This window comes from Apium graveolens, chromosome 9, assembly GCF_009905375.1.
Source record: "Apium graveolens cultivar Ventura chromosome 9, ASM990537v1, whole genome shotgun sequence".
Lineage (NCBI taxonomy): Eukaryota > Viridiplantae > Streptophyta > Magnoliopsida > Apiales > Apiaceae > Apium > Apium graveolens.
The window spans coordinates 138,257,893-138,329,981 of NC_133655.1; the positions used below are offsets into that span (position 1 = coordinate 138,257,893).

The 72,089-nt window shown below is 36.3% G+C and overlaps 2 protein-coding genes and 1 non-coding gene across 3 annotated transcripts; 1 reads left to right on the forward strand and 2 right to left on the reverse strand.

The window, feature by feature from the left end:
* The first annotated feature begins 890 nt into the window (after positions 1-890).
* On the forward strand, positions 891-997 carry LOC141688045 (small nucleolar RNA R71). The gene has a single exon (XR_012561514.1). It is a non-coding gene; the product is annotated as a small nucleolar RNA R71 (small nucleolar RNA).
* A 15,316-nt stretch (positions 998-16,313) lies between these two features.
* Positions 16,314-16,997, reverse strand: LOC141685620 (uncharacterized). Its single transcript, XM_074490715.1, has one exon. It carries the CDS (start codon positions 16,995-16,997, stop codon positions 16,314-16,316), a length of 684 nt encoding a protein of 227 aa, XP_074346816.1.
* A 446-nt stretch (positions 16,998-17,443) lies between these two features.
* Positions 17,444-18,289, reverse strand: LOC141685621 (uncharacterized). The gene has a single exon (XM_074490716.1). It carries the CDS (start codon positions 18,287-18,289, stop codon positions 17,444-17,446), a length of 846 nt encoding a protein of 281 aa, XP_074346817.1.
* Positions 18,290-72,089: the final 53,800 nt, after the last annotated feature.

Consider the following 72,089-nt stretch of genomic DNA (forward strand, 5'->3'; position numbering starts at 1 on the left):
CATTTTCTGGAATTGGCAAGGGTGCAGATGCACCTGCATTCTGGACAGAATTTTCAGACTCTTCGTCTTGTTGAATTTTGGAGCTTGCGACCTTTCCAGACCTCAAGGTGATGGCTTTCACCTGTTCATTAACTTCCCTCTTGCCTAGATTAGCTTCAGTATCACTAGGAAGAATTCCTGGTTGTGGATTCAACAAAGCATTGGTAATCTGCCCAATTTGATTCTCCAGAGTCTTGATAGAAACTGCTTGGCTCTTGTACATAAGCCTCAACTCCTCCAATTCAGATCTTTCATTAACATATGGACCTGCACCTCCATAAGATTGTTGTTGCATTCCCTGTGGCTGAAATTGATGTCTTGGTGCAAACTGTTGCTGGAAAACAGGAGGATTGAATTGCTTATTTCCAAACTACTGGTACGACTGTTGCACTACATTCTGATTATGGCTCCAGCTTAAGTTAGGGTGATTCCGGTTGTCAAGATGGTACATGGCAGGAACTGGCTGCTGCAGCCTCTAAACGTTGCTCACAAACTGAGCTGATTCACAAGATATAGCATAATACTCCATTGCATGCGCACCTACACACAACTCACAAACACTGGCTATCTGATTAACTCCATAGTTGGCCAGATAATCGATTTTCATAGCTATCTCCTTTAGTTGATCAGTGATAGCCGTAATTGTATCCACCTCAAGAACTCTTGCTACCTTGCCTTGAGATAGTCTCTGAGTTGGGTTTTGATATTCATTAGCAGCCATCAGTTCAATCAACTCATAAGCTTCATCGTAGCTCTTAGCCCATAAGGCTCCTCCTGATGCTGCATCGAGCATGGGTCTAGACTGTGCTCCCAAACCATTATAAAAGTAGTTGATAATCATCTAGTCAGGCATCCTATGATGACGACACTTCTTCAGCATCTCCTTATAGCACTCCCAAGCTTCACACAAAGACTCTCCCGATTGTTACGCAAATTGAGTGAGAGCGTTCCTGATTGTAGCTATCTTTGCCATAGGGAAGAATTTAGTAAGTAACTTCTGAGAAAGATCATCCCAAGTAGTGATAGAACCTGCTGGTAGAGAATGCAACCATGACTTAGCTTTATCCTTCAGATAGAATGGGAAAAGCCTCAGCTTGACAGCATCTTCAGAAACATTGTTGAACTTGAATGTGTCACAGATATCGATGAAATCCCTAATATGCATATTGGGATCTTCTGTTGGAGCACCCCCAAACTGGACTGAATTCTGCACCATCTGAATCACGCTAGCCTTGATTTCAAAAGTATTAGCCGTGATGGCTGGTCTGACAATGCTAGGTTGAATGTCATTGATCTTCGGTTGAGAATAATCCATCAACGCTTTCGTTGCTGCGGCTGGATCTCCCATTGTAATAAGAACTAGAGTACCTGAAACACACACAAGTAAACCGTGAAAGTAAAAGAATCTGAGTCAGTGAACTTTAACGACCACTGATGTCAAGCATATAAACTAAAAACTAACACCGAGTCCCCGGTAGCGGCGCCAAAAACTTGTTAGGGCGAAAATATGCGCTAAAATTATACACAAGTATACGCGTTCGCAAGTAATATAGAATATTTTCTAGTTCGTTCCCACAGAGACTCTTTTTAGTTAACTTAAGATTATGTGCCTATGCAACAATGGTATGGCCATCGCTCAATGCTAAGACAATAACAAGTTGAGATATTTATAACTAAGATTAAACTAACATGCAATTAACTAACAATAAAAGTGATTGAATTAACTATATGAGACAAATATGGGATTCTAACTTCATTAAATACTTCATTTAAAGTCATTGTTCTTAAACTTAGCATGTGATGGTGATGACAACTAATCAGATAACACGAAACTAGTAAATGCCAACTTTCATTGTACGAATATCCTACTACCAGACATCCACAAAAGAGATAGAAGCTGAATAGACACCAATTATGTTGAGACCCTATATGTCTATAGAATTTGACAACATAACGGTTTAACGTGCAACTTATCTATCGTGATTACATAGGGCAAGTAAGATGGTTAAAATTTCCTACGAATCATGCATAACAAATACATGAACCTATGCTAGCATGGCAAGTTCTAAATCTCTATATTCACTTTCGCTTCGCGACGCACATAAGACGAATAAGCACAACCAATACTAGGATATCATACAATGACCACACACTTAGGTATCAAAACAATTAACTATAGAAATCCATAAGTAAATCTATTAGAACCCCATGACAACGATTAGTTCATAACCGAACTCATCGCCACCATGGGTTCCAATTAAAGCATGGTAAATAAACTAAGATAAACTAGGTCTGAAATAACCGAATAATAATAACAAAGTACGTTAACAAGAGTATTAAGTTCAAACAACAAAGAAAACAAGCATCCAAGATTACAACTTAAGCAAAGAATCACAAGTAAAAACAAGATCTTCTCCTTCGTTGTATTGTGCTATTAGGTCTTCTTGCTGCTATCTCCTTGCTCTCGTATATCAAAAACGTCTTTTAAAGAGTCTTTTTATACCAGCCCAACAGGTTAGGAGTCCAACAAATCAGTCTTCTATTAGAATCAAGATTCTGAAAAATCGACCTAGCGCGGCCGCCGTGAGTTCCCGCGCGGCCACCCTGGGTTTCTGTTAAATGAGCGCGGCCGCCCCCAAGACTGGCGCGTCCGCCCTGAGCTTCTGAAAAAACTGATTTTTTCTGTTTTCTTGACTTCACTTGCTGGTTTCTTTCGCGCAATTGACCGAGGCTCCATCCTAACACCCTTTTAAGCATAAAATAATGCAATATCCATTACTTCTTTTGAATATGCCCGGAAATGTAAAACACTACAAAAACGCATCAAAAACACAAATAACTTGAGTACAAAACACCAATTCGAGCCTTTACGAAGCATTCTCAGTGGATATAAATGCCACTTATCAGCTGCTAAACCCTAACGCACAGGTACTGGTACCTGATGGGGGTCAGCAGACGGTTGGACATGTGCCTCCGGGACATGTGCATTGGGGAAGAACGCCTTGGGGACATGCTGTTGTTGGATAGTTCCATGTGCCTCTTGGACAGAATACTGTACCGGTGGGGTCTACTGGTGTGCAATCAACGGTAGTACAGACGCCTGTTACGACTGTCACACCTGTTGCGCCTACTCATCCTGTAGCGCCTACTCATCCTGTTGTGCCTGCTGCACACGCCAAGAAACCTGAGAAATTTAATAGATCATTTAATATCCGGGATATATCGTGTAATTATTTTTGCTATTATATAATTATTATGTGTGTTCAGTATCTATTCTGTGAGTTAATTGTTAAGTGTTATCTGTACTTGAATATTCAAAAATAATAGTAATTGAGTATTTTAATTTTTATATGTCCAAAATAAAATATAGATAATTGTCATATCTTCCTAATTATTTTTATGTTGGTTTATGGATTTATAAGAATCATATAAAATTTCTAAAATCTTTTTCCGGGTAATTAAAGTCTATTTTATAAAAACGGGAACCAACCGACGTCACCCGTTGTTACGTTTTTGGAACCCGAAACTCTTTCGAGAACTCCTTCCTAACCTAATTGTAATATTCCGAGCATTTTCCATGTTTCGACTTTTTCGATCCGGCTTACGGTTTGTCCTGCGCGGGCGCAACATTTTCGATACAATATTCGTTTCGGTAAATCAATAAAACCCGTATTTTCGATAAACGGGAGCTTTTTATTAAACTATCCCAGTTATCACTTCATAATACGTGTAATCAGGCGCTGAGACCAAGACCGCAGTACAAATTGTACTGATTTGGATAATTATCCCGAAAACCGATACCGTTTGGATCAGTTTTTACAAATAAACGTACCGCTTTATATCCGGAATGATCCAACAGGATACTTATTTTCCATAATTATAAATAGTCTTTTTCCGTATTTTATTTCGTATCAAAATCATTTGCAGATAGTTAATTATATAATTTTCAGAGAAAAACCCTAATTACATAAACTGTTCTAAGAATCAAACAACAAAACGAAGGCGTTACCGATCTCTGTTTTTAAAGCTTGAGTAACCATAACGAAGGATTTGAGGTGTTCTATCAGATTCTGAGCTTTGTTTCACTGCAGAAATCAAGGTTATTTTTCTAAAAAATTTATTTATTTTCGAATTTATTTTATTAAAAATATGAATTTTTGTTCGGATGATTGTTTGTATGATTTGATGATTGCATGTTGTAGAGCTTGTTTTCCTGATGATTTTCATATGTCATACGTCTGATTTGGAGTTCAATAACATGTTCAAATTTGAGTTTAATTTTTGAATTTCAAAATTAGGGTTTATAACCCGTATGAATGTTTTCAATTGAAATTTGGGGGTTTTTGATTCAGGGGTTATTAGCTGTTGATTTATAGTGGGTTGTGTTCCTTATAAAATTTGCAATCGATTGATATATAGCTCGTTAACAGAGGATGCTTGAATCGAAGGGAGTTGTGTTTTAAAGATTTGCGATGTTCGCCGGAAACCGACGATGTTCTTGGCCAATTTCCGGCCAGAACAGGGATGATTAGAATGTTTTGAATGCATGAACAAGTTCCTGGTGTTGTGTAGTGTTGATCTGGAGGTGTTGGTGGGGTGAGGACGCCGGGATCGTCTTCTCCGGCCACCCCCGATTTTCCGGCGACTGAAACTGCAAAATTGCAGTTTAGTCCCTGTATTTTTGAAGATGGTGAAGTTTAGTCCCTGTAGTTTGCAAAGTTTTCAAAAATATAATTCCTGTTTATAAAATATTTAAAAATCATATTTCCTATTTATTTTTATTATAAAAATTCATTTTTAATTTCTGAAAATTCTGAAAATTATTATTTTAATTCCGAAAATTATTTTTAATTCACAAATAAATCTGAATTAATTAGTTAATTAATTTTAGTTAATTTATAATTGATTAATTGGTCAATTAATTCGAAAATTAATTGATTAATTGATTTAATTAATTATTAATTGATTTTAATTAGTTATTTAATTAGATTTAATTATTTAAAAATGATTTAAAAATTCCGAAAAATAGTTTCGAGCTTTAAAATATTATTCTAAATTATTTCCAAGGCTCGATAATTATTCTAAAATTATTTTGGAGCCAGAATGGGCCAACCAAACCCTGTTTATTAACCCGAAATTGATCCAACGACCCGTTTTAATTCTGAAAAATGTTTTAAAAATCATTTTAAATACCCGAAAGCATATTTATGACCCGAGACTTCCTTATAGATGATATGTCATTGATTACGTGATGTATTATGTGTTATACGTGACCTGTTGTTTGACTATCGGTCTATATATTCGGTGTTTACTTGATTATTGCATAACTTTCAATCCGTTAATCAGATTTGGGTAAAACGAAGGGTAGATAGAAGTATGTGTTGAATAGAATTCCATGAGTAAATTATTGATAGATACTTATGATATGTGAGCAGAAGAGGCAAGACGTAGGAAAGGGAAACAGGTAGTTGAGGAGTAAGACGATTGTGATTGAAAGCAAGTGCAGGATAGTAACCTAATACCAGGCAAGTGTTCTGAACTTTCTTGAGATATTGTAATTCTTGATAGTCTTGTTGACATTGCAAGTGCTTTGAAGCACGGAAACCTAAATCCTAATTTCAGTTATTGTTCTTGAGCTATGAACCATATTCTTTCTAAGCCATTGATTTTTGTATACCAAACAAGAACCACAAATCTACAATACTACTCCACAAATACTTACAAACTAAATACCAGACACTGAAATGAACTATTATATTCTCAACCCATGGTATCCTATGCTTTGAAAGCCTAAATCTTTGAAACCCTGAGATATTGATTCCTTTGTTATTCAATTCTTTCATTACCCAGCATCCAAGCTTTTAAATTGCCTTATTGATCCTTACAAGGATTGAAACCCTTTCATTGTTAAACATTTATTGTTGTTAATGATTTCGGTTATTGCTTATTATTGCATATTCTGTTATTATGTTAGAATTGGATTGTTTTTATAAAATTGTGGACCAGATTCGTGGTCAGACCATATAATGGTCAAGTTAGGCCAATGTGTGCCTTGGATCCAGTAGTTAGAGCAATGCTGTGTGCCTTGCTCGGGGTTAGTGCGTGACTGATCAGCAGCCTAACCTTGATTTTTAAATTAAAAATATAGTATCCAATTCTAAATTATAATCCATTGTTCACTTGATATCATAAACATATTCACCTGATGATCATTATTCTCAGTTTTGTCATTGTGACTTGCTGAGCTAGTTAGCTCATTTGTGCGATGTTGTTTATATTCTTTCCAGTTAAAAAGGAACCAGTTGGTAAAGAGGATCCCCAGTCCAGCGGAGAGCTAGGGGTTCAGGTTGAGAAAGCTGAGCTAGTAGGCTTCTTTTGGAATAATTTAAGTTTGTAAAAGTTTGTAATAATGTTTAATACTCAGTTTGAGTTTGAAATAGTTGGGATTTGAACGGTTTGTAATATATTAGTATGTGTGGCTTGTGTGCATACTTTAACCTGTTGCGGTCCGTGGTGGTTGGTAAGTAGGGTCACTGCATATATTATTATTATCTTTATTATTGTTATAAGCAGGTTATAATTAAGGTGTGTGTGTGGACCCCAAACTTCTGACCCGGGTTTGGAGGGCGCCACAGATCAAACTTCAAATATTGGCAGCAAAAGATGCTGTTTTATCTGACCACACTGATCCTTGATCGATATCTCAAGGAGGAAGTACCATTGCTCACTGTTGAGTGTGATGTGCAGACTGTGTATGTTGCGGATGCCTGAAAGCACACCGACTATATCTATCAGAACTATGTGCTAAACTGTTTGGCTGATTAATTGTATAATGTTTATTGCTTGAAATCATCAGCTAAGGTCTAATGGGAATCACTTGACCATAAGTATAAAAACGAGGACGCTGGGGCAAAGAAGTGGATTGTTGGTCGCGTGATTGAAAAGTTACCGTCTGGTTGGAAAAATTTCAAGAACTGTCTTAAGCACAAGCGTAAGCAGATGCCTATGGAGGATCTTATCATTAGACTTCGTATCGAAGAAGACAACAGAAGATTCGAGAGGAAAATCAATGTTGTCACTGAAAAGGAGAATGTGGTGGAGCACCAGAGCTCCAAGCCCAAGAAGAACAATTTTGGGAAAGGGGGAAAGTTGGCACCCAAAGGAGGAATTTCGAAGCCGTCGAAGTTTCAAGGAAAGTGCTGCAATTGTAATAAAGTGGGGCATAGGTCTGCCAATTGCAAGAAGCCCAAGAAGCCCAACAAGAAGAAGGAAGCAAGCATGATTGATAATGTGTCCAAGGAGATGGGTGACATAGACCTATGTGCTACGATCTCTGAAGTAAACCTCGTTGGCTCAAATCCAAGGGAATGGTGGATTGATACTGGAGCTACAAGGCATGTTTGCTCGGAAAAGGCAATTTTCTCTAGCCTCAAAGTTTCTAATGCTGACGAGAAGCTCTATATGGGGAACTCTACAACTTCTATGTTTGAAGGAGAAGGCACAGTGATTATGAAGATGACCTCTAGAAAGAATCTGACTTTGAAGAATGTACTTTGTGTGCCTGATATTCGCAAGAACCTGGTGTCTGGTTTTATGTTGAATAAGCATGGCTTTTGCATTGTAATAGAGTCAGATAAATTTATTTTGTCTAAGAGTGGTATGTTTATAGGTAAGGGTTATGTAACCGATGGGATTTTTAAGCTCAATGTTATGACCATTAAGGACGATAATGAAATGAAGAATTCTTCTGCTTACTTGCTTAAGTCTCCTAATTAATGGCATGCTAGATTATGACATGTTAATTATGATACCTTACGAAGGTTAAGTGTAAAAGAATACATACCAAAATTAACAATTGATTTAAAACATAAGTGCCAAACTTGTGTTGAGGCAAAATTAACGAGATCATCATTCAAACGTGTGGAAAGAAACACCAAAGTGCTAGACCTAATACATAGCGATATATGTGATTTAAAATTTGCTCTAACAAGAGGAGGAAACAAGTATTTTATTACATTCATAGATGACTGTATAAAATACTGCTATGTATATTTGCTGAAAAGCAAAGACGAAGCTATAGATAAATTTAAAATCTATAAGGAAGAAGTTGAGACACAACAATCTGAGAAAATCAAAACGATACGAAGTGATCGTGGAGGTGAATATGTTGAACCCTTTGGGGAATTCTATTCACAACATGGTATAATCCATGAGGTCACTGCACCATACTCCCCTCAGTCAAATGGAGTGGCTGAGAGGAAGAATCGCACTCTCAAAGAGATGATAAATGCGATGTTGCTAAGCTCCAGACTTCCGCAGTCAATGTGGGGGGAAGCCATCTTAAGCGCAAATAATATCTTAAATATTACGATGCACAAGAATAAGGATGTAAGTCCTTATAAATTATGGAAGAAAAAGAAACCAAGTTATCAACACTTGAAAGTGTGGGGGTGCCTTGCAAAGTTACTAATCCCTACACCTAAAAATGTGAAGATTGGTCCAAAGACTGTGGATTGTATCTTCATCGGATATCCTCCACATAGCACTGCATATCGGTTTCTTGTTCATGAATCTAAGATTCCTGATATTCAAAAAAATACCATTATGGAATCAAGGAACGCCTCATTCTTTGAGATAAAGTTTCCATGTAATCCAGAAAACGAACAACCTACAATGTCTAAATGAACTCGTGAGTCTATAGATGATAATAATAAGAGTGAAGAAAGTGAAGATGAAAATGTGGGGATTGTGAGAAGGGGCAAAAGACAACGAATGGAAAAATCCTATGGGTCTGATTTTATGACCTATTTGCTCGAAGAAGGTGATCCGAAAACCTATAAGGAAGAGATTACCTCACCGGATGGGCCTATGTGAAAAGAGGCCATCAAAAACGAAGTTGATTTGATTATGCAGAATCATACTTGGGAATTAGTAGACTTGCCAACCGGTTGTAAACCATTAGGTAGCAAGTGGGTGTTCAAGAAAAAGTTGAAAACCGATGGCACTATCGATAAGTATAAGGCCAGACTTATAATCAAAGGATACAAGCAACATAAAGGCCTCGATTACTTCGATATATATTATCCTGTTACGAGAATAACATCCATAAGGATGATGTTTGCTATCAATGCAATGCGAAATCTAACAGTACATCAAATGGATGTGAAAACAACCTTTCTAATGGGGATATAGATGAGGAAATATATATGGAACAACCTGAAGGGTTTATTTTCCATGGATAAGAAAGAAAAGTATGTAAATTAATGAAATCACTATATGGTTTAAAGCAAGCACCTATGAAATGACATGAAAAATTTGATGAGATCGTGCTGGCAAATGGCTTCAAAATCAATGAATGTGATAGTTGTGTCTATTACAAGGAAAATGAGAAAAGCTATGTCAAGGAAAATGATAGCGGTTATGTCATGATGACATTGTATGTAGATGATCTACTTATTTCCAGAAGCAATGATAAAGTGATCAAATCTACTAAGGATATGTTGAAATCGAGATTCAACATGAAAGACATGGGACTAGCTAATGTTATTTTAGGAATTCAAATTTCTAGAACGTTAGAGGGTCTCGCACTAAGTCAACCTCATTACGTTGACAAGATCCTAGAAACGTTTTTTAAGGAATGACTTTGAGAAAGCTAGGACACCTGTGGATATGACTTTACATCTATCCAAGAATAAAGGTGCAGGAGTCTCCCAAGTGGAATACTCGAGAATAATCGGAAGTCTGATGTACCTTATGAGTTGTACAAGACCAGACATTACATACTCAATTAGCATGTTGAGTAGATTTACGAGTAATCCGGGAGCTGATCACTGAAAAGTAATCATAAGGGTACTAAGGTATTTGACGGGAACTCGAGACTATGGACTGTACTATGGCAGATATCCAGCAATATTAGAGGGATATACTGACACAAACTGGATATCTAGTAAGAAGGCACTAAAGTCTACGAGTGGCTACGTATTTACACTAGCTGGAGCGGCAGTATCATGGAAATCCTCCAAGCAAACAGTGATAACTCATTCCACGATGGAAGCTGAGTTCGTGGCACTAGATAAATGTGCTGAAGAGGCTGAATATCTACGCCAATTTTTGGAGGATATTCCAAGATGGCCAAAGCCTGTGACTGCAATAGGGTTACACTGTGATAGTCAATCCGCTATTGGCATAGCACATAGCATAATGTATAATGGAAAGTCTCATCATATATGACGATGACACAGTTTCATAGATAATTAATCTCAACCAGAATTATCACCATTGACTATATATCGTCAAAGGATAATATCGCGGATCCGCTAACCAAAGGGTTATCAAAAGAAGTGGTTGAGAAATCATCGAGAGGGATGGGCCTTAAGCCTATTGCTTAACGACATCATGATGGACACCCAACCATTGCTGACTGGAGATGCCAAGAACTTGGTTTAATGGGATAACTAAATCATGATGACCAAATCATTGTGGGGGTAACCCCTGGCCTATTCCTACGATGAGAAATAGTGAGACCCGTAAGGTACGAGGTTAAGTTTTTGAGCTTTTAATGATCTTTGATGAATACATGAAGTTCAGAAGTGAACACATTAAATTCAGTTGAGTAAACACGGGTTACTCTATAAGATAAAGATCACTTACGTGGGAGAGAAGTGGGGCCGCTTCAAAGGAGAATTACGAGGCACAATTCTTTGAAAACTCCTGCAGAACTAGGACAATGTTCCATGGCCAAAATGGACATACCCATGAGAGCTGAACGAGTCAGAAAAGATATAGTGATAAGTATATCATTGTTTACACAAATGGTCGAACAGTTCAAGGACAAACACATCTATTGTCTACCAGTAAAGTCGGTATGCTTACTCAAGTGAAGGTTCAAGGAGCATTCTCTACCTATCATATGTTATATATGATCGAATAAACTATCACCAAGTCAAACTCCATGTCTGTCTGTCTATCTGATGTGTGCTACTAAAATATCAATCGAACCTATGTGGGGGATCATTAGAAAATGTGGGTATTACACCCCACATTGTCGAGTCATTTTGAGCCGTGCTTGAGTGGTTGGTTGTTGCGTGTGTGCAACGAGTGACGCTTGGAATGTGCTCTCCTTCACGAGAGCTTTCCGAGGCACTTTAAATCACTCAAAATGATCAAGGGATGAGTGAGATATGTTTATCAAAAGATGGTCCCTAAAGAGTCGAAAATGAGTTATAAAACCTTAAATCCCACATTGAAAAGGAAAAGTGATTTCCTTAGCTTTATATAGCAACACTTATATGTAGTGTTCACTTGTGTTGTCTATGTGTTGCTCCACGCCTACGCGGGCGCGCAGAGGGGTACAAATTGTGGGCTTTCGAGGGGAAATCTGAGGCTTGTGAAGCCTTCGAACTTGCCCGCGTGTGCGACGTGCGGACACGAATGTAGCAGAAAATTGGCCCGAATAACGCCGGACTAGTTTTGCTAATTTTTATTTTCCGCCGGGCCTGGGCTCAAATAAATTAACTTATTTTTTTATTTTTGTGTCGATCAAATTAATTAATTAATTATAATTAATTGACCACCGACCTAATTACACCGACCTAATTAATTAACGTGTTTTAATTAATTATGATAATTGTGTAGCGCACAAGTTTTTCCTCCCTATATAAACACTTCTTGGGCGTTAGGGTTAAACACACAAATACACAACCATTCCTAAACAGCTACCCTCTAACCCGTGATAGTTTCTTGCTCGCTTTCAAGCTTGCTGAGAGTGCCGACCTTCGGCGTCGCCACTGCAATCCGTTTTATCCTGGGAGGCTTTTTGCTCGCACAATACGGTGAGGGCTAATAAGCTTTAAGGAGACAGTTCCGCAATACGCTTCCTGTCCAAGTTCTTTTTCTGTTATTCGATTATCTGTTTTGCACACACACACCTATACATAAATTTGTTTCTGCACAGATTATTGACGATACAAGCTACCATTATCATCCCTACTCCACCTTTCTTTCTGTTCTTAGAGAAAAAAAATGCACTTTATATTGAGATATTCCCCGAGCTCTCTTTATCCCAATACACCCTATCCCCCACCCTACCGTCGTTCAATGGTGTTTGAGATACACCGTTGATCACTTTCGTTAAAAAGGTCTCGAATTACATCCCCATCCCAAGCTCTCCTATTGCTGCACATAAGAGATAACACTGTATTTTTATCCAATACCTCTGAACTCGATGTAATGTACGGGTTCTTCTCTTCTTTCAACCATGAATGATGTAGGATGTTTATTTTTTTCCCCTGATCCTATTAACCATCTAGCACCCGCTTTCAACAAATCTTTCACTTCGTATATATTCCGCCAGACATAACTAGAGTTGTTCCCAATTTCTGAATTAAGAATTCTCCATCCGGATAATAACGGGCCTTAAAGTACTTACCAAGCTATTTGGCTTTGTCCATAACCTGCGGTCTTGTTTGCCTAACATGACCACGTTAAAATCTCGAAAGTCCCGAAAACTCATTCTGTCTACTACCTTGAGTTTAAACAATCATGATCAAAACATCTGGTGAACACCATTTGCATTAGAATTCCACCAAAATTTGGTCAGACTCTGTCAATAACCTTTAAAATTTCCAATGACAAAATAAAACTCATAGCAAAATTAGGTAACGTATGAGCTACACTCTTTATTAGAATCTAATTACATTCTTAAAGTGCTATAAATATGTGTTGATCCGGAAAAAAAAACATGTGTTATCGATTAGATTTCTCCAATTTTTTTGTTCTAGTGTTATATTTATATAAACGTGATTTTAAATGAGTTGGTAACCTTATTCCAACTATCAACAATCATAGTCGTAATTAATTTGATGTTTTTTTTTGAAAATAGGATATTGCATTAATTCAAAGATGTATCATACAACATATGCTCTAACACTAAATGTGGAGGAATGAAGAATTCATGAAAGTAAAAAACATCACAAGGCACCCTAGCTAACATGTGGGCAACTTTGTTTGCTTGCTTTCTTACAAACGAAACTGAAAAATCTGGCCACTGACTTAGAACTCTATTGCAGTCTTGCATTATATTGCCTACCTCCAGCAAGTTCCTCTTATTCTTATTGATACCCTTAACTCCTAACATTGAATCACTGTCAATGATCACTTGCGTGAGAGCCATGTTTATAGCCCAGTACACTACATCCAGAATCTCGCGAACCTCAGCTTCAAGCACTGCAACTTCTCCCCATACCTTCTCACCCTTCCTCTGCAGAAATTTCCTTCATGATTCCTGAGAACCATTCCCACACTAAAGCTCGACATACCAGATAAAATAGAGGCATCGACATTTATCTTTACCTTACCTTCCTCCGGGGCTGTCCACTTCACTTCATTTAGGTGTAGATTCCTCACCTTCACAGGTCCTTTATTTAAAACATGTGCATCACGCCATTGTTCACAATGCTTAATGCTTCACCCCATAGCTAGTGAAGGAGTAATTGCCTTCTGTTCCCACACTCTCATATTCCTCGTTGTCCAGATTCCCCACATAATTGCAGCCATAAGATTAGACTTCGTTCGAGTCTCCATAACCAAGAACTCCAGAACCCATTCAGAGCACGCCTCGACATTTGTAGCTCTAATATTAGTCCCTATCCTCTGCCAACATTCTTTGGCGAAGTCACAATTCAAAAAAATATGCATCATATGTTCATCATCAGAACTACACATGGGACAGTTGAGAGTAGTGTTAATACCGCGGGATGTCAATAAACTACGGTCTGGTATATTATTTCTACAAATACGCCATAAGAACACTTTAATCTTCAGTGGGATATCTAAATTCCACAACTTAGACCAGCTTCCATGAGCAGTGTTATACCTGTTCTCACCATAATTTTTTAGCCAAAAATTATAGCTATATTTCGCTGAGTACTTACCATCAACAGCGTGCATCCAAGCAACATGGTCTGGAACCTGATTTGTAGGGACTGGAATTGCTAAAATGGCATTAGCATCATTTGAAAACAAATTGTTTACCTTGTTAACGTCCCATCTTTGATCACCAGGAACGAGCAGCTCGTTTACTCTAAAGTCACTATTTGTCTCCCTGTATGTACCCTCGACTTTATAGTTATCTTTCCCTCGTACCCAAGGATCCTCATAAACTCTAATAGAATTTCCATCCCCTATAATCCACTTAAAACCCTTCTTGAACACTTCTTTGGCTTGCCAGATCCCCGATCAAATAAAGCTCGAACCTCATCCCCTTGAAGCATTAAACAGAGTCGTATTAGAATAATAGCGAGCTTTGAAAATTCTAGCAACTAGAGATTCTGGGTTATTAATCAAATTCCAACAATCTTTCCCTAACAGACTCTGGTTAAAACCATGTAGGTCTCAGAATCCCATACCCCTTTTATTTTTAGCCATACTCATATTTGTCCAGGACACCCATTTGATCCCCTTTCTATTACTACCTTTTGAACCCCACCAGAAGTTGTTCATCATTTTCTCGAGTTCCTTACACAGTGACTTGGGTAGAAGGAAACAGGACATGGCATAAGATGGTACTGCATGTGCAATATTCCGTAACAACACCGCTTTCCTGCTTTTGACAAGCATTTAGCACTCCACCCTTGAATCTTACTCCACATTCTATCTTTTAAAAAATTGAAAACTCTCTTTTTTGACTTACCTACTAGTGATGGTAATCCCAGATACCTCCCCTCATTTAGATCATTATAAACTCCCAGCACACTCTTTAAGTTCATCTTGCTTGTCCGTTCGAACATTCGAACTAAAATAAATTCCGGATTTCTGGAAATAAATAGCCTGGCCAGATTGAACCTCTTACCTCATTAAAATTGATTTTAATTTAGCCACTTCCTTCCTGCTTGCTTTACAAAATGTGAAACTATCGTCATAAAATAACAAATGTGTCACTGGTGGAGCATGCTCATGAATTTCACACCCTTTCATTGTACCTTCCACTGTTGTTTTCTGAATCATTCTTGATAGTCCTTCCACACATAGAACGAAAAGATAAGGAGAGAGGGGGTCTCCCTGCCTTAATCCCCTCGAGGGTCTGATTGGACCAATCTGAGCTCCATTTAAATTAATCATATAAGACATCATTGTTACACATAACATAATCCACTTAATCCAACATTTATCAAACCCCACGTGTCTCATCTGTGACCACAAAAAATCCCACCATACTCTATATACGCTTTGCTAACATCGAGCTTTAGTGCAACCTCCCCCTGCGAGCCACTCTTCTTCTGTTTCATATAGTGCAACAACTCAAAATCTATTAACACATTATCCGTTATGCTCCTATTTTGTACAAATGTTGATTGTTTTTCAGCTATTACACCTGGTAAAAGAACTTTAAGCCTGTTAGAAAGCACTTTAGCAATAACTTTATACAGAACATTACAGAGGGAAATAGGACGTAAATCCTTCATTGTGTCTGCTCCATCTTTTTTCGGGATCAAAACCACCATTGTGTCGTTAATATTAGCAGGGAACACCACCTCCGGAAGCCATTATACAACATATGAATACCTCATTCCCTAACAAACTCCAAAAGTTTTGATAGAATGCTAGATTGAGACCATCTGGACCAGCACTCTTATCAGGATGCATTTGTTTAACAACTTCCGAAAATTCCTCGAATGTAAATTCCTTTACTAATTATTTATTTTGTTCTGCTGTAATCACTGTATTATATCCTTCGACCTCCACCTCTTGTGTCCTCTCCTCCTGCTCAAATAGCTTGGTAAAATAATCTTTCACTATATTGCATATTCCTTCATGACCAGTTACATCAATATTTTCATCTTTTTCAGCCTCGCTATATTACTTCTCTTTTTCCTCGTGGTTGCAAATGCGTGAAAGTATTTCGAATTGGCATCTCCTTCCGCCAACCAAAACGACTTAGCTCTTTGTTGCCAATAAACTTCCTTGTGGATAAATAACTCCTCCAGATTATTTTTTCCCTCAAAGTAATTGTTGGTTTGCTCTTCATTACTGCACTCTTCATACAAACTAAGTTGTTCTTTTTGCTTTCAAATTTTCTCACGAAATTTATTAAATAATTGCCTATCCCATTTCCCCATAAAGGTCGACAACTGTAACAGCTTAGGCAAAAAGTGGACTGGAGGAAGACTTTTCCAATAAACAACTACTTCATCAAAAAATGATTTCTCCCTTAACCAGGTATTTTTGAATCTGAACCTAAAGTTCTTCCTTGAATCATCTGTGCTACACAACTTCATTTAAATTGGATCATGATCCGAGTAGATTACATGGTGAACTACCAGTTTACACAATGGAAATTTCTTCCACCAAGATGCAGAAGCAAAAACTCTATCTATTCTCTCACGAACCCAACCAAGAGTTCCCCGACTCTTTTCCCATGTGCACCTTCCTCTCATCAGATCAAGTTCTATTAACTGAATCTCATCTAGTACTTCCTTGAACCCATTTAGAAAAGCTTGTGGATGTTTATGATTACCTTTCTTATCTTTTTCACTAATCATATCATTAAAATCACCAAATACAAACCAAGGTAATGATGATTTTACAGCTAGACATCTCAACAGCTCCCATGAATCTCTCCTTCGAGTTCTTTCCGGATACCCGTAAAACCCCGTTAACCTCCAAATAGAAACATTATTATTTAATATATTAACATCTATGAAGTTGCTATCAGCTTCCACAACCTCACAATGAATACTTTTATCCCACATCAGAGCTAGTCCTCCACTCCTACCTTGACTGTCAACTGACCAACAATGTTCAAAGCCCATCTTCTTACTCAACTTCCTTCTTATATCTGTATTCGAGAGAGTTTCCATTAAAAACAACATATTAGGTTTACGAGACTTAACCAAGTCCCCTAGTGCACGAACTGCTCGAGAGTTCCCCAACCCTCGGTAGTTCCAACTTATGGTTTTCATGGCTGATGGCTAGCTTGCTTCGCAAGCTTAGCCATTTCAGTGTTCGAGAATAATGCACAATTCGATACAGAAAGTACAACATCATTAGTAAAAGTCTTTCCACCATCATCTTTTTCCATTCTAAGCCCACCCTCTGTGTCCATGATATCATATTTATCAGGCCCACCCCTCATGTATTTTCTATCCATTATTTTAAGCCCAATAAAATCCTACTCCTCTGGCCCAATATCAATTTTTGAAATTGAATTTTCTCCCTCCAACCTTGTCAATTTGTTTTCCAAATTAATTGGATAAGATTCGTTACCTTCTTTCATCCTTTGTGATTGAATATTCCTCCTATAATTCAGCTACTTATCATTCGCCTCGTAACTACTTTTCCCTGATTTCTTGCTGACATTAACTCTCCCCTATTTCTCCATCCACATCGTATCATCGTCTTCTCTCAGTCACTTACTCCTCACCAGACCTGCATTCCTCCGATTTGGGGCTCTTAGCCAGCTCCCCCATTCCTTTTGAAGTACCTCAGTATCCTGATTCAGGAACTTGCTACAATATCTTTCCGTGTGTGACAAGATGCCACACGAGAAACAAAAATCCCCTAGACGTTCATACTTGCATGACACTATAATCTCTTCGCCATTTCTTTTTATTATTTTCTTCTTGCGTTTTAATGATTTTCTGACATCCAATCGCACCTTAATTCTCATGAACTCCCTCCACGTACTTGTATTATTCTTGTGATCATACTCGATGAACTCTCCAAAGAAATCTCCTAGTTGCTTACCTACTCCTTCCGTCATTAATCCTGTTGGCAAATCAAAAATATGGATCCATATATTTGTATACCATAACGGAACATTTAAAGGTTCCTCCCCCTCCGGTACCTCGGCCAAGATTAACATTGCACTATCAAACGACCATGGTCCTCCCCGAAGCACCCATTTCATATCTTCTCTGTGATAAAATTGAAATAAGAAAATACCTTGCTGAATTTCCTTAATGTTGATGCCTAACGCTGGTCTCCATACATCTGCCAACTTCGTTTTCATAGCTCTAACATTAATCGATCTTTCTGTCAAGAACCTCCCAATCAAGCATAGTTCATATTTATTAATTACCTCCTCCTCTTCTCCTTCAAACACAAAAGCTTCATTTTCCTCCTCCTCTATATTTAGGGTAGATAATTGATTACTAATATCATCATAACGCGACATACTGATAGCAAAATGACTCACATACACTTCAGATTCAATGATGAAATTGAAAGGAGAGAACACAAAAAGCTCACACATTATTGGAGAGAAAAAAAATCTTTTAACATAAGGAGTATTTTAAAATTTTATCACTATATCACATATATATTTCAGAATTTTAAAATGATTTTTATTTACTCTGACGACAAGTCACAAGTCTGCTTCCCCTACTATCAAAATAAAAAATGGTTTGTCATTTTCATTGTTAAGTTCTCGTGCCCTCAAGATTAATAGTACGATGTATCTGATATACATACCAACTTAAAATAATAATTTTTTTATATTTTTAATCATATTTAATGTTAAAATTATAATAAGATAAATATAATTAATATAATCATAAATTGTTAATATTAAATAATGAAATAAGAATAAATGCTAGCAATAATAAGTTATACTAATTAGTACATGCATATTAAATTATATATAATAAATACACGAATATTAAATAAAAATGTCACTAACATATAATTATGCGCGATAGTTTATTAATTTTAAATGAATAAATTATTTCATAAATTCCCTACTAAACCTATTATATAGATAAATTTTGTTTGAAATTGATTTATCTTGATAAAAAAATATTATCTAAGATTTGATACTATTTGAATTAAATTGTTACTATTTTATTAATTATAGTTAATTATAAAATTGCAAATAGTTTGAACCCCATTTAATTAATTGCTAATATTTGAATCGATTTCAAACAAAATCTTAGACTTAAATTAAGTAAACAGTAAAATACAGTTTAATTCAATAATCAAATTTCGTTTTATTCTCCGAAAATAAAATTCGTTTTCTTGTAAGTGTAAAGTCACAAATTAGTTAAACTGAAAGTGAACTCCTGATTAATTAATAATATCTGAATCGATCTCAAACAAAATTTTAGACTTAATTTAAGTAAACCGTAAAATAAAGTTGAACTCAACAATCAAATTTCGTTTTCTTATCCTAAAATAAAATTCATTTTCTTGCGAGGGTAAAGTCACAAATTAGTTAAACCGAAAGTGAACTCCTGATTAATTGATAATATCTAAATCGATCTCAAACAAAAATCTTAGACTTAATTTAAGTGAACAGTAAAATACAGTTGAATTCAATAATCAAATTTCATTTTTTTACCCGAAAATAAAATTCATTTTCTTGCAAGTGTAAAGTCACAAATTAATTAAACTGAAAGTGGACTACTAATTAATTAGTAATATCTGCATCGATCTTAAAAAAAAATCTTAGACTTAATTTAAGTAAAGAATAAAATACAGTTGAATTCAATAATAAAATTTCGTTTTCTTAACTGAAAATAAAATTCGTCTTCTTGCAAGTGTAAAGTCACACATTACTTAAACCGAAAGTGAATTGTTGATTAATTAATAATATCTGAATCGATCTCAAACAAAATCTTAGACTTAATTTTAATAAACAAAAATTCAGTCGAATTGAATAATCAAATTTCGTTTTCTTACCCTAAATTAAAATTTGTTTTCTTGCAAATATAAAACCACAATTTAGTTAAACCAAAAGTGAAAAAGTGACTCTTTAACTAGTAATTCTTTCTTGGCAAAAAAACAATTAAAATGAGAAACACATCTTATATTTTGGGTCAAAATTCAACTACCAAATATGAAATATAACGGCAAAAGCAAAAGTAAAACTGATATCTGATATCCTAATTTTAGTAAACCAGGCCTCTACAACACTAACAATGAACACGCAAAATCCGAACAACACAAGAGAGTAAAATATTAGCTCCGGTATTTATCAAAAAGAAAAAATAGGCCGTGCCTCCAAAAACACCGTTGGACAGGGGAAAAGTAACGTTAATAACCTTTAACAATCAGAAACCTCTTTTTAAACTTTGATTTCATGGAACTTTTTGCTTTCACCTGATCCATGTTATAATTATAAATGTATTATTTTCATCTTTTTTTATTATGATATGACTTAAAATTTTACATCTATTATTTTACCCGTTTTTTGAATTTTAGAAGCCATGTTTTTTATAGGTTTGAATCCTATTTTTAATTATGTTTTAAAATAAATAGGTTCATAAATTGGCACAACTAAATAGTTTATGAAAAATATATACCACGACCAAGTAATTAGGTCATGTGTTTAAATTGGATTATTTTAACTTAGAATTTTTTAATTTGTTGGTGGAATTCTATTTTAATAAAGTGATATGGATATTATAGATACTGTATTTGATTTGACCCTTGGAAAATAATAAATTTGTTCAAACCGTATTGTAATTACAATTCTATTTCCGTACACCTCTAAATTATTTCTTTATTGGGTACTTGGTTTCATCTTAGAATGGTTACGCTGTATTTTGATTTCAATCCTAGAATTCAAAAAAGATAAAAATAATACACTTAGAGTTTAAATTAAAAGGTGGTGGAACAAAAAAATAGCGAAACCTCTTTTTAAGTGGTACACAAGTATTAATTTTGGTTTCACCGATTTTTGGTACCACCAACTTTTGGTTTCACTTATTCGCGTATATCTTATAATTCTACTTTTGTATGGCTTATAATTTTACTAAAACTTTTGATTGCACCCTTTATTCCTTTATATCTTATACTATGTCTTATGATTATATTCAATTTAGCTTTATTTTTGTTTCACCTTTTTGAATTTAACCTTTGTATTCATAATTCCCTTATGCATTGTTTTTTTGACGAAATGCAAATTTTATTACTCCAAATCAACGATCATACATTGCATAACATTAATTGGAACATACCTCCAATCAAAGATACGATCAGGGTACATATGCGACACACGTGCTCATTTATGAGCCGACATATTCACAGATCGTTTAACAAAATACAACTTAGCATTGTTCATACTACTAATCATATCCCGACATTCCTCTACTACCTGTCCAACCCTCGATCTCATAGCAGCAGAACTTCGAATCATCTGAGCAACAGTCAAGCAATCTGTCTCGATGATAATAGAGTGCCAGTTCATTATTTTAGCCCAACTCAATGCTTCCTTAACAGCTATCGATTCCGCTAAAGATGGTTTCATGACCTCTAGATAAGTTCTGGTTTGTGCTGAGAGGAACTAACTCCCTCGAGCAATGATTCCAATTCCTGACTTGCCAATATCTTTAAAAATAGCAGCGTCTACAGATATCTTAACTTCATCAAGTTGTGGCTTCGCCCAAACCACTAAACCATTGCTTGGAAACATAGGCTGAATTGATGGTCCAACTTTTCTATTTTGAGCTACTTCCCACTGTGTAAGATATTCCCAAGCTTTCACTACAATTCTCATTTTCTGCCAACGCTTATTACTCAAGACCAGGTCATTCCTGGCTCTCCATATTGACCAACACAAGGTGAGCATTTTCGCTTTCTTCTCTTTCGACTGATTTGCCAACCTCGATATCAACCATACAGGAAACTCCATGGTCATGTCTGTGTCAATAACTGGGTTGAATTGCTTCCAACAACTAGCTGCATACCTGCAATTGATTAAAGCATGAAATATTGACTCCTCACCCTCGTTACAAACATGACACAAATTGTTAATTTGCACATGTTTAGCCTGCAACTGAGTTTTTGTTGGCAAACAATAATTAATTGCTCTCCATATGAGGTTTAACACCTTAGGAGGAGCTCGGATGTTCCATATCATTTTCCAAAACTCCACATTATTAGTAGTACCCCACTCTCCTTTCTATTTCTGTAGCAACTTGTAGGCCCTTCTAACCGTGTATTGACCTGATGTCTTCATTTTCCAGTAAAGAACTTCACTACTGAGCTCGTGTTCTACCACCGTATCAGAGATACACTTCTAATCCCTTTCCTCAAAAATGTCTTGAATGAGTTCTGAGTCCCAATTTTTAGTACCAGTATGGAATAACGACATCACTTTTTGATTAATGATTGCTGGTGACTGAGTTAGAATAAAAGAATTCTCCCAGTCACTTAACCATGGCTGATTAAGGATATTAATATCATTTTCAGTACCAATCCTCCAAGCTGACCCTGCTGAAACCACGTTCCTGGATTTCATGATACTTCACCAGATGAAGCTGGGACTCCCTACCATTTTTTCTTCCAAAAAGTTTGTATCTGCAAAGTATTTAGACTTGTATACTTTAGCTATCGGGCTATCCGGATTGGTAATTAATCGCCAACACTGTTTGCCCAATATTGTAAGATTGAAGTCTCAAAGATTTTTAAATCCCAAACCTCCTGCATGTTTGGGCCGAGTTAATATATCCCACGACATCCAATGAATTTTGGAACTCGACTTACTGGAGGTGTCCCGATAAAACTTATTCATTTCTTTCTCAATTTTCTTAGTGAGCTCAAGAGGAAGTAAAAATACCCATGGCATAAGACGACAATGCCTGAGCCACCATTTTTATAAAAATCTCTTTTGAGGGTTTCGAGATCTTCTTCTCGTTCCAACTTTTGATGCTAGCTTTCAATCTCTCTTTCAAGTAACCAAACATCACTGTTTTGTTTCGTCCCAGCAAATTAGGTAAATCCAAATACTTCGTAGTGTCATCAACTTCTTTAATTAACAACTGCTGGCATACGATATCCTTGTTATAGTCTATAACGTTAGCACTGAAAAATACCGTGAATTTATCCTTATTCACCCTCTGACCAGAGGCCATCTCATACAAAGCCAACAACTCCATAATCTTGCCTGCCTCAGCTTTGTCTGCTTTACAAAATAAATAAATGTCATCAGCAAAAAGCATGTGACTAATGGCAGGACTTTTTCGACAAATCTTGACCCCCTGCAACCATCTTTTCTCCTCATAACTTTTAATCATAGCCGTAAGACCTTTAGCACATCTAATAAAGAGATAATGAGATAGCGGATCTCCTTGTCTCAATCCTCGAGTAGGAGTGATAAGGCCAATCTCACCTTGATCATGCACAATATTATACATCACGATAGTAACACATTACATAATTAAGTGAGTCCACCAACTGCAAAAACCCATTCTGATTAGCATCTCTTTCAAAAATTTCCACTCAATTTGATCATATGCTTTAGACATATCAAGTTTAAGCGCCATATACCCCTCTTTACCAAATTTCTTTTTCTTTAGATAATGCATAATTTTGAAAGAAATCATGATGTTATCATAAATTAGCCGACCTGGTAAGAAAGCTCCTTGCGTGTCTGAGATGATCAGTTCCAACACCTTTTTAAGACGGTTGGCAATAACCTTGGTAATGATTTTCATGGCAACATTACATAAGGCTATTGGACGAAGGTCCGTCAACTTGCAGGGGTGTTTTTTCTTGGGAATAAGGACAATATTTGTAGCATTTATGTCCCCCATATTCTCTCCCGTTATGAAAAAAGTACAAACCATCTGAGTGATTTCTTCTCCTATAACCTTCCAATTTTTCTGAAAAAACTGGGGTCATGCCATCCGACCCTGGGGCTTTATCAGGATGCATATGGAAGATGGCTTCTCTGACCTCTTCTGCCATCACAACTTCTAAAAGTCTTTGATTTTGAAGCTCAGTAACCTGAGACGAGATGCAACTAAAGATTTCTCCTCCCTGATCCGATGGAAACCCTTTCACATTATAAACCTTAGCTGTATTAAACCTACTCAACCAACTGGTATTATCCAAAACGCGATCCAATCTAATTTTTGTCCAATGATCGGTGTTACGGCCTCGTTCCCAAGTGAAGTGGTGACCTATTAAGTCAAGATCATGAAGGTCTGCATCTTGAAGACACGCATTAAAACCTTCAATTAAAGCTTCTGGATATAGTGGACCTCCTCTCTTGTCTGATTGCGAGGTTACATTGTTAAAATCTCCTACTGAACACCATGGGAGATTAGCATCACGAGCCAAGTTTCTTAACAGGTCCCATGTTTTTTGTCTATGATTTCTTGCTGGTTCTCCGTAAATCCCTGTTATTCTCCACTATTTTTCATCAACTTCCTTGACTACTACATCAATATGATAACGAGAGAAGCTCATAAGGTTAACTCTATCTGCATCTTTCCAGAACATGGCGATACCACCACTTTTTACTTGAGGTTCAACTGCTATGAAACCTCCAACACCCAGAGTAGAACATAACTCCTCCATCTTCGTATAACTACCAATCGTCTCACTAAGGAAAACAAAAGCTAGTTTTTATGAACGGGTTAAGTATTTAAGGAACCGAATTTTTCCAGGGGAACCCAAACACTGGCAGTTCCAAGCCAATGCATTCATAATGATATGCGGGCCTGCACTGCAGCACCCACCATAAAATCGTTTTTTGAGTCCGTAACCTGAATCTCCTGTGTTTCCATGTCTGTGTCTTGCTCCTGGGTTGGTGTTGTTTCTTTCTCATGATTCAAGCCCATTCGACGACGTTTTGGATCCATCACAAATAACTCCGTACTATCCAGCCCACTTGTCTCTGTGTCCAGCCTATCATTTGAAATTTGAGAATTAATGAGCTTAGGCACGTTTTGAATTACTTTCTCCTTTATATTAACACTCAATCTGATATCACCCTTATCTATTGCACCATATGATAAGACAATCCCTGAGTTAGTGCTACTATGTTGTACCTGCGCGTCTTTCATGCAAGTTGCCTTATCTGACTTATTCCCCTCCTCCGGCCGGAATTCCTGAAGGGTTTCAAGCACATAAACGCAACAGAAACAGTAATTAAAAATGTGAAAAATTAGAATTTTCGAAACCCACCGCAGGTGCCATACGAAAAATAGATATTTAATTCGTAGATCAGATTGTTTACCTTAAGAAGCTTTACAAATTGGTTAACTAATGGAGATCCAAAGCTTGTTCAATCACCACGCATCCCGTTCTCGCGATCTACGCTCTATCGGTATCCACACGAATACTTAAACTTGAGGATTGGATGTGTACTAGCACAAACTCGTTTCTTCTTGCTCTCTCCATCTTCTCTCTTGGTGGCTAGAGTTTTAGTAAAAGTCTTGCATACAAAATCAGGCACACAAGAGATATTATATAGAGAGTATAATAAGAATTATAACTCTTAACTAATTAGGAGTTATTATTAATTTGAAATTCCTATTTGTATAATAATTAAGTCACACTTAATTATTTAACAACTGAATTTCATAATTAATATTAGTAAATTCGAATATTATTATTTATCTAATTAATTAAGTCATACCTGAAGGGTTTTTAGCACATAAACGCAGCGAAAACATAAATTTAATCTTATAAAAAACCGAAACCCTCCGCAGGATCCATGCGAAAAATAATATTTAATTCGTAGTTCAGTGTATTTACCTTAAGAAGTTTTACGTTAATGGAAAGTTGGAGGTCTTTAATAGCGATCCAAGAACGATGAACGTAGATCCTTAGCAGCTGCTCTTCAAGTGCGAAGCACTCCACCGGTATCCACCAAGAAAACGATGTAATGAAGGAGGAGGAGATGGAGAGAATTAGGGTTTTGTAAATCTTTTTGGTTGAGGCAAAAATAGGGTTTACAATAGTATATTTATAGGCAAAATTTTCAGCTGAAAATTTTCCCATAAAATATTATTATTATTAACCCTTTATTATTCTCACTAATAATTAAAACACCTTTTAATTATTAATCCTTTTTCTAAACTCTTTAGAAATAATTCTCTCACTTAATTTAATTTCCAAAAATTAAATTCTTAATTAATAATATTAAGAACCTTTTCTTAATTAATTTATAATCAATTAAATTTCATTTAATCAATTATTAAATTTGCCAATTAATTATTTATTTCATAAATAAATAATTATCAGCCATTATTAATTAATTTCTCCACCATTAAATCATTCTCTTTTATGGTGTGACCCTGTAGGTTCAATATTAAGCCGGTAGTAGAAATAAATAATAATAAAACTATTTTATCATTATTTATATGAATTCTCTAATTCATTAAATATGATTAATTAATTAATCATATTTATTCTACATCGTGAGGGATACTTCTTAGCATATCGCGACTATCCGGATAATACGAATTCACTGCTTAGAAAACCAAGAACCTATTCAGTGAGTAGTTACCGTACAATTAATTCCTTCTACCCTGCAATCTCACGATTAAATACAAGGTATGGAACTTGTGTCAAGCCTATCTTATTTAATCACTTGCTTTTCCATTCACTATACTTAGTTCTATTTAATGTAAATTAGAAACTCCTTTCTAATTTCATTCACTCTAGCCAGAGATTCCTGAACTAACATAAGTGGATCAGCATTGAACATTCTCTCCCTACACTGAAAGGGGTAGATCCTTTATTGATCATACACTATCTTTGTGTACAAATTCCTATACCCAGTAGAGCACTTATAATTGTCCCTTGAGACTAAGAACTAAACCAAAGCATAGTTCAGTGTACACAAGATGACTATGATGATCTCAAGTCTAAGGATACTTGTATAACTATCACTATGTGAACAACTGCTGACACATGAGTGAACTCCATCAGTTGTTCAGCTGTGTGAGTCATGTTCAGTGAACTTATTCTATAATAAGCACCTACATACTAGCTATAGTGTCACCACACAAATGTTTATGAGAACAGACATCCTTCATAATGAAGCAAGCATAATATGTACCGATCTTTGCGGATTATTAATTACCAGTTAGTAATCCTACGACCAGGAACTATTTATGTTTAGAGTTATCATCTTTTAGGTCTCATTATTATGATCTCATCACAATCCATAAAAAGCTTTACTCTAAACTATGGTATATCTTATTTAAACATTTAAATAGATAGAGCCCGCAATAAAAACAAAACAAGCCTTTTAGTAATATCAATAAAATCAAAACAGATTACATAAAAGTTATTCCTAAATCCTCATACATGATTTGACTTAGGACATATCTCTTTCAATCTCCCACTTGTACTAAAGCCAATCACTCTGGTATCTAATACCCATCTTGTCTTTATGACGATCAAAGTGACTCTGAGAAAGTGGCTTTGTGAGTGGGTCTGCTACGTTGTTATGTGTGTCAAATTCTAGACGTTGACATCTCCTCTATTTTTAACTCAGATTCACCACCAAAAATAAGAAAAATGTCCTGAGTCCTTCGCAAGTACTTAAGGATGTTTTTCACTGCTTTCCAGTGGTCTTCACCTGGATTGGACTGATATCTGCTCGTCACACTAATTGAATAAGCAACATCAGGCCTTGTACACAACATCGCGTACATGATAGATCCTATTGCTGAAGCATAAGGAATCTTACTCATACGCTCTCTTTCCTCAGGTGTCTTAGGAGACATTTTTTTCAGAAAGGGACACTCCATGGCTCATCGGTATGAGACCTCTTTTGGAGTTTTCCATGCTAAACCTTTTAAGCACTTTCTGGATGTATGTACCCTGGGTAAGACCTATCATTCTTCTAGATCTATCTCTATAGATCTTCATACCGAGAATGTAGGATGCTTCTCCCAAGTCCTTCATGATGAAGTTCTTTGATAGCCATACTTTGACTGATTGTAGCATCGGTATATCATTTCCTATAAGAAGTATGTCATCCACATACAATACAAGAAATGTTACCGCGCTCCCACTAACCTTCTTTTAGACACATGGTTCATCTATATTTTTGATAAAACCAAACTCTTTGATTGTCTCAGCAAAATGGATGTTCCATCTACGAGAAGCTTGCCTTAAACCATATATGGTTTGCAGCAGCTTACACACTAGGTGTTCATTTCCCTTGGAAAGAAAACCCTCTGGCTGTGTCATATACACTTCCTCCTCAAGTTTCCCATTGAGGAAGGCCATTTTCACGTCCATTTGCCAGATCTCATAGTCGTAGTAAGCAGCAATCACTAGCAAAATCCGAATTGATTTTAACAGGGCTACAGGCGAAAAAAGTTTCATCAAAGTCAATCCCTTGCCTTTGTTTGAATCCTTTAACCATGAGCCTGGCCTTATAGGTCTCCACCTGGCCATCTGCTCCAATCTTTCTTTTGTATGCCCACTTGCACCCAATAGGCTTAACACCTTCAGGCGCCTCAACCAGAGTCCATACTTGGTTGGTATACATAGATTCCATTTCGGATTTCATGGCACTATGCCATTTCTTTGAGTCAACACTACTCATAGCCTCATTATAGGTCACAAGGTCGTCATCATCAATGATTGACAACTCATTGTCATTCTTAATGACAAGGCCATAATACCTCTCAGGTTGGCGAGACACTCTCTCTGTCCTACGAATGGGCTGTTCCACAGAAGGTTGTTCAGTCTGAACAGGTGTTTCCACTTGATCCGTAGTAGTTTGTGCTTCTTGAACTTCATCAAGTTCAATTTTGCTCCCACTGTTTCCTTCAAGGATAAACTCCTTTTCCAAGAAGGTAGCATGTCTGGAGACAAACACCCAATGATCGGTGTACAAGTAATACCCCAAAGTCTCTTTAGGATATCCCACAAAATTACATTTTACGGATCGATATTCCAGCTTATATGGGTCAACTTTCTTGACATAAGCTGGACATCCCCAAATCTTAACGTGTTTAAGACTCGGTTTCCTTTCTTTCCATATCTCATATGGTGTTTTAGGAACAAATTTGGAAGGCACCTTATTCAGTAAATATGCTGAGGTTTCCAATGCATAACCCCATAGGAATACTGGAAGATTCGCATAGCTCATCATGGACCGAACCATGTCTAACAAAGTTCGATTTCTCCTTTCAGATACCCCATTTAACTGAGTATATGGAGGAGTCCACTGGGAGACTATACCATTTTCTTTGAGATAATCTAGAAACTCTCCATTCAAGTATTCACCACCTCGATCTGATCGACGAGTTATAATACTGTGTTTGGTTTGTTTCTCCACTTCATGTTTATATTCTTTGAACTTTTCAAAGGCTTCAGACTTGTGTTTCATCAAATACACATATCCGAATCTAGATCTATTATCTATGAAAGTAATGAAGTACGAAAATCCATCCATGGCTTGCGTAGACATTGGTCCACATACATCTGTGTGTACCAATTCTAGCAAATCTGCAGCCCTCTCTCCATGTCCACTAAATGGAGATTTGGTCATTTTACCCAATAGACAAGACTCGCATGTAGGATATGATTCAAAATCAAAGGGGTCAAGTAACCCTTCCTTATGCAATGTCCGCAGTCTATTTTCACTAATATGACCTAGCCTACAGTGCCATAAATAGGTCAGATTTTCATCATCTCATTTTTTTATTAGTTTGTTCAATCTGAAGTAAATCATGCTCTACGTCACATACATACAGACCATTATATAAAATGTCACGTCTAAAAAGAACATTATCTCTGAGGATAGAACATTCATTATTCCTAATAATAAATGAAAAACCATCCACATCCAACATAGGAATAGAAACAATATTCCTCACAATAGAGGGAACGTAATAACAATTCTTCAAAATAATAGTCTTGCCCGTAGGCATGTAAACTAAATGATCCTACAGATATGGCCGCAACCCTTGCTCCATTGCCCATACGTAGAATCACCTCATCTTTTTCAAGAGTCCTACTTCCCTTTAGTCCTTGCAACGAATTGCAAATATGAGAACCACAGGCGGTATCTAATACCCAAGTAGAAATTTGACCTAGTGACATATTAACTTCGATCATGAACATGCCTGAATCAGAAGCGGTAGTCTTACTACCCTTCTTCTTCTTTAATTCTGCAAGGTAAACCTTGCAGTTCCTCTTCCAGTGCCCCAACTTGTTACAGTGAAAACAAACAGCTAAATTAGGACCAGTCAACTTGTGAACATCTAGTATGCTCCGGAGTGATAGTGCAGAAGACATGACGAATATAGTAAATTTGTAAATGATAAACACATAACAACACTTAGCAAATATTCAATTTCATTTCAAAACACTATATGAATCGGTTCTTTATTCATAAGTGTCTCCCACTAGCTTATCTAATTTTTTTCAACCCCCTAAGTGAAAATTAAGCATTCATAATGCTAGTGGGAATAGGGATCCTACATTCCATCACACAACCTCGGTTGTGGTACGAAACGTCATGTGATGTTCAATAGGCAGACAACTCTTGTCAATTACATCTTATGTTATTCCCTAATATAAGTTTAGCCTCTTGAATAATTGAGTCACGGCTGTGGCACGACAAACTCAATATTCTAAGTCAAGTCTAACCCAACATTTCGTACAATTGAATCAGTCTCCAACGGCCCACGGCTGTAGCACGTACCGACCTTTAGATTCTAATTCAATGTACACATCTCTATGTAATAGACAAGTATTTCTTATTTCGAAATCAAAGCCCTCGGCTGTAGCACGAAACGACAATGATTTAAAAATAAGAACCACTTTCTACCATGTTGGAAGGCTATGACCGACACAAGCCCGTTGTGTCATTGGCCAATTACTACTTGATATTATTTAATTTTAGAGGGATTATATTACATTACAATCATAATCATATTATAAAGAGATTCTTCCTTTTAAATTAAATATTTCAAATCAATAATCGATAATCAGATGATTCCCAGATCGGGTGGAGCATTGTCAAGAGGCGTCACTTAATAACCCTTTCTTACAGATAGAAATCTTTTGTTGACAGAATCATCCTTTCTCTCAATATTGAAAATTCATATTCAATTACGTATTTCATAAACACAAGAATCTCATGATCGTATTCATAATATTTATTGTTAAGGCAAGAAACGATTCATATTCTAGATTTTCTAGAGCACGCCTTATATTGATTTAAGTTCACCTAAATCTATCATCGCATGGTAAGCATAGGCATATATCTCATATATAAAATTAAATAAACAAGTAAATGTAAAGTGCAATAAAGTAAATGTGTTTGGTTATGGCCCCATCCTATGTGATCTTTATCAAGCTCATGATAAAGATCAAGGTCAATCTAATATGGTGATGGAAATAAATACAACTACTTATTACATAAGTCTTCTTCTTTGTTTAGACTTCTTGTATGCCTCGTCTTCTTCTTTGTATCACCTCCATTGGATAGCCTTCTTGAGTCTTCAATTACATTACATGATTGAAAATAAAACTAATCTAATGAACTTACAAGAATAACTCGAGTTACATTCGAGATTTATGATTACAAAGATTGACGACATGCAAGTCGTATTTAAAACCAAAACCAAAACCATTACACTAAGGTCGAAAGGCCATAACCATCCACCATGCTCATACAACACATAAAAGCATGTTAAAACACATAATATGATCTTAACATATCATATTATCCACGATCTAATCATAAAAAGAAAATATGATAAAAATCAGAAAAATCAGAATCAAATCAGAAAAACAAGAATAACTGTTTACGGGCAGTAATCGACGTCAAATGCCTTACAGACGAGTTGTTGATAGCTTTAGCTTTCAGTTTTGTTCAGACGCTCGTTTACCTATGGAATAAGGTATTCGTTTGCGTAAATCGGACACCAGACCCAGATTTCAGCAAATCTGCAGCAACCAATTCAGAATCCGTATCTAATATGATTCTCATAATTAGAACAAACATAATCATATATATATATATCAGTATATATACAGATTACATAATCATCTTATGATTATACAACTCACATGAATATCATATATTCAAAACCATACATATATAAGCATATTATATCAACATCAAATCATGGCGAATCACGTACATGCTCATATATCGAAAACAGTTAAACACATAAATGAATTAAAAACTTTTCGCAAGTAGCTCTGATGCCATTGAAGGGTTTTTAGCACATAAACGCAGCGAAAACGTAAATTTAATCTTAAAAAAAAACCGAAACCCTCCGCAGGATCCATGCGAAAAATAATATTTAATTCGTAGTTCAGTGTGTTTACCTTAAGAAGCTTTACGTTAATGGAAAGATGGAGGTCTTTAATAGCGATCCAAGAACGATGCACGTAGATCCTTAGCAGCTGCTCCTCAAGTGCGAAGCACTCCACCGGTATCCACCAAGAAAACGATGTAATAAAGGGGGAGGAGATGGAGAGAATTAGGGTTTTGTAAATCTTTTTGGTTGAGGCAAAAATAGGGTTTATAATAGTATATTTATAGGCAAAATTTTCAGCTGAAAATTTTCCCATAAAATATTATTATTATTAACCCTTTATTATTCTCACTAATAAGTAAAACACCTTTTAATTATTAATCATTTTTCTAAACTCTTTATAAATAATTCTCTCACTTGATTTAATTTCCAAAAATTAAATTCTTAATTAATAATATTAAGAATCTTTTCTTAATTAATTTATAATCAATTAAATCTCATTTAATCAATTATTAAATTTGCCAATTAATTTATTTATTTCATAAATAAATAATTATCAGCCATTATTAATTAATTCCTCCACCATTAAATCATTCTATTTTATGGTGTGACCCTGTAGGTTCAATATTAAGCCGGTAGTAGAAATAAATAATAATAAAACTATTTTATCATTATTTATATAAATTTTCTAATTTATTAAATATGATTAATTAATTAATTATATTTATTCTACACCGTGAGCGATACTTCTCAACATATCGCGACTATCCGGATAATACAAATTCACTGCTTAGAATACCAAGAACCTATTCAGTGAGTAATTACCGTACAATTAATTCCTTCTACCCTGCAATGTCACGATTAAATACAAGGCATGGAACTTGTGTCAAGCCTATCTAATTTAATCACTTGCTTTCCCATTCACTATACTTAGTTCTATTTAATGTAAATTAGAAACTCCTTTCTAATTTCATTCACTCTAGCCAGAGATTCCTGAACTAACATAAGTTGATCAACATTGAACATTCTCTTCCTACACTGGAAGGGGTAGATCCTTTATTGATCATACACTATCTTCGTGTACAAATTCCTATACCCAGTAGATCCCTTATAATTGTCCCTTGAGACTAAAAACTAAACCAAAGCATAGTTCAGTGTACGCAAGATGACTATGATGATCTCAAGTCTAAGGATACTTGTACAACTATCACTATGTGAAAAACTGCTGACACGTGAGTGAACTCCATCAGTTGTTCAGCTGTGTGAGTCATGTTCAGTGAACTTATTCTATAATAAGCACCTACATACTAGCTATAGTGTCACCACACAAATGTCTATGAGAATAGACATCCTTCATAATGAAGCAAGCATAGTATGTACCGATCTTTGCGGATTATTAATTACTAGTTAGTAATCCTACGACCAGGAACTATTTAAGTTTAGAGTTATCATCTTTTAGGTCTCATTATTATGATCTCATCACAATCCATAAAAAGCTTTACTCTAAACTGTGGTATGTCACACCCCCAACTAAACAAAACATAATATATAACTATTACAGTATTTAAAAGAAAGTAAATACATATGAATCCAAGATCTTACAGTTTAGGGTTTGGAACAGCCCAACACTACTAACTATTACAACTGATTTTAATATCGAATCCTCACACAAAACTATCCCTTATCCTACCTGAGCTCGGACATACGCATCGGCGTTACAAGTCTTACGTGCTATCTGCTTGAATCTAACCATAGCTGCTAGCTGTAATATCAGGGTTAAAGCAAGGAGTGAGCCAAATGCTCAACAAGTGCTAAATAGTACGATACGAAACATAAATCAAGATATATATTAAAGAATGACAATGCGAAGATATAACTAATAATAACAAGAGATGAAATTTTGGGTGATGGCATCATTTGCTTGAATCAAAACATTTTCAAAATCATAACTTAATCCAAAATCATTTTATGACGCTACGGATTACAGCCGGTGATCAGCCGCGAAGTAATCCCGAACCTTGCTGGGTTCTAAAACATTAATGGGATCCCTAGGAAACTTTTAAGCCTACAATATAAGTGTGGAAAGGACTCGCGTCTCAGTCCAGATCCACTATTCAAAGAAAACATTTATTCCCCTTTGGGACTGAAAATACACATTTTAATCATTTCAAAAACTGATGCCGATTTATAATAAAATCTCTTAAGTAGTAAACATTTTTATCAAGGGATTATAGATCAACTTTGAAACACTGGAAATATGTCACCAAATTTCAGGGCCATGATCCACTAGACTTTACTATATTAGGGTAATTGAAAGGTTTCCATATACAAGAACTTTGACAAGGAGATTTAGCAAGGCTATTGGATAATATGAAAGAGCAATGCCAAACTAGGCTTAAAGTAATGGTTTTCGACAAGGTACAAGTACTAGAACATCAAGAAGATAAGCTTCATGAATACTAGGGGTGTTAAGGTATGAAGAAAATAATCTTTAGCTCAAGGTATATCAGGATTGTCGAACTTTAGGGTAAGAAAAAGGGTTATCAATCAATTAAGAACAACTTTAAAGAATATCTGGCTTTTAGGTATCAAGGTAAAGTTTCTATTGGGGTTCAAGCATCAGGGTGAGATGTCAATATTTTAGGAATCAATAGCATGATAATCAAGATGATCAATCAAGTATTATATGAAATCTTTATTTTATCATGGCATTCCAATTACTTTGATATACTAGCGTGATATGACTTTTGATCTACTTGCAATATGTACTTGAGGGTTCATGGCATTTCTATATAATACGAAGATAGATTTAAGAATCGCTTGGTTCAAGTATATCAAGATAACTCAGGATACTCGCATCAATATATATGAACTAATTATCACACATTTGCAGTGTAAACGAAAAACAGGTTGAATCACTTGCCTTGAGAAAGGCTGGTCTGCTCTGGCTGGTAGGAGCAACTGGAAGCTTTTCTCGACCTTTATGGCAAGTTTACCCTCGTCTCAAGATCCTACATAAATAATAATAACCTCATTATAATATATTCTCACCAACTCAACCTATTTACAACCCGAAATTAAACACAAATGGCACTTAGGCCTATATGCACGCAATTTCTAATCACCTTATAGATATAATAGTACACATAGCCACATATACTCACATATCATATTTTAATATCAAATAATATCACACACACCATAATGCAACACTAGGCTTGGATGATCTCGATCCCCAACTAAGTTACTTGATCGCTAAACTAGACAAAGTCTCCAAATTTTGGCCTCCTAACTCGATGTGCCTTTACTAAACTATCCCAAACCTATTGACCCTCACTTGGGCCTTTTACTCTACTGGCTTTATACTATCTTGCAACCATAGTGGTCAACCTAGGTCTCACTCATAAGTGCTCTAAAACTATGTGATAAGTGAAAGTGCTCACTAAGGAAAATTTCAGAATGACATCTATAGTTTCTTGAGTGCATTAAACACTCTTAAACTACAATTTTACCTCCAAAACCTCTACACTAGACTCTTCTGACCATAAGGCATCTCCCAAACTCGATGTGGCTCAAGGGCCTAGCTTGGGCCTCCTTGGGCCTAAGCTTAAAGTCCATGGTTCCCCTGTTTTCTGGGGAGAAAACGCCCTTACTTGACATAACTTGTGACACATGGTTCTAACTCAAATCCTATGAATTATGGCTGGAAAAACTCCTCTGACACTCCCTCTAACTAAGGCCCAACAGGGCCTAATGAGGGTCTACCCATGACATGGTCAAAACTTCCTATTTCTAAGTTACAATAAAATTGTCCCCTGCTGGACAGATTTTGTGATTCCACTCGTGCACCCAACCAAATGACTTATAAACCTCCAACAAACACCTAAAACCTTTTATATACTCCTAGTGATTGCTTCTGGTGGCTTGGGCCTCAAAGTTCACAAAAAATGCTCATTCAAAACTTTCCCATAAACTAGTGCATCAAATCTGGAAAAATGAAAACACTAACTAATCCCTTTCCACCTTAACTCCCACTTAATAACCAAGCATCCAACCCTTACCAAAGCAAACCTAGTGCATTAATGTCCTAAAATAGTGCCTCAACAGGAGGGGAGATCATCCATGCCCAAGAACAACAACATGCAATAAAAAATATAACATGCAACTCATGGAAACACTTAACAAGATTTCGGCTAAAGCATAAAGTTTAAATGCTTGCAAATTCGACTTGTACCTATTACTCATCCTTAATATTCATGAAATATATCTTCTCTTAATTATTAATAAGAAATTTATCATGGAAACAATCTATTTTAAGCATACATATTTCGAATTTATAGATTTTTAGACATAGCAACATGATTTCGAAAAGAGTAGCATGCAAAACATGGTTAATCATCATTTTAATATCTTAAAACTAGCATGCATGGCTAAACATGAATATATAATAAAATTTCAGTAGCATGCAAATAATTTTAAAGCATGGTTTCTTCATAAAACACTTAGTTAGCACATATATAAAATGTATCTCATTGAGAGCTCTTGAATTCACAAGAATCAAGAGTTTCTCTTTGGAGATTACACAAGAACTACACATGCAACCTTGAAACTTCATCTCCCAAGTCACAAAACTCTTGGGAAGTATATAAAATGAATGTAGGTAGAAGATTTACACTAGGGAAGATGGGGAATGAAATGAAAAATGGAAGGGAGTGGGGGATGGGGCTTCGGCCGAGAGCAACAAGGGAGGGAGGGGAGGAGAGAAAAAATGAGGTGTGTTGGAGTGTGGAGTGAGTGAAAATGACTTCTCCCACTTGGTTTTTGGTTTTATGCTTTTGGGTTGACAAAATAATGAGTGGAAGTGAGAATGTACAAAAATGACCTCTAGCTAAAGTTAGGCCATTTTGCATGCAAGGTTAGTGTGGTAATTTGGTAATCAACAAATGAGTTAGTGGGGTTGGAAAAGTCTTCTTTGCCCTTTGAGAGAATATAAGGGTGATTTGCATGCAAGGGCTTCTATGTAATTTGCTAATTATAACAAATAAAATTTGTAAAGATTTATTTTTATAAAATAAAATAGAAGTTCAAAAATTATAAAATTTATACCATAAAATAACTTGGATTTTAGAAATTTTATAAAATCACTTTTGAAATTTGTGAGCAAAATAACTTTTAAAAGAAAATTTTCCAAGGTTTAGAATATTCCCTATAAATCAAAAATAAGGGAAATAAATAAACTCTTGCTTTAAAAAATCATATACTACATAAAGCAAATTTAAAATGCAAAATTTTCATTCACACAACATACAGCCATTAAGTATATTTACATTCGACTCTAATATTATACCAAGTCCAAAATTACTATTATATAAAATGCTGGTCGTAACATCCTCTCCCCCTTAAGGGATTCTGTCCCCAGAAGCTAAAAGAACAGATGAGGATACCGGGAACGCATATCAGACTCTAACTCCCAAGTTGATTCTTCGACCTTGGGGTTCCTCCAAAGTACTTTCACTAACCTACCGACTTATTCCTAAGACTCTTCACTTGCCAGTCGAGTAATTGGACAGGTTGCTCCACAAATGACAGGTCTGCCTGAATTTCTACAGGTTCATATTCTATCACATGGCTGGCATCAGGATTGTACTTCTTAAGCAACGACACATGGAACACATTATGCACATGATGATACTGAGGTGGTAAGGCTAACTCGTAGGCTACCTTCCCCACTTGACTCAAAATTTCAAAAGGACCTATATATCTAGGTGCTAACTTCCCTTTCTTGCCAAATCTAGACAACCCTTTTCTTGGTGACACCTTCAACAAAACGGCTTCGCCTACTTGGAATCTAACCTCCTTACGCGCTGGATCCGCATACTTCCTCTGTCTATCTTGAGCAGCAAGTAACCTTTTATGAATTAACTTGACTGTCTCATGCAACTGTTGTACCAATTCCGAGCCTAGAATCCTTCCTTCTCCTACTTCATCCCAACTTGTCGGTGATCTACATTTTCGTCCATACAAAGCTTCGTATGGTGGCAAGCCAATACTGGAGTGATAGCTGTTGTTATAAGAGAATTCTACTAATGGCAAGTGGTCGTCCCAACTTCCTGTAAAATCGATTGCACAACTGCGCAACATGTCTTCGATTGTTTGAATTGTCCTTTCGCTCTGACCATCAGTCTGTGGGTGGTACGCCGTACTCATGTTCAACTTCGTGCCAAGACTTTCTTGAAATTGCTTCCAGAATCTCGAGTTAAATCAGGGATCTCTGTCTGAAACTATCGATACGTGTAACACCCCCAAATCCGGGGTCGGAGATTCGGGTTGTCACGAGTTCCATTTTCCTTATCAATACATAATCTTAACAGTCAACCAACTACTGCGTACTGTGACCCCACAATATACACACACCACAAGTTATAGTCTCAGAGATGAATACAAAAAATAACACAAGTCATTTTATTCAACAATTATAAGTCATTAAACCTCAAAAGGGTTTCGGAATAAATTTACATATTCTTTGCCATTATTACAATTCATAATATACATAAGTCTGGTACATCAATAGTTGAAAACCTAGCCTATTGGTAGTCCCTACCTCAGCTACGGCGACATCAACGCCTACAGGAAACTGCGGAACGTTTCCTATCCGCTCGCGAATTGGGAGCTTGATCCTGTTCATCTTGTCTATCTGTTGTTGTGTGATGAAAGAAGAAAGCAAGGGTGAACAACAAGCCCACCGAAATAATATGTATAATAATTAACAATATATGAGCATTCTCATAGTACTCAAGAAAGTCTTGGTTAAGAAGAAATGAACCAAGTTGATATCTTAACGCGACCAAGTCGCAAAATATTTAGTATATACATACATATATACTTTTCTCAATCTTTGAAATCCTCTGACATGTATAATATACACAGAGTTCCAGTTTATAACTGTATAAAAATATCGTTGCAAGGTGATCTCATATATCTAACCTTGTCTCAATATTTTTCTGAAAATCTTTGATATGCATAAGATAATCATTTACTAGATATAAGTTTAAAAGATGAAGTTACAAGATACTCCAATATACTTAAATATTTTCCGAATACTACTTGAACTACCACCGTTCAAGTTATAATTAGTTTCAAAAGTTCATCACACTGATGAGACTACAAGATAAGACTTGAATAGATTCGATCTTTGAAATATCATTATAAATAATGAAGTTACGAGATACTTCATTAAGTCCTGATATATATATACACACCTATATATATATACATTTCATACACTCCTTGAAAACCTCTGTTATGAAAATTATAAACAGAGTTGTAATATCCAATGAATTTGGAAAGGAGAAAACCTTGGCATAAACCTGATATTTTGCTGATCAGGCAAAGATACCAATAAGTAACCTTTTCTACTAGTAGATGGACGAATTCCCCACTGGTCATCACCCTGGCCGCAATAGGACCTTATGCTGGACTGCCACTCAGCCACTTACACATTTGATGGACTCCCACTGAGCCACTTACACTTTCATGGACGCCCACTGAGCCCATGTTGCTTATGCCGACTCAATAGATGGACTTACTTCCCGAACGTTGGGTAAGTAATTAATTCATTTATCAAAACAGCAACCTTGTTGCGAATATAAATACACCACAGAGCCGGATCCCTCAGGTTTTGAGTGAGTATTTAAATCCCCTTTAAAAGGAAGATCTTAAATATAAAAATGAGTTTTGGGATCCGCTCTAACTTTTAAAGTCATTTTGAAGACTCAAAAACACTTTTAAGAATGTTTGGAGTAAGGCTAATTTAATAAAATAAATCAGCCCCAATATATTAGAAAATATCTGAATATTATTATTTAAATAATATTTCCACAAGGATAATCTCTATATAAATAATTTGAAGTAGAAGTTTTAAAACTCATACTTGAAATGAATAATAAATAACCAAATATATACTTAGAAAGTACGATCTTTATTTCAATAATCGAAAATAAGTTTGATTATCAAAACATCATTCTTTAATAAAATAAAGAATATTATTTAATAAATAAGCGGAGTCATAAGTCCTCGAATGAATATTCAAAATAATATTCATTAAATAAAATAAACGGGGTCATAAGTCCTCGAATGAATATTCAAACTAATATTCATTAATTAAAATAAAGTTATCGAATAAACCTTATTCGATTAATAGTTTTGAAAACTATATCTATATATATAAATATATATATATATATATAAATATATATATATATATATAATATACTCGGGAACATCGACTCCCGGTTTAGAAAATATTCACCTTTGGGTCCCCTATACTAAGGGTATACGCAACTACTGCTTATCTCTAGCATAGGTATTATGCAACTATAAGCATTTGAATCAACAATTAGATATCAAAATTACGAAACAAGCATGCATATATACCATATCAACATGCTCCAATATATCGCAAGATTTGCTAATAACAATCATGCACTTATCACAAGATAATGTATATACATATATACATCACAACAACAGTATAACGGGTAGAAAACTTGCCTGAGTGCTCCCGGATAGACTTAAGCTTAGAGTGGGCCCGATAACCTATGAACAATAACATAAGTTGGAATTAAACCCCAGTCGCTTAAGAAACTAGACTTTAACCAATTGAACCCTAACGTTCACTTATGGTCACTCCTACGCTTAACGAATCACCTAAGTCGTTCGAGTACCCTCGGCTCTACCATTTTTAATAAATTAACTATTAAGAGTTTTAAGGCGATTTTTTCGCGAGTACCTTACCAACTGCCTAATTCACTTAACATAATTGTTTCATATCCCAATTAGTCATTTAAAGTCCTTAACCAAGGTTTCAAAGTAAGGTGAGGGGTAATGGTTCGTTCGCGAAACGCCGTTACTTAAAACGGTCGTTTCTCCTAAACCGTACATCGGATTCAAACGAACCACATATCAAAACGAAGCTCGTAACATGAACTATATAATCATGTCTATGTTTAAAACCTAACAGTGAGTCCTCGGGTCCTGATGTTAAGAACAAAAACAGTCTAAAGTAAATCGGACATTATGACGGCTATGTTTACGCGATTACCAATTTTTATCCTACTCCAAATCAACCACAAACCAACCACAATTCAACCATACAACCAAACTCCATCCAAACCTCACTACAACAGCCCCAACACCTCAAGTTTTTCCAATTTACACTACTTCCCAATCATGAACTAAAAGCTTACATAAGTTCTTTAACTAATTAACATGATTTACAACTCCAAACACATCACAAAACCAACACATCTCTAAATACACCATAATCAAGCTTCTCATGAACCATTCCAAACACAAAATCTCTAAATATACAAAAGTAGGGATAGGGTATGAGATTATACCTTCCTTGGTGGGTAAAAGTAACTAAGGAGCTTGGAATCACCCTTGAAAGTCCTTACCAAAGCTTAATCTAAACAAAAACTCAAGAACAAAATTTCAATTTCTTGAAAAACACTATTCACCAAGAACTTTGATGAATTGATTAGCTATGTTAAACATGGAATCTTGAGCTTAAACTTATGGCTCATCTAAGTTATGAATTATGGAAGCTAAAGAAACAAACCTCTTGAATTATGAAGGTGTGTAGCTTGATTTTTGAAATTTTTCCTTTGCTTTTCATGGAAAAGCCGAGAGCAATAGATGGGGGAAGAAGAGAAATGAGTTTGTTTTGGTTGCTTTTGATTTTGGTGTTTGTGAAATGAATACTTGGTGTAGATTGCTTTGATAAAGTGATGACATCACTTGGATGACCTCACCTCCAAGCCACATGTCTTTCCCTTAAGGTTTGATGATGTCACCTTCTCTTTTAACCACTTGTTTTAGCTTTTCTTGGAAGCTTCCTTCCCATTCTACTTGTATGTGCTTATCCCTTGGTTGTTTATTTGTTTTACGGTTCGCTTAACTCTGTTCTCTTTCGTTGTTTGAGGGATCACATCCGGGATCTTATTACTTGGGTTCCCCTAAATCTTTCTCAATATCTTATAATCCTTTAATGATCCTCTCTTATAATCCTTGAATTTAAATCCCTTTAACTATGTTACCTTATACTCAATTCTTTCGGTATCTGGTGGATTTTCGGGAAAAATCAAAGTGTTCGGATTTGGATTCTGACGATCTTTACATACACTTATATACCACATAGAGTACTAATAATATCTCAGAAGATCAATAAAAGAACCCCTACATAGTGTGGTATGAAAAGTTTTCTTATTCAGCATAATCGGCAAAATCACTATTCATAAGGGTTTCAAAAATTCCAAAAATTGGGGTTATTACAGTCTCCCCTCCTTAAAAGGATTCTGTCCCGGAATCGGATAGAAAATGAATAGGGATGCTCTCTTAGCATTGCACTTTCTAACTCTCAAGTAAATATTCCCACATTGTGGTTCTACCATTAAACTCTGACTAGTTTGATAGCCCTTTTCCTAAGCACTTGTTCCTTTTCAATCTATAACCCTTCCTGGTTGCTTCATATAGGTTACGTCTGGTTGCATGCCTATGCGCTCATATGCCCTTATTTGTCTGGCATCCGGATTACACTTTCTTTACATTGATACGTGGAACACGTTATGAACTTGCTACATGTTCGGGGGTAGGGCTAGCTCATATTCTAACTTCCCAATACGTCTTAATACCTCAAAGGGTCCAACAATTCGTGGGCTTAGCTTTCCTTTCTTTCCGAACCTCATCCATCCTTTCCAAGGGAATACCTATAATAGCACTAGGTCCCCTACTTCCTATTCCTTGTCCTTTCGTGTCAAATCAACATACTTCGTGTTCCCATCTTGGGCTACTACCAGCCGTCCTCTGATTAAATCTATTATATCCTTGGTCCTTTGGACCACTGCTGGTCTAAGCATCTTGCGCTCTACAACATCATCATATCATAAGGGAGATCAACATTGTCTTCCCTCAAGGATCTCATAAGGCGAAATCTCGATAATGACATATAATCTATTGTCATAAGAAAACTCAATCTATGTTAAGTGATCATTCCAATTTCTTTCAAGTCTATTGCACATACCCTCATCATAGCTTCTAGAATTATAGCTTTTGCTTCTCAATACCCACTCTTTTCCAGTTCGTAATCGCTACTATCTTCCGTTCCTAATATTATACTGGTTACACCTTTGCTCGTTAGCATTCTATAACCTTTTAATACACGCGTCAACCTTAGTATCACGAATATGTTAGAATCAGAATACCACCATACTGATACTACTTCCTTTCTAGCTGCTTCTATCTTCGAAAGCTTGATCCATCACATAGAAGTAAAGGAATTTGTTGAGAGATCACTATGATCATGAACACTTGTTATATCGCATAGTTAGTACAGAAGGTGGCCAACCTTTAGTACTTGACAAGCAATTAAACAATAGATGGTATCTTACTAGGCTTCTATCACACAGATAGATAGTCATTCGGCAATACCTCCCCTTCTGGAAGGGTTGTTCTTCTCAGCTTACATGAAATGAAAAGGAGAGAAAAGAACGAATTGAAGAGAATTGTATATATATTAAAATATATACTGCCACAAAATATCCGGCTTGAAATCTACCTCTGAACTATAGAGGTTTATCATAGGAGAACAAAACATATATGTATATAAATTAACATTAAGCATTATAGCATCGTATTTCACATGCCTAATTATTTTTTGATATTCCGTCCATCATTCTATGGACCCATGCTCTTCCTCGAGCTTATACACAATCACCTTTGAAACTCCCTTGACATCAAAAATCGAATCTGGGATTTCATTCTAGACATCATCGTTACTAGAATTCTATGCTTACACCGCAACCTTCTTCGTATAGTAATACGACTCTCTATTCCTAAGAAGGAATAAATATTCAATAGGTAGATAATCGACTTAATTAGTCTATCAATGATAACTTACACATCACCATGACCCGATTAGTGGTACTCAATCTCAACATCTATTCTAATACAACTCTTACGGTTGTAATCGACTCATTACTCGCAGAATCATTGCTGCATTACTATGGTCCATCGCTGACCTACTGTAGTCATTCGTTTTCCATGAAGTTTTAATAGCTAACCATACGGAGTCCATTCATATCATATCAAATCCTTCTAAGAAGGTAACATAATCACCATTCATGATTCGTGAAGAACATTCCTGATCCTGACGTACATACATGACATGAAGCAGATAAAATTGCAGAAGAGTTTCAATCAAAGCAACGATAGCAGGCTAATACCATTATTAACCATATTTCTTTACTGGGAGACATGAAGCTCAAAGGTTCATTTAGTCCTTTCGTAACATGCTCCTGGCTTATCTCAAGATAGGACATTCTAAGATAGATAGCCCGCTCACGGCGATTACATAATTAAATCTTTACCAAACTTACTATTACTGTTGAGTATTACACAATCATCAGAAGGAATGTCAATCTTTCACACCATAATACAACCTTCACGGCTTTAACCATCATCACTGTATTCCTCTGGCACGAGCGCCTATAATTGCTCTCTTTCACTTAGAGTGTCGGCCACCTCTTTGGCCTTTCCTGATAGTAAAATTTTCCTTACAATCAATGTCATTTTAACCACCTCCAACTAAATTTTTCTACCTCATTTCAATCACTTCTTGTGTGAAAATGCTCTTCCTTAAGCTTTAGTGAGAAAAAAAATCACCATTTTCCCAAAAGTTATTTCCTCGGTCTTTAGAGGTTAACATTGTCACGACTGACTCTCAATCATACTCAGGACGTCTTTTATCTTAGGTCCTAATTGCCTTAAAAATTTCGACCTTTACTGGTTCGATCCATACTTTCTCATGGTTTAACACGTGCCCCACTTGGCATTTATTATAATTACGTCATATTTCCTTCATCAAAATTTCTATTCTTGAGAACTTTGAATATTACCTTTCTCCTTGTAAAACCTCTAAGGTTATCCTTAAATACTTCATCAGGTACACCCTAGGCACAGGGTATATCAAGATACCATTTACTAATACTAGAACCATTGTTTATGTACTTCTGAAAAATTTCTCTACTGATATTTAAAGGTTGTTGTTACCTTAATCATTTCCAATTCATACTGTCAAAACTCATATTGTCCCTATTAAGGGTGAAATGTCAACCTTCATGCATTCCCCTATGGTTCCTCTCAAGTTATCGAGTTTTATCCTTAATTCCACCTTTAAAAAGGTACCTGCATTCTTCCATGGGTAAATCAAGTCATATATCCCTGATAAGGGTATCTTATTCAAATTGAGGTCAATCCATATGGCCTCCAAATGATAACAATGGTTATCCGATTTTCTTTCCTAACTTGGTAATGATCAGATGGATGTTCTAGAAGATATTGGTCATGTTCAACGTGAACTTCGTTTTACTAAATCCTCATTTACTTTTGTTGTTTATCTCACAGTCATCTCAATGTTGAGATATCTTCTATACTTGGTGTCTCCCTTTTTGGGTATCAATTCACATGCGTTACTTACACTTCACATTCTTGAAGGTCACTTCCTTCATCCAATTTTCCTAATTTCTTACTTTCTTGTCTCCTCAGTCCATCCGTGTTTCCTTATTAATCAATCGATCAATCTCAAATTTTCATCGAATACTGTCAACTTCAAGGGAATTAACTATACGTATCGCGTACGCCTTCAAAACTTGAATTTATCTCATGATCAGTCACCATCGCGATGATGATGACACACTTCTCTATATTTATTGTAAGGCTTTCTTAGGGTTTCCCATTCCTAACTCCATTATCACTTCTCAACTCTCTTTCCTTTATATCCCTTTATAATCCTTCCCTTTTCAGTCTTTTATTTTCGTTCTATTACCGCCATTACATGAACCAACACAACATAAGCATTGATTTCAAACATCCCGTCATTCTGGATCCGTGTCCTCGGAACGAATCTTGAAAACTTTTACAACTTAGATTCATAATTCATCATACTCGTCCGCCTTTGTTCTGGCTCTAAAGCTTTTGCACTACCTCCATAACCTTGGGAAGTACTTTCCCGAAAATAATTGTCTGAACTTTAATCAGTTTATTATAACCTCTGGCTCTGTGCCTTTCTTGGCCTTTCACCAACGGGTGGCCTCTCTCTTAGGAGGGTAAGTGACAAAAACAGTCTTTTGTGCTTCGTCAATCATTTAGAATCTCAAATGATTCCTATATTTCCTTTAGCCAGGCTCTTGCCTCGACTGGGTCAACCTGTTCCTTGGAACTCTGAGAGCTTAGCGACTTAAAGGTCATGAAAGGATTTCCTACCGCATTGTTTCCTCAAGGTGGTGGTTGGGATAATAGTCTAAGTTCTTTTTTTTAGACAGGTCCATGAATTGCCGTATAGGTGTATCATCCCGGTTCTCCCTATCTTGCTCGACTTCTGTTTTCTCAGTATGAAATGTTTCATCCTTCTCCCATAATCAGGGTTATCTTATACGTTAAAATCCTTGTTTTCCATTATGTTATGGGTTCTTTCTTTCTTGATGGCGACCTCCCTGACTATCTTATTCAGGGTTTGCCCTAAATCTTATTCCTCGAACTATGGCTTTCATCTAAGATCTCGTCCTTAAGCTCTTGAACGTTTGGAACCAAAATTCTGTAGGAACACCTCATTATTCCATTATCATCTTTCTCGGTATTATTCTCTTCTCTATTTGTTGGCTCCCTGCCTTCATTCATCACTTTTTCTTGGCACAATATGATCTTTTCCCAGAATTCAGGCTGTATTGCAATCTCAAATAGCTTTTCGGTACCGCCTCCGGTTACCTTCACTTCTATTTCCATTTTCTCAAAATCTCTTATCAACTCTTCAGAAGACATTATCATCTTGAGTCTCTCCTCTCTACTAAGGGTGTTAGCCACCAAATTGGCTTTACCTGGCTGATAAATAATCTCATAATCATAATCCTTGATTAGCTCTAACCACCTCCTTTGGCGCATGTTGAGCTCTTTCTGCATGAAAATGCACTAGAGCACTTATGGCTTGTGTAAATCTCGCACTTCTCTCCATACAAGTAGTGCCTCCAATCTTTAGGGCAAAACTATTGCCACGAGCCCAAGCTCATGGGTGGGGATATCGAATTTTATATTCCCTTAATTGTCTTGACGCGTACGCGATTACCTTGCGGTGGTGTATAAGAAGCACCCTAATTCCTTATGCGAAGCGTCACTACAAATCACAAAATCTCTTCTCTTTTTTCCTCCGGCAACGCCAACACAGGGGTCATCACCAATCTTTTCTTCAGTTCTTGGAAGCTGTTCTCACATTTCTGTGTCCATTCAAACTTCTCAGTCTTACGAGTAAGCCGCGTTAAAGGGCTACTATCTTTACAAACTTGAACGAACCTCCGGTAGTGACCGACCAATCCTACCTCTGGTAGTTTCCCTAACCATAGTCATCAATTCCTCAGTGGTCCTTTATTCATTCTTGTCAGGATCCTCCACGGGATCCTCCTCAACAACAATCCCTTCTAGGACAACATCCTCAACCGCTACATCCTCAATATGAACATCATTCGGTCCTGCGTTAGGACGCTCTATCGGATCCACAATCCGATCTCCAATTAGTAATAAAAAAAATCATCGCGCTGTTGTTCCTCAACCTCAGGGTTCGGAGTCCCGCTACCATATACGATAACGAACTACGCTTCTATCACGATATTTATAAGGGTTCCCATAAGGGTTTTAACTGTCAGTACTACGTTAGGTAGCCCGACTATGAACTTGGCAAGAGTTCTTATTATCTTAGTGAACTTATTATCTTAACGCCACATCATCTCTGAGGTTTATAATGCTTAGCTCTGATACCATTTCTGTAATACCCCCAAATCCGGGATCGGGGATTCGGGTTGTCACGAGTTCCATTTCCCTTATCAATACTTAATCTTAACAGTCAACCAACTACTGCATACTGTGACCCCACAATATACACACACCACAAGTTATAGTCTCAGAGATGAATACCAAAAATAACACAAGTCATTTTATTCAATAATTATAAGTCATTACACCTCAAAAGGGTTTCTGAATAAATTTACATATTCTTTGCCATTATTACAATTCATAATATACATAAGTCTGGTACATCAATAGTTGAAAACCTAGCCTATTGGTAGTCCCTACCTCAGCTATGGCGGCATCAACGCCTACAGGAAACTGCGGAACGTTTCCTATCCGCTCACGAATTGGGAGCTTGATCCTGTTCATCTTGTCTATATGTTGTTGTGTGATGAAAGAAGAAAGCAAGGGTAAGCAACAAGCCCACCGAAATAATATGTATAATAATTAACAATATATGAGCATTCTCATAGTACTCAAGAAAGTCTTGGTTAAGAAGAAATGAACCAAGTTGATATCTTAACGTGACCAAGTCATAAAATATTCAGTATATACATATATATATATACTTTTCTCAATCTTTGAAATCCTCTGACATGTATAATATACACAGAGTTCCAGTTTATAACTGTATAAAAATATCGTTGCAAGGTGATCTCATATATCTAACCTTGTCTCAATGTTTTTCTGAAAATCTTTGATATGCATAAGATAATCATTTACTAGATATAAGTTTAAAAGATGAAGTTACAAGATACTCCAATATACTTATATCTTTTCCGAATACTACTTGAATTACCACCGTTCAAGTTATAATTAGTTTCAAAAGTTCATCACACTGATGAGACTATAAGATAAGACTTGAATAGATTCGATCTTTGAAATATCATTATAAATAATGAAGTTACGAGATACTTCATTAAGTCCTGATATATATATACACACCTATATATATATACATTTCATACACTCCTTGAAAACCTCTGTTATGAAAATTATAAACAGAGTTGTAATATCCAATGAATTTGGAAAGGAGAAAACCTTGGCATAAACCTGATATCTTGCTGATCAGGCAAAGATACCAATAAGTAACCTTTTCTACTAGTAGATGGACGAATTCCCCACTGGTCATCACCCTGGCCGCAATAGGACCTTATGTTGGACTGCCACTCAGCCACTTACGCATTTGATGGACTCCCACTGAGCCACTTACACTTTCATGGACGCCCACTGAGCCCATGTTGCTTATGCCGACTCAATAGATGGACTTACTTCCCGAACGTTGGGTAAGTAATTAATTCATTTATCAAAACAGCAACCTTGTTGCGAATATAAATACACCACAGAGCCGGATCCCTCAGGTTTTGAGCGAGTATTTAAATCCCCTTTAAAAGGAAGATCTTAAATATAAAAATGAGTTTTGGGATCCGCTCTAACTTTTAAAATCATTTTGAAGACTCGAAAACACTTTTAAGAATGTTTGGAGTAAGGCTGATTTAATAAAATAAATCAGTCCCAATATATTAGAAAATATCTGAATATTATTATTTAATAATATTCCCACAAGGATAATCTCTATATAAATAATTTAAAGTAGAAGTTTTAAAACTCATACTTGAAATGAATAATAAATAACCAAAGATATACTTATACGAAAGTACGATCTTTATTTGAATAATTGAAAATAAGTTTGATTATCAAAACATCATTCTTTAATAAAATAAAGAATATTATTTAATAAATAAGCGGAGTCATAAGTCCTCGAATGAATATTCAAAATAATATTCATTAAATAAAATAAACGGGGTCATAAGTCCTCGAATGAATATTCAAATTAATATTCATTAATTAAAATAAAGTTATCGAATAAACCTTATTCGATTAATAGTTTTGAAAACTATATCTATATATATAAAAATATATATATAATATACTCGGGAACATCGACTCCCGGTTTAGAAAATGTTCACCTTTGGGTCCCCTATACTAAGGGTATACGCAACTACTGCTTATCTCTAGCATAGGTATTATGCAACTATAAGCATTTGAATCAACAATTAGATATCAAGATTACGAAACAAGCATGCATATATACCATATCAACATGCTCCAATATATTGCAAGATTTGCTAATAACAATCATGCACTTATCACAAGATAATGCATATAAATATATACATCACAACAACAGTATAACGGGTAGAAAACTTGCCTGAGTGCTCCCGGATAGACTTAAGCTTAGAGTGGGTCCGATAACCTATGAACAATAACATAAGTTGGAATTAAACCCCGGTCGCTTAAGAAACTAGAATTTAACCAATTGAACCCTAACGTTCACTTATGGTCACTCCTACGCTTAACGAATCACCTAAGTCGTTCGAGTACCCTCGGCTCCACCATTTTTAATAAATTAACCATTAAGAGTTTTAAGGCGATTCTTTCGCGAGTACCTTACCAACTGCCTATCCACTTAACATAATTGTTTCATATCCCAATTAGTCATTTAAAGTCCTTAACCAAGGTTTCAAAGTAAGGCGAGGGGTAATGGTTCGTTCGCGAAACGCCATTACTTAAAACGGTCGTTTCTCCTAAACCGTACATCGGATTCAAACGAACCACATATCAAAACGAAGCTCGTAACATGAACTATCTAATCATGGCTATGGTCAAAACCTAACAGTGAGTCCTCGGGTCCTGATGTTAAGAACAAAAACAGTCTAAAGTAAATCGGACATTACGACGGCTATGTTTACGCGATTACCAATTTTTATCCTACTCCAAATCAACCACAAACCAACCACAATTCAACCATACAACCAAACTCCATCCATACCTCACTACAACAGCCCGAACACCTCAAGTTTTTCCAATTTACACTACTTCCCAATCATGAACTAAAAGCTTATATAAGTTCTTTAACTAATCAACAAGATTTACAACTCCAAACACATCACAAAACCAACACATCTCTAAATACACCATAATCAAGCTTCTCATGAACCATTCCAAACACAAAAACTCTAAATATACAAAAGTAGGGCTAGGGTATGAGATTATACCTTCCTTGGTGAGTAAAAGTAACTAAGGAGCTTGGAATCACCCTTGAAAGTCCTTACCAAAGCTTAATCTAAACAAAAACTCAAGAACAAAATTTCAATTTCTTGAAAAACACTATTCACCAAGAACTTTGATGAATTGATTAGCTATGTTAAACATGGAATCTTGAGCTTAAACTTATGGCTCATCTAAGTTATGAATTATGGAAGCTAAAGAAACAAACCTCTTGAATTATGAAGGTGTGTAGCTTGATTTTTTAAATTTTTCCTTTGCTTTTCATGGAAAAACCGAGAGCAATAGATGAGGGAAGAAGAGAAATGAGTTTTTTTTGGTTGCTTTTGATTTTGGTGTTTGTGAAATGAATACTTGGTGGAGATTGCTTTGATAAAGTGATGACATCACTTGGATGACCTCACCTCCAAGCCACATGTCTTTCCCTTAAGGTTTGATGATGTCACCTTCTCTTTTAACCACTTGTTTTAGCTTTTCTTGGAAGCTTCCTTCCCATTCTACTTGTATGTGCTTGTCCCTTGGTCGTTTATTTGTTTTACGGTTCGCTTAACTCTGTTCTATTTCGTTGTTTGAGGGATCACATCCGGGATCTTATTACTTGGGTTCCCCTAAATCTTTCTCAATATCTTATAATCCTTTAATGATCCTCTCTTATAATCCTTGAATTTAAATCCCTTTAACCATGTTACCTTATACTCAATTCTTTCGGTATCTGGTGGATTTTCGGGAAAAATCAAAGTGTTCGGATTTGGATTCTGACGATCTTTACATACACTTATATACCACATAGAGTACTAATAATATCTCAGAAGATCAATAAAAGAACCCCTACATAGTGTGGTATGAAAAATTTTCTTATTCAGCATAATCGGCAAAATCAATATTCATAAGGGTTTCAAAAATTCCAAAAATTGGGGTTATTACAATACGGGTACTCCATGTCTTAGTACGATTTCACGCACATACAGATGAACCAATTTATCCAATGACGACTTCTCATTAATTGGAAGGAAATGCGCTGACTTCATAATGTGATCAACTATAACCCATATAGCATCATGTCCGGGTTTCATTCGCGGTAGTCCCACTATAAAGTCTATAGCAATATTTTCCCTTTTCCATTCTGGAATCTTTAGGGGCTGAATTAATCCGCTTGGTCGTTGATGTTCTGCCTTCACTTTCTGACAAGTATAACACTTTGCAACCCATTCTGCCACGTGTCGCTTCATATTTGGCCACCAAAAGTTCTGCTTTAAGTTCCGATACATCTTGGTGCTCCCCGGGTGGATTGAAAATCTTGAATTGTGGGCTTCTTGTAGGATCTCATTCTTTAATTCAGGTACATGAGGAATCCAAATTCTTGAGGAAAACCTTAGTATACCTTGCTCATCGCTTTGAGTGCCAATCTCTTCTCCAGTTAGCTGATTCTTTTTTTTTCTCCATTACTTCTTCCTGACATTTCCTTATCCTTTCCACTAGTGTTGGCTGAAAAGTCATTGCTCGACAAAACGACAAACTTCTTCAACTATTCCACAATCACAAAGTTCTAATCCAAATTTCTTAATCTCTTCAGACAGTTCCTTTGGTGTTGCCATCATATTCAACCTCTCCTTCCTACTTAATGCATCGGCTACAACATTTGCCTTTCCAGGATGATAATTTATCGAACAATCGTAGTCCTTGATCAATTCCAACCATCTCCTTTGCCTCATATTGAGCTCCTTCTAAGTGAAAATGTACTTTAAACTCTTGTGATCCGTATAGATTTCACACTTTTCCCTGTAGAGGTAATGTCTCCAAATCTTAAGTGCGAACACTATGGCGGCTAGTTCCAAGTCATGCGTCGGGTACTTCAATTCATGCGGTTTTAACTGTCTTGACGCATACGCGATCACCTTATTGTGTTGCATTAGCACACAACCCAATCCTTTGTGTGAAGCGTCGCTGAAAATCACAAAGTTTCCTTCGTTGTCTGGTAGTACTAACACCAGAGCTGTTACCAATCTCTGTTTCATTTCTTGAAAGCTATCCTCACATTCTGCACTCCATTCGAACTTCTGATTCTTCCTGGTTAACTTAGTCAATGGCGTGGCGATTTTTGAAAAATCCTTGACAAACCTTCTATAATACCCTGCCAATCCTAGAAAACTTCGCACTTCCGTAGGTGTCTTTGGCCTCTCCCAACTCATAATCGCCTCAATCTTTGCCGGATCTACTTTAACTCCTTCATCTCCAATGACATGTCCCAAAAATTGAACTTTCTTTAACCAAAACTCAGATTTGGAAAACTTGGCATACAACTTCTCTTGCCGGAGTATCTCCAACGCTATCCATAGATGCTGCTTATGTTCTTCTTCCGACTTTGAATAAATAAGGATGTCATCAATGAATACCACTACGAACTTGTCCAAATACTTTTTAAATACCCGATTCATCAGATCCATAAATGCGGCCGGGGCATTAGTCAATCCAAAAGGCATTACTAAGAATTCATAATGTCCGTATCTGGTCCTGAATGCTGTCTTGGGAATATCTTCTTCTTTGATCTTTAATTGATTGTATCCTGATCTCAAGTCAATCTTTGAAAAGAACTTTGCTCCCTTCAGTTGGTCAAATAGGTCATCTATTCTTGGTAGCGGGTAGCGGTTCTTAATCGTCACCTTATTCAACTCCCGATAATCTATACATAGCCGCATACCTCCATCTTTCTTCTTTACAAACAGAACAGGTGCTCCCCATGGCGATGTACTTGGACGTATCACTCCCTTATCCAACAATTCTTGTAGATGGCTCGCCAACTCTTTCATTTCTGCTGGTTCCATCCTATATGGGGCCTTTGAAACTGGTTCTGTGCCCGGAGCAAGGTTGATCTCGAACTCGATTTGTCGATCTGGCGGTAAGCCCGGTAGTTCGTCTGGAAACACATCTGGGAACTCGTTAACTACGGGGATATCTTCTATACTGGGGTTGCCCTTTTCTGAATCCACTACATAAGCTAGGAATGACTCACAACCTTTTCTAAGTAGCTTCTTAGCCTGAACGATTGTAAGAAACAGTTGCTCTTGCCTCTGTCCCTTAAATACTACCTTCTCTCCACTCTTCGTCTTTAAATACACTTTCTTGGTCTTACAATTAATCTGGGCATTATTCTTTCCTAACCAATCCATACCTAAAATTATATCGAACTCTCCCAACTTGAAGAGTATCAAGTCAGCTGAAAACTTGCGCCCCGAAATATCAATCTCACACTTCGGACATAATTGATTCACGGGAATCTTCTCTTGGTTCGCAATTACCACATTTACTACCTCGCTCATAATCATTTTATCACATTGAAGTTTATCAACAAAAGTTTCTGATATGAAAGATCTCGTTGCTCCCGAATCAATCAATACTTTAGCTTTGACATTATTTAGTAAAAGTGTACCTGCTATCACCTCAGAGTTCTGAACAACGTCCTTCATTTTCAAATCGAATGTCCTTGCTGTTGCTTGCGGAGTTGTTGTAGGTGGTGGAGGTAATGCCAATACCTCGGCTGGCACGCTTGCACTGGTACTTGCCACATTCATTAGAGCTTTGACTGGTCCGGTTGTCTTGCACTCCCTAGCTATGTGTCTAGTCTTTCCACACTTGTAACATGTAACTCCTGGCTTCGACATCTTACACTCATTTGCCAAATGTCCCTTCTGGTTGCACCTATAGCATGTCATGCTCAGCTTATTACACACTCCGGGGTGCCTTCTTCCACAATGCTTGCATTCCGGTCTCTGGAATCTGTTTTCTCCAACTTGCCCTTGACTTGTCTGGTTGTTCCCTTTCGATTCTTGTCTTTTTCCCAAATTCCCCTTCTTTTGAAAAATTTCGCCTTTATGGAATCCAAACCTCTTTACATTCCGATCTTGTGAATTTCCGGCTTCAGACTTTTCTCCATAAAATGGAACCTTTCTCTTCTTGTTATCCCTTTCCTTTCTTGACTGCATCCCATTATTCTCAATCAGAGCAGCTTTCTGTACTACTCCCGCATAAGTATCAATCTCAAACATAGCCACTCTATCTCTGATCCAAGGCTCTAATCCTTGTTGAAATCTCTTCGCTTTTTCCTCCTCACTGCTGGTATACTTTGTCACAAACCTTGACAACTCTGTGAATTTCTTCTCATACTCCAGTACAGTCATGTTCCCTTGCTTCAATTCAAGAAATTTAAGCTCCATCTGATTCTGCATGTACTTAGGGTAATATTTTTCCAGAAATAACTTCTTAAATCTTTCCCAAGAAACTTGCTGAGTTGCTTCCATAGCTTTTACTGATTCCCACCAATAGATGACTTCGCCCTTCAAGAAGTAAGTAGCATATGGCATCTTCTGATCGTCTCCTAACTATACCAACTCAAAAGCCCTTTCCATTTCCTTAATCCACGTGTTAGCTATTATTGGATCAGTGGTATCATGAAATGCAGGTGGATTCACATTCTGAAAATCCTTGAAAGTGACAACTTGTCGAGGTGGTACTGGTGGATCAGGTGGTTGGTGTGGTTCACGGTTATCTTGGTTTTCAAATTGTTGTTGAAGAGTTAGTTGTTGTTGAGCTATAGCGTTGGTTTGCTGTTGCAAGGTGTTCAGTAATCGAAGAATATTTGGATCTGTGGTGGATGTGGTTGTTGGGTTCTTCTTTTTGGGTGGCATGATCCTGAAATAAGAGTTATATCAAAACATGTATGAATGATGAAATAATTCGAGGGTATCGCATGGCATTCTTATTTACATATGAGGTCAAGTTTCAAATTAAATAGATATGGTGATGCATATAAAGACGTAAGATAACAGTTGATAGCAAATGGAACGATAGTGCATAATATTGGAAATCTAAAGGTCTCATTACATCAAGATCAAGATAAAGTCTGATTCTAGGAATAACATGCTTATTTAAAGGAAACAACTGGGAATTTCTATGAAGGCTGATAATACTACAATATGGAAGGTAGATAATGGAAGGAACTAAGGCTCCACTCCATCGGAACGGGGCTTGGTAGTCTTCTCCTCTCGAAGCGTCTTCACAATGCACCACATCTGGATGATATACTGACTAGTACGGTCTTGGTGTGATGGCATTTCCTCAAGCTTAGTGTTGACGTACTGAACCAAAGTCTCAAGTCTCGCAGTCATCTGCTCTTTAGGCTTCCCTTCATAGTTTCGACTGTCCGGATACACGTTCTTCAGTCGATCTATCAGTCGGTCGTACTTGCCCTGAAGCATGTCAAACTCGCGCCTCAACTCAGCATAAACGGAAAAAGCAATAGTGTCGTCCGACCCAGAGGATGACGAGGAATGCGCCCTTTGCTGACAAACCAATAAGAGGAGTATTAATAATAAATTTACTTAACCTACTCTCTCGCATATTATCTATAACCTATACATATATCATATAACCTATTAGGGCTGTCCAGGGACTCTAAACCGTAGCTCTGATACCAAAACCTCGTCACACCCCCAACTAAACAAAACATAATATATAACTATTACAGTATTTAAAAGAAAGTAAATACATATGAATCCAAGATCTTACAGTTTAGGGTTTGGAACAGCCCAACACTACTAACTATTACAACTGATTTTAATATCGAATCCTCACACAAAACTATCCCTTATCCTACCTGAGCTCGGACATACGCATCGGCGTCACAAGTCTTACGTGCTGTCTACTTGAATCTAACCATAGCTGCTAGCTGTAATATCAGGGTTAAAGCAAAGAGTGAGCCAAATGCTCAATAAGTGCTAAATAGTACGATACAAAACATAAATCGAGATATATATTAAAGAATGACAATGCGAAGATATAACTAATAATAACAAGAGATGAAATTTTGGGTGATGGCATCATTTGCTTGAATCAAAACATTTTCAAAATCATAACTTAATCCAAAATCATTTTATGACGCTACGGATTATAGCCGGTGATCAGCCGTGAAGTAATCCCGAACCTCGCTGGGTTCTAAAACATTAATGGGATCCCTAGGTAACTTTTAAGCCTACAATATAAGTGTGGAAATGACTCGCATCTCAGTCCAGATCCACTATTCAAAGAAAACATTTATCCCCCCCTTTGGGACTGAAAATCCACATTTTAATCATTTCAAAAACTGATGCCGATTTATAATAAAATCTCTTAAGTAGTAAACATTTTTATCAAGGGATTATAGATCAACTTTGAAACACTGGAAATATGTCACCAAATTTCAGGGCCATGATCCACTAGACTTTACTATATTAGGGTAATTGAAAGGTTTTCATATATAAGAACTTTAACAAGGAGATTTAGCAAGTCTATTGGATAATATGAAAGAGTAATGCCAAACTAGGCTTAAAGCAATGGTTTTCGACAAGGTACAAGTACTAGAACATCAAGAAGATAAGCTTCATGAATACTAGGGGTGTTAAGGTATGAAGAAAATGATCTTTAGCTCAAGGTATATCAGGATTGTCGAACTTTAGGGTAAGAAAAAGGGTTATCAATCAATTAAGAACAACTTTAAATAATATCTGACTTTTAGGTATCAAGGTAAATTTCTATTGGGGTTCAAGCATCAGGGTGATATGTCAATATTTTAGGAATCAATAGCATGATAATCAAGAGGATCAATCAAGTATTATATCAAATCTTTATTTTATCATGGCATTCCAATTACTTTGATATACTAGCGTGATACGACTTTTGATCTACTTGCAATATGTACTTGAGGGTTCATGGCATTTCTATATAATACGAAGATAGATTTAAGAATCGCTTGGTTTAAGTATATCAAGATAACTCAGGAAACTCGCATCAATATATATGAACTAATTATCACACATTTGTAGTGTAAACGAAAAACAGGTTGAATCACTTGCCTTGAGAAAGGCTGGTCTGGTCTGGCTGGTAGGAGCAACTGGAAGCTTTACTCGACCTTTATGGAAAGTTTACCCTCGTCTCGAGATCCTACATAAATAATAATAACCTCATTATAATATATTCTCACCAACTCAACCTATTTACAACCCGAAATTAAACACAAATGGCACTTAGGCCTATATGCACGCAATTTCTAATCACCTTATAAATACAATAGTACACATAGCCACATATACTCACATATCATATTTTAATATCAAATAATATCACACACACCATAATGCAACACTAGGCTTGGATGATCTCGATCTCCAACTAAGTTACTTGATCGCTAAACTAGACAAAGTCTCCAAATTTTGGCCTCCTAACTCGATGTGCCTTTACTAAACTATCCAAAACCTATTGACCCTCACTTGGGACTTTTACTATACTGGCTTTATACTATCTTGCAACCATAGTGGTCAACCTAGGTCTCACTCATAAGTGCTCTAAAACTATGTGATAAATGAAAGTGCTCACTAAAGAAAATTTCAGAATGACATCTATGGTTTCTTGAGTGCATTAAACACTCTTAAACTACAAGTTTACCTCCAAAACTTCTACACTAGACTCTTCTGACTATAAGGCATCTCCCAAACTCGATGTGGCTCAAGGGCCTAGCTTGGGCCTCCTCGGACCTAAGCTTAAAGTCCATGGTTCCCCTGTTTTTCTGGGCAGAAAACGCCCCGACTTGAACTAACTTGTGACACATGGTTCTAACTCAAATCCTATGAATTATGGCTGGAAAAACTCCTCTGACACTCCCTCTAACTAAGGCCCAACAGGGCCTAATGAGGGCCTACCCATGACATGGTCAAAACTTCCTATTTCTAAGTTACAACAAAACTGTCCCCTGCTGGACAGATTTTGTGATTCCACTCGTGCACCCAACCAAACGACTTATAAACTTCCAACAAACACCTAAAACCTTTTATATACTCCCAGTGCTAGCTTCTGGTGGCTTGGGCCTCAAAGTGCACAACCAATGCTCATTCAAAACTTCCCCATAAACTAGTGCATCAAATCTGGAAAAATGCAAATACTAACTAATACCTTTCCACCTTAACTCCCACTTAATAACCAAGCATCCAACCCTTACCAAAGAAAACCTAGTGCATTAATGTCCTAAAATAGTGCCTCAACAGGAGGGGAGATCATCCATGCCCAAGAACAACAACATACAACAAAAAATATAACATGCAACTCATGGAAACACTTAACAAGATTTCGGCTAAAGCATAAAGTTTAAATGCTTGCAAATTCGACTTGTACCTATTACTCATCCTTAATATTCATGAAATATATCTTCTCTTAATTATTAATAAGAAATTTATTATGGAAAAAATCTATTTTAAGCATACATATTTCGAATTTATAGATTTTTAGACATGGCAACATGATTTCGAAAAGAGTAGCATGCAAAACATGGTTGATCATCATTTTAATATCTTAAAACTAGCATTCATGACTAAACATGAATATATAATCAAATTTCAGTAGCATGCAAAGGATTTTAAAGCATGGTTTCTTCATAAAACACTTAGTTAGCATATATATAAAATGTATCTCATAGAGAGCTCTTGAATTCACAAGAATCAAGAGTTTCTCTTTGGAGATCACACAAGAACTACACATGCAACCATGAAACTTCATCTCCCAAGTCACAAAACTCTTGGGAAGTATATAAAATGAATGTAGGTAGAAGATTTACACTAGGGAAGATATGGAATGAAATGAAAAATGGAAGGGAGTGGGGGATGGGGCTTCGGCCGAGAGCAACAAGGGAGGGAGGGGAGAAGAGAAAAAATGAGGTGTGTTGGAGTGTGGAGTGAGTGAAAATGACTTCTCCCACTTGGTTTTTGGTTTTATGCTTTTGGTTTGACAAAATAATGAGTGGAAGTGAGAATGTACAAAAATGATCTCGAGCTAAAGTTAGGCCATTTTGCATGCAAGGTTAGTGTGGTAATTTGGTAATCAACAAATGAGTTAGTGGGGTTGGAAAGGTCTTCTTTGCCCTTTAAGAGAATAGAAGGGTAATTTGCATGCAAGGGCTTCTATGTAATTTGCTAATTATAACAAATAAAATTTGTAAAGATTTATTTTTATAAAATAAAATACAAGTTCAAAAATTATAAAATTTATACCATAAAATAACTTGGATTTTTAGAAATTTTATAAAATCACTTTTGAAATTTGTGAGCAAAATAACTTTTAAAAGAAAATTTTCCAAGATTTAGAATATTCCTTATAAATCAAAAATAAGGGAAATAAATAAACTCTTGCTTTAAAAAATCATATACTACATAAAGCAAATTTAAAATGCAGAAATTTTCATTCACACAACGTACAACCATTAAGTATATTTACATTCGGCTCTAATATTATACCAAGTCCAAAATTACTATTATATAAAATGTCGGTCGTAACATGGTATATCTTATTTAAACATTTAAATAGATAGAGCCCGCAATAAAAACAAAACAAGTCTTTTATTAATATCAATGAAATCAAAACAGATTACATAAAAGTTATTCCTAAATCCTCATACATGATTGGACTTACGACATATCTCTTTCAATCTCTCACTTGTACTAAAGCCAATCACTCTGGTATCTAATACCCATCTTGTCTTTATGACGATCAAAGTGACTCTGAGAAAGTGGCTTTTTAATAGGTCTGCTACGTTGTTATGTGTGTCAACTCTCTCGACGTTGACATCTCCTCTATTTTCAACTCAGATTCACCACCAAAAACAAGAAAAATGTCCTGAGTCCTTCGCAAGTACTTAAGGATGTTTTTCACTGCTTTCCAGTGGTCTTCACCTGGATTGGACTGATATCTGCTCGTCACACTAATTGAATAAGCAACATCAGGCCTTGTACACAACATCGCGTACATGATAGATCCTACTGCTGAAGCATAAGGAATCTTACTCATACGCTCTCTTTCCTCAGGTGTCTTAGGAGACATTTTTTTCGGAAAGGGACACTCCATGGCTCATCGGTATGAGACCTCTTTTGGAGTTTTCCATGCTAAACCTTTTAAGCACTTTCTGGATGTATGTACCCTGGGTAAGACCTATCATTCTTCTAGATCTATCTCTATAGATCTTCATACCGAGAATGTAGGATGCTTCTCCCAAGTCCTTCATGGTGAAGTTCTTTGATAGCCATACTTTGACTGATTGTAGCATCGGTATATCATTTCCTATAAGAAGTATGTCATCTACATACAATACAAGAAATGTTACCGCGCTCCCACTAACCTTCTTGTAGACACATGGTTCATCTATGTTTTTGATAAAACCAAACTCTTTGATTGTCTCATCAAAATGGATGTTCCATCTACGAGAAGCTTGCCTTAAACCATATATGGTTCGCAGCAGCTTACACACTAGGTGTTCAAGCATTCTTTTGTGACCCTATAGGTTATTATTACATTGGCAACGAATTTAAATCTTATTTAAAATCATAAACAATGAGCGGTATCTAGTAATACATCATTGCTACCCTATAGGCAACGAATTCAAGCATTCTATCGTATTTAAATCCAATTTAAATTAAATAGTCCTTCAAGCATTCTTTTGTGACCCTATAGGTTATTATTACATTGGAAACGAATTCAAGCATTCTATCGTATTTAAATATAATTTAAATTAAATAGTCCTTCAAGCATTCTTTGTGTGTGACCCTATAGGTTATTATTATATTGGCAACGAATTTTAAATCTAATTTAAAATTATAAACAATGAGCGGCATCTAGTAATACATCATTGCTACCCAAGTAGTAATAATTAAATCGGTGATCGATTAAACCTTTCGTGAATAATGTACAATGTAATATAATCCCTTTAACCACATATTATAGATTAAACTAGAGGCATGTAATGTGTCATCCTCATCAATGTTTAATCCAGGTTTTCTTGATTAATGAGTAGACTATCATATCAAATCAATATTTGAGCGTGGCCACACATTTTATAGTCTAGCTCACACAAGAGGCCGATAATATCACTCATAAAATAGGAGGGTTAAATCCCATCTAGATCATTCATATTTCTCATACGATTCATAATATACCCAATGTCCACTTTTATCATTACCCGGTCAAGGATAACTTTTAATGGAATCAATGTATATTAATTCTCGTATAGAAATATAATGACTTCAGGTCTAAGGACCATTACATCATTATCACTGTGAGAATTACTTATGACATAGCAGACATGTAGAATCTCACATTAGGTCTGTCCAGCACCATGTACATATACATCTGCCTGTGTTTTTGACTTTAGTATCATCATACCTATGATCAATGAGATGTGATCATCAGTCAACAAATACACCAGTCTTAATACATTATTATTGTCCCTTAATAATAATACTCGATTAGGGACCTTTAGGAATATTAATATTATTCTCATAATCTCATTTCTAAGTCACGTACTTAGAGATAAAGAATTGCATATCATATTCAAAGGACATTTGTTTATCTAACATTTATATCATAGTAAATTAAGAATTAATAAATTATAAAGGGAATAATCGATAGAACATAAACATTGTTACGACCGGTATCTTCGTGTAATATTATTTGTGGATTTGGTATAATATTAAAGCCGAATGAAAATATATTCAATGATTGTACGTTTGTGTGAGTGCAAATTTCTGCATTATAAATTTGCTTTATGTAGTATATGATTTTTCAAAGCAAGAGTTTATTTAATTTCTTTATTTTTGATTTATAAGGAATATTTTAAGTCTTGGAAAAATTTTCTTTTAAAAGGTATTTTGTTCACAAATTTTGAAAATGATTTTATAAAGTCTCTAAAAATCCAAGTTATTTTATGGTATAAATTTTATAATTTTTGAACTTGTATTTTATTTTATAAAAATAAATCAATATAAATTTTAATTGTCATATTTAGCAAATTACAAGAAAGCCCTTGCATGCAAACCACCCTTTCATTCTTTTCAAAGACAAAGAGGACAATTCCAACCCCACTAACTCTTATTTTTCTAGCCAATTTCCTTCTTTACCCTTGCATGCAAATTGAACCAAGTTCAAGTGGAAGGCTAATCATGTCAATTCCTAATTCCACTCACTTTTGCCAATACAAAAACCATAAAACAAGCAAATACATGATCATTTTCACTCATCACCCACACCACACTCATTCTAATCTCCCTCCTCCTCCCTCACTCTCGGGCCTCCCTCTCTCACTCTCGGGTTTAGCCGAGAACCACCCCCCTCCCCATTTTTCTTCATTCCTCCACCAAGCTTCTACTCTTTATACAAGTAAATTTTATTTCCCATACCATGATCATTCATATTTCAAAGAGTTTTGAATAGAAAGTTTAAGTTTTGAAGTTGCATGTTAAGGTTCTAGTTGAAACTCAAAGTACAACCTTGATTCTTGTGAGTTTAGGATTGTTTTTGAGAGGACTACAAGGAATGGAGAAGTACCAAGTCTTGAGAGGGAAACTCTTGATGATTAAATGGCCATTCACATCCATTTCATTCGGCCATGACTGTAATATCCGGGATATATCGTGTAATTATTTTTGATATTATTATGTGTGCCCAGTATCTATTCTGTGAGTTAATTGTTAAGTGTTATCTGTACTTGAATATTCAAAAATAATATTAATTGAGTATTTTAATTTTTATATGTCCAAAATAAAATATAGATAATTGTCATATCTTCCTAATTATTTTTATGTTGGTTTATGGATTTATAAGAATCATATGAAATTTCTAAAATCTTTTTCCGGGTATTATTAAAATCTATTTTATAAAAACGGGAACCAACCGACGTCAACCGTTGTTACGTTTTTGGAACCCGAAACTCTTTCGAGAACTCCTTCCTAACCTAATTGTAATATTCCGAGCATTTTCCATGTTTCGACTTTTTCGATCCGGCTTACAGTTTGTCCTACGCGGGTCCCGGCGCAACATTTTCGATACAATATTCGTTTCGGTAAATTAATAAAACCCGTATTCTCGATAAACGGGAGATTTTTATTAAACTATCCCAATTACCACTTCGTAATACGTGTAACCAGGCGCTGAGACCAAGACCGCAGTACAAATTATACTGATTTGGATAATTATCCCGAAAACCGATACCGTTTGGATCAGTTTTTACAAATAAACATACCGTTTTATATCCGGAATGATCCAACGGGATACTAATTTTCCATAATTATAAATAGCCTTTTATCGTATTTTATTTCATATCAAAATCATTTGCAGATAGTTAATTTTATAATTTTCAGAGAAAAACCCTAATTACATAAACTGTTCTAAGAATCAAACAACAAAACGAAGGCGTTACCGATCTCTGTTTTTAAAGCTTGAGTAACCAAAACGAAGGATTTGAGGTGTTCTATCAGATTCTGAGCTTTGTTTCACTGCAGAAATTAAGGTTATTTTTCTAAAAATTTATTTATTTTCGAATTTATTTTATTAAAAATATGAATTTTTGTTCGGATGATTGTTTGTATGATTTGATGATTGCATGTTGTAGAGCTTGTTTTCCTGATGATTTTCATATGTCATACGTCTGATTTGGAGTTCAATAACATGTTCAAATTTGAGTTTAATTTTCGACTTTCAAAATTAGGGTTTATAACCCGTATGAATGTTTTCAATTGAAATTTGGGGGTTTTTAATTCAGGGGTTATTAGCTGTTGATTTATAGTGGGTTGTGTTCCTTATAAAATTTGCAATCGATTGATATATAGCTCGTTAACAGAGGATGCTTGAATCGAAGGGAGTTGTGTTTTAAAGATTTGCGATGTTCGCCGGAAACCGGCGATGTTCTTGGCCAATTTCGGGCCAGAATAGGGATGATTAGAATGTTTTGAATGCATGAACAAGTTCCTGGTGTTGTGTAGTGTTGATCTGGAGGTGTTGGTGAGGTGAGGACGCCGGGATCGTCTTCTCCGGCCACCCCCGACTTTTTCCGGCGACTGGACTGCAAAATTGCAGTTTGGTCCCTGCAGTTTTGAAAACGATGCAGTTTGGTCCCTGTAGTTTCCAGACTTTGCAAATTTAGGATTCCTGTTTATAAAATGTTTAAAAATCATATTTCCTATTTATTTTTATTATAAAAATTCGTTTTTAATTTCTGAAAATTCTAAAAATTATTATTTTAATTCCGAAAATTATTTTTAATTCACAAATAAATCTGAATTAATTAGTTAATTAATTTCAGTTAATTTCTAATTGATTAATTGGTCAATTAATTCGAAAATTAATTAATTAGATTTAATTATTTAAAAATGATTTAAAAAATCCGAAAAATAGTTTCGAGCTTTAAAATATTATTCTAAATTATTTCCAAGGCTCGATAATTATTCTAAAATTGTTTCGGAACCAGAATTGGCCAACCGAACCCTGTTTATTAACCCGAAATTGATCCAACGACCCGTTTTAATTCCGAAAAATGTTTTAAAAATCATTTTAAATACCCGAAAGCATATTTATGACCCGAGACTTCTTTATAAATGATATGTCATTGATTACGTGATGTATTATGTGTTATATGTGACCTGTTGTTTGACTACCGGTCTATATATTCGGTGTTTACTTGGTTATTGCATAGATTTCAATCCGTTAATCGGATTTGGGTAAAACGAAGGGTAGATAGAAGTATGTGTTGAATAGAATCCTGTGAGTTGATGATTGATAGATGCTTATGATATATGAGCAGAAGAGGCAAGGCATAGGAAAGGGAAACAGGTAGTTGAGGAGTAAGACGATTGTGATTGAAAGCAAGTGCATGATAGTAAGCTAATATCAGGCAAGTGTTCTGAACTTTCTCGAGATATTATAATTCTTGATAGTCTTGTTGACATTGCAAGTACTTTGAAGCATGGAAACCTAAATCCTGATTTCAGTTATTGTTCTTGAGCTATGAACCATATTCTTTCTAATCCATTGATTATTGTATACCCAAACAAGAACCACAAATCTACGATACTACTCCATAAATACATACAAACTAAATACCAGACACTGAACTGAATTATTATATACTCAATCCATGATATCTTATGCTTTGAAAGACCAAATCCTTGAAACCATGAAACGTTATTTCCTTTGTTATCCAATTCTTTCAATACCCAGCATTCAAGCTTTGAAAGTACCTTGTTGATCCTTACAAGGATTTAAACCCTTTCATTGTTAAACATTTATTGTTGTTAATGATTTCCGTTATTGTTTATTATTGCATATTCTGTTATTATGTTAGAATTGGATTGTTTTTATAAAATTGTGGACCAGATTCGTGGTCAGACCATATAATGGTCAAGTTAGGCCAATGTGTGCCTTGGATCCAGTAGTTAGAGCAATGTTGTGTGCCTTGCTCGGGGTTAGTGGGTGACTGATTAGCAGCCTAACCTTGGTTTTTAAAATAAAAGTATAATATCCAATTCTAAATCATAATCCATTATTCACTTGATATCATAACCATATTCATCTGATGATCATTATTCTCAGTTTTGTCATTGTGACTTGCCGAGCTAGTAGCTCATTTGTGCGATGTTGTTTATATTCTTTCCAGTTAAAAAGGAACCAGTTGGTAAAGAGGATCCCCAGTCCAGCGCTAGAGCTAGGGGTTCAGGTTGAGGAAACTGAGCTAGTAGGTTTCTTTTGGAATAATTTAAGTTTGTAAAAGTTTGTAATAATGTTTAATACTCAGTTTGAGTTTGAAATAGTTGGGATTTGAACGGTTTATAATATATTAGTGTGTGTGGCTTGTGTGCATACTTTAACCTGTTATGGTCCGTGGTGGTTGGTAAGTAGGGTCACTGCATATATTATTATTATCTTTATTATTGTTATAAGCAGGTTATAATTAAGGTGTGTGTGTGGACCCTAAACTTCTGACCCGGGTTTGGAGGGCGCCACAGGTTTGGTATCAGAGCTACAGGTTATAAGTCACTGACACAAGCCTAGGTTGACGGGAATGGGTAGAGGGATAGGATTAGAAGTAAGGTATAGGATGATAGAATGTCTAGAGGTTGAGTGTTATGGTATAATCGGTATTAGTATAGTTTGCGTCGTGGTACGAGATTCTTATATTACGATATGATTTCAGATAGCAGAGATGGCCGACTCTTTTATTCCCGTATCAGCTGATCACTCAGAGCCTTCAGTTGGAGTGTCGTTTTCAGATCCACGTCCTGTGATTCCACCAGCATTGGCTATTCTACCTCCACCGGTGTTGCAGCCCGTACCATTGCAGGCTATTCCACCTCCAGGCATGAGGCCACCTGTTAGAGGACCCCCACCTACTGATTCAGGCTTTACTAGTCATTCAGTCACAGGAGTACCTTTCCAGTTCTCTTCCTATCCTGTCCGATATCATCAGTTTGAGGCTTGCCTTATGGAGCAGCAATTCCTACAGGGTCAGATCCAGGAGTTATTGCATATCATGCGTACCAGAGAGATGGGGAGTGGTGAGAGGCGACTTAGGGAGAGGCTCCAGGCGTTTCGTAGAGCAGCTGCTGTGAGGATTGCTGAGGCTACACATGAGGACATCACCCCTGATTTCCTAGTGGAGTGGGCTAAGTGGGTTCTAGAGGAGCTTGAGGAGATAGGAGGTCCAGATTTGCCATGAGTTAGAGATTCAGAGATGGAGATGCTAAGCAGTGTTGTTATGGTTATGTAGTATGGACAGTAGTGTGTAGTGTGTATCAGTAGACTTTTGAGTTGTATTTATAGACTAGTGATGCTGACTAGTGAGTAGGTTGTTGTACCCTTTTTGCTTTTACTTTCGAAGCGTCTTTACGCTTGTACTACCCTAAAACCTTTAATCTATATATATATCAGTACCTTTTTCCTTTCCAGCACTGTCATTTATTTTATTGCACCAGTTATACCCTGTGATACCATGTGCCCTGTCTTCCATAACTGTTTATATTCTGTAAAGAAGCATGCAATTTACTTAGTTACAACTGTTTTCAAAAAGAGATATTCCTGTTTTACAAAAATTTTCTTTTATGCAAATATTTGATTCAAAAGCTAAATAAATTGATTGATTCTTTACAGAAAATGCCTCCCAAAAGAAATACCCGCACCAACACCCAGAATGAAGAAACCAACAACAACAACAATAACAATCAAAATAATATAAACCAGAATGTGAACCCAGGACCCATGGACCCAGCAATAGCCCAGATTCTTCAAATCTTGGCCCAACAAATAGTTCACCTGGCACAACAACAGCAGAGACAGACTAATCCCCAGGTAACTTTCAAAACTTTTCAGGCAGTAAACCCACCAGAATTCAAGGGTTCCTTAGAGCCAATTGAAGTAAATGTGTGGTTAAAGAAATAGAGAAGGCTTTTGCCTTAGTGAAAGCAAAGGAAGAACAGAAGGTTGAGTTTGCAAGTTACTATCTGAAGAATGAGGCCACCTATTGGTGGGAAATGGTGAAAACATTGGAAGGCACAGATGTTATTAGTTGGGAAAGGTTCAAGGAATTGTTTTTAGAAAAGTATTTTCCTTAGTTTGTTCAGGATTAAATGGAGCTGAAGTTTTTAGAGTTAAAGCAAGGGAATATGTCGGTAACAGATTATGAGGGTAAATTTGAGGAATTGTCAAGGTATGTGCCGTCATATGTTGATACTGATAGGAAGAAAGCTAAAAGATTCCAGCAAGGTTTGAAACCATGGATTAGAGGGAAGGTAGCCATTTTTGAATTGGATACCTATGCAGGAGTTGTACAGAAGGCTATGATCGCAGAGACAGAGAGTGAGATGTTCCAGAAAGATAAGGAAAGCAAGAAAAGGAAAGTTGAGGGAAGTGAGGGTCAGTCACAAACAGGGAAGTTTTCAAACTTTAAGAAGGGCAAGTTTCAGCCAGGGAGAAATTTTAATTTCAGAAGACAAAATGCAGGAGACGGAGGCCAGGGCAACCGTCCAGCTAATGTGAATCAGCTGAATCAGTTGAGATTAACTTTTCCAGATTGTCAAGTTTGTGGAAAGAAGCATGGAGGAGTTTGTAACAAGTTGAATGTGGTATGTTTTAAATGCAACCAGAAAGGGCACTACTTGAGGGAGTGCCGAAATCAGCCAGCAAGAGAGCCAGCAAATAAGGATCAACCTATCCGGAATCCAGCAGTGAAAGTTCCAGTCATTGGATTTACATGCTTTAAATGTGGGAAGCCAGAACATATTGCCAGGGATTGCAAGACACCAGCCCCAGTCAGTAATGCATTAAGGATTATGGGATCTACCCCAACAGTGAATGAGACTCCAAGGGCTAGAGTTTTTGACATGTCGGTGAAGGATGCGATCCAGGATACGGATGTCGTGGCAGGTACGCTTAATGTGAATTCTTTATGTGCCAAAGTGTTAATAGACTCGGGAGCAACTCGATCGTTTGTTTCACAAGATTTTGTTAGTAAATTAAACTGTCCAGTTGAGTGCTTAAATGAAATAATGACTGTGGAATTAGCAAATCAAGAACGTGTAACTGTGAACCATGTTTGTGGAAATTGTGAGATTGAGATTTCTGGTAGTAAGTTTTGTGTAGATTTGATACCATTTAAGTTAGGAGAATTTGATGTGATATTAGGGATGGATTGGTTATCTAAGCATGATGCTCAGATAGATTGTCGAAATAAGAAAGTAATGGTGAAAACGCCAGACGAAAGAATAGTAACGTTCAAAGGTCGTAAACAAGTAAAGAATTTCTTAACGATGATTTAAGCCAAGAAGTTACTACGGCAAGGATGCGAGCATTTCGTAGCATACGTGATTGACAAAAGTCAGGAGCCAGCAAAACTTGAAGATATCCCAGTAGTGAATGAATTTCCAGACGTATTTCCCGACGAATTGCCAGGACTTCCTCCAGATAGAGAAATTGAATTTGCAATCGACTTAGCACCTGGAACAGAACCAGTATCCAAGGCCCCGTACAGAATGGCGCCTGTTGAGATGAAAGAGCTAGCAAAGCAATTGCAGGAATTGTTAGAGAAAGGAGTAATCAGACCCAGCGTATCCCCGTGGGGTGCACCGGTATTATTTATCAAAAAAAAAGATGGAAGCATGAGACTGTGCATCGACTATAGGGAGCTCAACAAATTGACGATTAAGAATAAGTATCCGTTACCTAGAATTGATGATTTGTTTGACCAATTGAAGGGAGCCAAGTATTTCTCCAAAATTGATTTAAGATCGGGATATCATCAACTAAAGATTAAACCAGAAGATATACCAAAGACAGCTTTCAGAACAAGGTATGGACATTACGAGTTTTTAGTGATGTCTTTTGGATTGACCAACGCCCCAGCAGCGTTTATGGACCTGATGAACAGAATTTTCAAGGAATATTTGGACAAGTTCGTTATAGTATTTATAGAAGATATTTTGATCTATTCAAAGACTGAGGAGGATCATGCGGAACATGTAAGGACAGCTTTGGAGATTTTAAGGAAAAAGAAGTTATATGCTAAATTGTCAAAGTGTGAGTTTTGGCTACAAGAAGTTCAGTTCTTAGGACACATAGTCAGTAACGAAGGGATCAAAGTGGACCCGGCAAAGATCGAAGCAATTACGAATTGGGAGAGACTGAGAACACCCATTGAGGTAAAAAGTTTCTTGGGATTGGCAGGATATTATCGACGATTCATTCAGAATTTCTCAAGAATTGCAACACCATTGACAAAGCTTACACGAAAGAATGAAAAGTTTATATGGAATGACAAGTGCGAAGGAAGTTTTCAGGAATGGAAGCGGAGATTAATCACAACACCTGTTTTGTCACTTCCAGACGATCAAGGGAATTTCATAATTTATAGCGATGCTTCCTACAAAGGATTAGGATGTGTTCTTATGCAGCACGACAAGGTGATTGCGTATGCGTCAAGGCAATTGAAACCACACGAACAAAAGTATCCTACTCATGACTTGGAGCTAGCAGCTATAGTTTTTGCTTTGAAGATTTGGAGACATTATTTGTATGGAGAAAAGTGTGAGATTTTCACGGATCACAAAAGTTTGAAATATATATTTACCCAGAAGGAACTTAATATGAGGCAAAGGAGATGGTTAGAATTGATCAAGGATTATGATTGCTCGATTAATTATCATCCCGGTAAGGCAAATGTTGTAGCAGATGCGTTAAGTCGGAAGGAAAGGTTAAATGTGTTATCCGTACCTGAAGAGATATATAAAGAATTTCAAAAATTGGAATTGGAGATTAGAGTTTGCGAGCCTGAGGAAGCGAAAGTGTACAGTATGACTTTCCAGCCGAAGAGAAAATAAAGAAATGTCAGAAAGATGTAATGGATCAAGATATAAATCGTTTGGTAGGTGAAGAATTATGCACGCAGAAGGATGATCAAGGCATTTTGAGATTTTTATCTAGAATCTGGATTCCACCAGTGACGGAGTTAAAGAATGAAATTTTACAAGAAGCACATAGTTCAAGATATTCCATCCATCCAGGGAGTACCAAAATGTACAGAGATTTAAAGAAGAATTATTGGTGGCCAGATATGAAGAGGGAAATTGCAGAATGGGTTATCAAATGTTATACCTGTCAGAGAGTTAAAGCAGAGCATCAAAGACCAAGCGGATTGCTACAACCATTGGAGATTCCAGAGTGGAAGTGGGAACATATTACCATGGATTTCATAGTTGGATTACCAAGGACAAGGGCTAATCATGATGCCATTTGGGTTATAGTGGATAGACTTACCAAGTCAGCTCATTTTCTGCCTATAAATGAAAGATTTTCGCTCGACAAGTTGGTCCATATGTACCTAAAAGAAATTGTAGTTCGTCATGGAGTTCCAGTGTCTATCGTATCTGATCGAGATCCAAGGTTTAATTCAAGATTCTGGAAGAGTTTTCAAGAATGTTTGGGAACAAAACTGAATAGGAGTACAGCTTATCACCCCCAAACGGATGGCCAAAGTGAAAGGACGATGCAGACAATCGAGGATATGTTACGTGTTTGTGCTATTGATTTCAAAGGAAGTTGGGACGAACATTTACCCCTGGTAGAGTTTGCTTACAACAACAGTTATCATGCCAGCATTGGAATGCCACCCTATGAAGCCCTTTATGGACGCAAATGTAGATCTCCAATATATTGGGACGAAGTAGGAGAACGCAAGATACTTGGACCTGAACTGGTACAGCAGACAAAGGAAGTTGTTGAACTTATCCAGAAAAG

Bases quoted from the DNA above. Each gene is read 5' to 3' on its own strand.
- LOC141685620 (XM_074490715.1), bottom strand. From the start codon at position 16,997: ATGAAAACCATAAGTTGGAACTACCGAGGGTTGGGGAACTCTCGAGCA.
- LOC141685621 (XM_074490716.1), bottom strand. From the start codon at position 18,289: ATGTGTGAGCTTTTTGTGTTCTCTCCTTTCAATTTCATCATTGAATCT.